Here is a 62,483-nt window from a genome sequence, read left to right as displayed (position 1 = left end):
CATTTTGCAGAAAATTCGGCTCAGAAAGGAAGGAAATTCGTCCAAGGCCACATTGCAAGGTGTTGGCATGGCCAAGCCACAATTCTGCTTGCTAATCCCACTGCATCCTTCTCCTGCCTTGTGTCACACAGCCCATGGGTATTTCAGCCTGAAAGCATCTGGGGAAATAATAAACGTGAAGGTGCTTTGCAAACAGCTACACAAGCCTGAGGCATCAGTGGTAGTAACAGAGGAGGGGAAAGGAGTGACGAGAACCTGTGTGGACCTGTGGACCGAGCACCTACCACACACCTGGCCCCATGCCGTGTCCCCAGGCACCAAGGAGAGTAACAGATCTGGTGGAGGGAGCATGTCGGGTGCCTTGCAGAGCAGAGGCATGCAATAAGTATTTGTTGAATAAATGAGGTAGGTCTAATTAGCTTCATTTTATAAATTGGGGGATCGAGACACAGAGTTGACTTAGTACAACATCATTAGTAAAAGAGAAGAGATTTGAACATAAATCTGCCTGGCCCCAAAGGCCATAATTTTCCCAGAACCCCCTCCCCCATACACACCCCGGGTTTGACCATTTTGCACAAACCACGGAAGTCTGCATGATAGAAAAGGAAAAGGTTTTCTATTTGGTCGTTCAGGAGTCGGCATTCTCTTCTTCTGATGTCTGTAGTTATAGACTGACTTGTGTACTCCCAAGTTGTTTTCTTCCTCCTTCTTGTGCTAGAGTATGAGAAACTTAAAACCATTAATATTCTAGAAGAAATCTTTAGAAGACCCCTTTCTTGGAACAGAGCCCTGTGGTATGATGGCAAACAACGGTACTTCAGGGTTAGCTCTGCCATTAGCTATGGCGTGACATTGGACATGTTTTATCGCCCCTCTCTGGGCCTTTTACCATCCCACACCTGCTTGTCCAAATTTCATAAAGCCTTAGATTCCTGGTATTTGGAAGGATTTGAAATAATCATTGACACCACCTCCCCATATTATTCCCAAGGCAACCAAGGCCAGGGTACCTAGGCTTGTTCAGGAGTGTGTGGCAAATTATTGGCAAGGCTGGGATGTTGATTCCAGTGTCCTTTATACTATGACTATTTTGAGACTCCTTTAGCTCTGGGCTCCCATTGTCCTGTTAATCAGTGCCACATACTATAGAACTCTTAATTGTTTCCTGTGTTAATCTTGTCTCCCCAAATTGTGAGATTCTTGAGAGCAGGAGTCACTGTTTTATGTGAGGTGACTCCATAAATATTTACCAACTGATTGATTTAGGAAACAACCATTGGGGGATCCCACCTGGTCAGTTCCAAGATGAAAACCAGCACTTTGAGGCTGCAAATTCCCTAAAGTTCTGGGAAGTTACAAGAAAACAAGCAGGGAATACTTGAGTGCAATGTCCTGTTGCAATACAGAGCTTAGCTCTTTCCTGGGCTCTCAGATAGAGCTGGAGCTATTTCAGCAAGGCTAAGAATAATCAAGTCCAGGTGGCCTACCCTTCCATTGCAGAAAGGGACAGACAATAGAGTGATGAAATTACCAAACTATTGTTTTCTGCATAGAGGTGTGTGGAAAGGGCAAAGCAAGAATTAAGAGATTCGCTGACCCAGTGTGGGACTCCTAAAAAGACTAATGAAGAAACTATCCTGTCTGTAGGCCCATATTTAAAATCCAGTCCAAAAGTCTAATCAAACTCACTTCCAAAACACAACTGGGCATATATTTGGCTCCTTATGGAGTGCATAGGGCCAGAGGGTGGGACCTCCTTTCTTTCTCCATGCAAAAATCAGGGATTCAGCCTGCTTTCTCTTTTTTTTTTTTTTTCTTTTCCCCTGTTGCTCAAATAAATAGTGTTCTTTGCTCAAACCCCCTTCCCCTCCTCCTTCTGCAATCTCAGCGCCTAGCCCAAATCTGTTTTCTTCATTGTAACCTCAGCTTCACCGCAATTAATTTTTTTCCCCTCTGGTCACAAGATAATTCCTGACGCCAGTGAGTCTGGAGGTCAGACGAACAGCAAATTGGGGAACAAGGCGGCACTAATTCCTTACAAGTTTCCCTTGAAAAATCCTTTGCTTTAAAAAAAAAAAAAAAAAAAAGCTTCTTTGCTGTTCAGGGATTTATGACCTCAGAGGAGCTGTGGGTTCGAACCAGTGTTGGGCTGTGGGTGGACTGGCAGGGGGCAGGGAACTCAAAGATCTGGGGCGCTGCCAGGAAAAGGCAAATTCTTAAAGTTAATAGTTTTAAGTGATTTTTAAAATCCTTGCTGGCAAAGAGGCCTGCCTCTCCCCAGTATCAGCGCTTCCTCATTCTTTGAATCCGCGGCTCCGCGGTATTCGGCGTCAGACCAGCCTGAGGAAGCCTGTTTGCAATTTAACCGGGTTGTGAACGCCCAGGGCTGGCGGAGGCGGGGCCGAGGGTCACGTTTTGCATAAGGGGGCGTGCCTTCGAGGCGGGCTCTATAAGTACGGGCCGCTGAGAGCGTGCGCGCGTTGCCAGCTGCCTTAGGGGTCCGTTGGCTCTCTGGGTCCTTTCGGCACCTCGGGTCTCATTCCTCAATATGAAGGCGCTGAGCCCGGTGCGCGGCTGCTACGAAGCGGTGTGCTGCCTGTCTGAACGCAGCCTGGCCATCGCGCGGGGCCGCGGCAAGGGTCCGGCAGCCGAGGAGCCGCTGAGCCTGTTGGACGACATGAATCACTGCTACTCGCGCCTGCGAGAACTAGTACCCGGAGTACCGCGAGGCACTCAGCTTAGCCAGGTGGAAATCCTGCAGCGCGTCATCGACTACATTCTGGACCTGCAGGTGGTTCTGGCCGAGCCCGCCCCGGGACCCCCAGACGGCCCGCATCTTCCCATCCAGGTGTGTGGGGGCGTGCGCGGGAGCCGGGGCGGGGCTGAGCTCCGGAGCCCGGATGCTGCTGAGAAACCCCCCCCCCGCCCCCGAGCGTTCCCAAATACCATGCATAACTTTCCCCTCTTTTTCTTTCTCCCAGACAGCCGAGCTCGCTCCGGAACTTGTGATTTCCAACGACAAGAGGAGCTTCTGCCACTGACCTGGCAGTCCTGGCGCCTCCAGGTGAGTATCCGCCGCCTTCTCCAGGGGCTGGAGGTGGGGCGGTGCTTAAACGACAAATCATGGAATTGGTAGGCCTGCCAAGGGATTGGGGCCTCCTCAGCGTAGGGAAAACGAGGCCAGAGAGGGGCTAGTGACTTACCCGTGGTCACATCAAATGAATGACGGAACCAATTCCCATCCAGTGTGCGTTTCAACCTTCAACGCACTTTGCCCCTGCCCTCCCCCCCCCCCCCACCGTGGCCAAAGACACGAGAAAGTAGGCGCAGGTAAATAAAATAGCCGTTCTGTTTGGAGTTTGGTAAAGGAAGCTGTGTCTTTCAGCCCTTGTCCAACTAGTGTCAATTCCAAGAGGGCGGGGTGGTTGCGAGCTCCGCCTGTGGTCCTTTGGCGCCAACTGGGTGGGGGCAGCGTGGGGCGCGGAGTTATCAGCTGGAGGTAGAGACCAAGTTTCCTCCCTGGCGCCGGGCAGTCTGCGGACGGCCCCCGCCTCGGCGCGCTCGGCGGAAACTGATGGCTCCCTGGTCTTCTTTCCTCCCCCGCCCAGAACGCAGGTGCTGGCGCCCGTTCCGCCTGGGACCCCAGGAACCTCTACGGCCGGAAGCCCGAAGGCATGGATGGGCCCCAACCTCGCCCTGCCCACTTGACTTCCCCGAACCCCTGCCTCGAGGCTGGACCTGGCGCCCGGGAGCGAAGGACTGTGAACTTGGGTGGCCTAAAGGGCCAGAGCTAGCTCTGGGCACCAGCTGGGCAACGTCACCCAGCCCCCACCCCACCCCCAGGTTTTAAAGACTATCTTTCAGAGTGTGGAGGTGGGGGGTGGTGGGGGGGAGTGGCTGCTCTCCAAAGTCTGCCAAGGCAGCAGTAGAGCTGGTCTTCTGGTCTCCTTGGAGAAAGGCTCTGTTGCCCTGATTATGAACTCTATAATAGAGTATATAGCTTTTGTACCTTTTTTGCAGGAAGGTGACTTTCTGTAACCATGCAATGTATATTATTAAACTTTTTATAAAAGTTAACATTTTGCATAATAAACGGTTTTTAAACACTTGAGTATATAGTTTGGTTCCTTAAGTTGCTAACACTCTGCGAAGACTGAATTTAGGGGAAATACATGTCCTTGGACCTTGGGGAAAAAGCAAACTTGCTTATTTAAGGGGAATGGGAAAATGCCAGCTAAGACTGGAGTGTGTGTGTGGGGGGGGTGGGGAGTGGAAAAGGCTCATGATGGGAGCTCCACATCCATTGAGGTTTGGGTGCAGAGAAGATCCTGGCCCTTGTCCCCTCATTTTACAGATGAGGGAAGATGTGAGGGGAAGTGGCTAGCACAAGCTCACCCAGCAGGTTGGGAGCTCAGGATAGAAATTAGGTTTCCTGAGCCCCAGTTCTTAGGTCCCTTGAGCTCTTTGCTGCGTTACCAGATGGTCGTCGTCTTCAATGTCATTAATGATTCATGAGGTCTTTCTAGCAGGGGATGTGGAAGAGTAGTCTCACCTGGTGCCCAGACGGGTGGTGGTTGATAGACCCATTTCAGAGATGAATAAGCACATGGGGGCCTGGTTTCATTTCCCTCCTCATGCTCTCTGGTTTGGCTTCCCCTTGGGCTTTCAAATTTGGAAAAAGTAGGAGAGGGGTTTTTCTCGTCCCTCAAATCCCTAGCCGCTCTGATCAGAATGATTTGGGTGCTCGTTGGAAATACTAGTTCCAACTAGTTGGTAGTTGAGGGCTCTGAGACTAGAAGAAGCTGCCCTACAGCCTCCAATGCTTTCGGTATTTCCTTCCTATAACACCTCCGTCGGGAGTCTACTCTGTAAAGCATCTTTATCCCTTTTTTAGAAACGGAGAAACCAAGGCTCAGTAGATAATGGGTCTCAGGTTCTCAGAGCCCCTTGAGAGAAAGCGATGGGATTTTAACCTAACTACAGTGACTATAGTTGTAGGGGACAGGGACAGAGCCTGAGACTGGCCATTCCATAGGTCCAGGTCTGAGAGTAGGGCAGAAGACAAGACCCCCCCCCCAAACCCACACCATCCCCTTTTGCCCCCCACCTGGCAGCTCCCCAGGTGGGCTCCACCAGGCTCCTGGCCTCACTAGATTCCTGTTTATGATATGATCTCATCTGTGTTGGCCCCTGGCATGAGTTACTTCAATATTTCATAACAAACAGGTCACGTCATCACCCTTCATGCCTTAACCTTGGTGAGCTTTCAGGGGTGAACGGGGGCATGTGCAGGGGGGCGAGGGGGGGGGGAACTTCTGTCTTTGCTAACCGGCTGACCAGCCGTTCCTGTTTCCTGGTTTCTTCTGACGATCCGATGGCAGGTATGAACACTCTTCAGAAAATACGTGCACACACCTTTGGAGAGTAATAGCAGACCTCCAGTCCCCTGGGAAGTTCTCAGTCCCCATGCGTGGAACTCTTGCTCAAACCAGGTAGACCCAGGTTGGGTCCACCTTGGTTTGGATTGTTGGGTGTGCTTTGCTGGCTCTGGAGACAGCCACACGGGTGCAGATCCTGACTCTGTCCCATGCTAGCTATACAACTGCAAGCTAGACTGCCTCTCTTTGACCTTCAGGTTCCACATCTAACTAATTGCTGATCCTGAGCATACTATTCGGAGGCCCCCGGCTCTACATTAGACCATGAACTGCAGTAAAGCCAGGCACTGAGCTTCTACCCTTTCTGCCACAGCATGCTGCTTCCTGCTCACTCTGCCAGGTGACCTTGAGCAAGCCGCTTCACCTCTCCAAGCCTCTCTCCTCCTTTGCCCAGCAGCTGGCAGCTCTCGAACTCTCCCTCCCTGGACAGAAGATAATGGTGGGAAAGTTCTTTGAAATGCATCACACACCTACAAGGTATTATTAAGCTAATTCCAAGGAAATTGCCTGTCAGGTCTGCTGAGACTGAGCTGTTCAGGTGGCCGGGACAAAAGCTGAAACCAGGCTGCCAATTCATTAGTCATTAGAGAGTGAAAGCAATTTGGCCTCAGGTCGGAAAAGTCTGAGAGAGAGGATAGTGTCTTCTGTTATAATCACCTATTGAGTGCCTGCCAGATGCCAGGCTCTATTTTATCTTCTTTTCTTCTAATCCTCACCACAACCCAGCAAAGTGGGTGTCATTATCCCCATTTTACAGAAGAAACCGATTCAGAGGGGCTGAGGAACTGGATGCCGCTCACACCACAAAGAAGTGGCACAGCAAGGATTAGGAAGCCCAAGTCCGCGGAGCTTCAAAACCCACGTCTTCACGTCGACTCCAGGCCAGTTCTTCTCCCTCTCCGTTCCCTGTGCCGGGTACTAGTTCAGTCCCCAGTGGGTGCTTGCTGAAGGAACGACCCAGGGCCACCTCGGGTCTCTCCCTCCTTTGTGAAAGGGGGTGACGGTCCTTCCCTTACAGGTTTGGAATTCAGATGAAAGGGAACATACATGAAGCATATGCCAGGCTCTCTGAAACACAAGGGTCAGTAAGACTCAGCGTCTTACGTCCATTATCGCATCAGCTCTGAAATAGGGCCATTTGGGAGAGATTTGTACTTTGTAAATAAAAAACAAAACGAAACTAACAAAACAGGCTCAGAACACGCGAAGTAACTTGCCCGAGGCCACCCAGCGCCTAAGTAACCAAGCAGGGATTCAAATTCATGCCCGTGACACCGGAGATGATGCCCTTTGGAGGAGGCCAGTGATAGCTCTCCCCGGCTGCGGATGCACCCGACAACCTTCAATTATCTGTTTTCCCGGCCTCATCACCTCTCACGGCCACCACTCTTCATTCCCCAGGCTACACTCTAAAGCCTCCTGTCGCTCTCTTTCCCGCAGAACTGCTTCTCGGCTCCCCTCTGCCCGCGCTCCCCACCCTGCAGCCGGGCAGCCGCTTTCCACCCGCCGCGGCTCGGAGCCCGGGCAGGGGTGGAGCCTCGGCCCACGTGGCCCGGAGCCCCGCAGGGCGGAGGAGAGCCGGCCCCGCCCCTCGCCCCGCCCCCGGCCCGGCGACCCGCGCTCCCCCCCCCCCCCCCGCGGGCCCTGGGGGCCGCTCGCAGGTGTTCACTGGCGCCCGGATGTCTGAGCTCTGGCTCCGCTCTGGCTCCGGCTCCCTCCGCAGCCTGCGGGCGGGGCTCCCAGCCCATCCGGAGCCTCGCGGCGCCCCCGCCGCTCTGCCAGCAGCGCGGCCTCCCAGTTCCCAGCCTCCCGGCCTGGGGGGGGGGGGGGCCCAGCGGAGTCGCTGACCCGACTGCTCTCCCGCTGCCCCCAGCTGCGCTCGGGCCGCTGCAGCCTCAGCGTGCCCCCACCCCGCTTCCTGCCTAGGCAGTTTTGCCCTGGCCGGGCGGCCGCCCTGGATCGCACCCCGTTCCTTCCTTCCTTCATTCTTTCAGGCTACTCGCATTCCTCGAGCGCCTGCGACGTGCCCCGCACGAGGCCAGTCCGACCTTCCGAGTGTGGCCCCAGGCCCACCGGGGTTCTCCGGGAAGCCTCTGTCCTCCGCCCCAGTCTCCCTCCCCATCCCGCCCCACTCTCCTCTCTGACGTCCTGTTTCACCCACAGTTTAGCATTGAATTGTTCTCTGGTTATTTCTCCTGTTAAGGGTCCGTCAGTGACAAGGTCAAGGGGTCTCCTTGCGACCCAAATCAGGGGTGAGTCTGCAAGTAGGGTAAGGAGTCAGAGTGTGGCCAGAGCTGGAATTCTGCCAGACTGCGGCAGGGTTTGCGGATAAACCTGCTGGCAGGTAAACCCAGAGCCTGGGTTAATAGACACGGTGGGAAGGTCAGTCCGAGTAGCCATCAGTGGTCGAGGATAGTGAGTCAGTCTATGGGTCGGGTAGGTGGACAGTCCAGATCAGGGCTGTAGGTTACTTAGGAAAGGATTTGAGGATTGCCTTTGACAAGTCAGATAAAGGGGGTGGGGGGTGGGGGGGGTGGTGCTGTAACGTTTGAACTCAGATTCATATTCCTCCAGAGCTGGGGGCTGACTGTAGGTAGTCTCCCCCCTAAACCACCCAAGCTGTAGAACTGACTTTCCATCTGGGGACCCTCCTTCTCCTCAACACCACCACCCCACTCCACCTGGTGCCAGATGTAGGAGGCAGAGCCCTCACGGGGCCAGACCATGGTCAAAGGGAGCCCAGGGGGGTAGTAACACGGGCCAAGGTAGGGAGGCCATAGGCTTCCTGCCAACCCCACCCTGGAGCCACCTTGGTCTGGGGGTAAGTTGATGTTCTTCCCTGCACCTTTTGTCATTTGCTCGTAAATCTAAAGCTTGTCATGGATAGAAGGGCTCTTATGGGTCACAAATGTGGCCCAGAGAGGAGAAGGAACCTGCTCGGCGACACACAGAAAGTTGCTAGTCAAGACAGGACTCAAACCCAAGCCTCCTACCTGCCTATCTAAGGGCTCTTTTTGTGATAGCTGCTTACCCTGAGCAGAGACCGTCATTCCCACTTTAGAGATGGGGCAGCTGAGACCCTGAGAGGCTTAGGGCCTCACACGCTTTCTGCAGAGAGACTGTCAGGGGCTGGTCCACACCCCTGTCCCTCCGGGCACCCTGAGGATCTGGAAATGTGAAGTCAAGGACGGTGGTTCGCTGGAGCATTGCCTCGTTGTCATTGCCACCCAGCCACCTCCCTCCTGCTCTCATTAGGAGCAAATGAAACAAGGGTGGCCAAGCATGAGTTGGAAGCTGGGGAGGGGAGAGAAACCCTTTTTAAGAACTGCTGGGGAAAAGCTTAGCTGGGTTCTTGTGGAAACATATGGAACTCATTACCCTAAGTCGAGGTGGTCCCTGGCCAGCTGGCAGTTGGTTTGGGGCTAAAAGTGTGAGCTGTGTGGCAATAAGGGTACCAAGGCATGGTGGACCCCTTGGAAATACCCCACCTGCTCACTGATCCAGGTTCTTCTTGAACCTGGTTTTGTTTCTAGTCCATGCCATTTTTTAGCATTAAACCAAAAAAAAAAAAAAAAAAAGTTTAAAAATAAGGGTTTCAAGACATTCCAGGCCACTAGGCCACTGTAGGTCACGCGAGGAGGAGGTGAGGACTCGAGGACCATCAAGACAGATGCTACGGCACCACACACACACCCTGGCTCACACACATCCCTTCCCCAGCAGGGCCCCTGACAGGTCTTACTGTGGGGTCCAGATACACGAAGGATTGATCCCAGCTTCCATTCAGATGGGTCCCAAGGAGCCTAAATGTTGGTCACGCATCTCGTTAATGGCATTTTCCACCGTAGATTTGTCTCCTTCTACAAAGAGAGCAGCAAGTAGGTGTTCAAAAGAGGCCACTCACTCGTGCACAGCATTTTCATCTACATGGTAATAGGAGACTTGAGGGGCTGCCTCTATTTCACTCCTGCGAGGCCCACAGATATCAGGGGACCCGCAAAAGTTCACCCTGGAGTAAGTGTCAGAGCCCAGGTCTCCAATACAGCCTCCACATCCAGTGCCGTTGATGTCTGTAGCTCTTTTAGAACTCTGTACAAACCAATGAATCATACAGAATTGGCCTCAGCCAGCCACTCGAGCCCTCCCGCGCTTTCTGAGTCTGGGAATCAGACAGATGCTGGTTGAGATCCTGACTTTGCTGCGTATCAGCTGCGCCCTTACAGGTAAGTTACTTATCCTCTCCGAGCCTCACATGACTGCTTTGATGATTCAATCAGATGACATATGTAAAGTGCCTGGCACTGGGTAGGCCCTGGGTGACCCCAACCACAGAGCTAGCTGGGCATGGCTGTCACATTCCTCATATAATTCTTTGCTCATCTTTCCAGGGAGGCAGTGTTGTTGGCATAATCCAATCACGGCATCTCAGCACTGCCTGCCCAGCACAGATGCCCTTCAGAGCCCTTTCACACGCACCCAGGAGCATCTGATCAGCAAGACAGCCAGGTGTCTTGAGGAGTAGAGCTGGGACTAAAAGCAGGACTCCAGCCCCCTAGTACCTCCATTCCCAGGCTGTGCCACATTGGACAAGCTCCTTCACCTCCCTGAGCCTCAGTTTCCACCCCCCCCCTTTTTTTTAAGTTTATTTCTTTTGAGAGAGAGCAAGAGAGGGGCATCTGGGTGGCTCAGTCGGTTGAGTGTCCGACTTCAGCTCAGGTCATGATCTCACGGTTCGTGAGTTCAAGCCCCACATCAGGCTCCGTGCTGACAGCTCAGAGCCTGGATCCCGCTTTGGATTCTGTGTCTCCCTCTCTCTGCCCTTTCCCCACTCACACTCCGTCTCTCTCTCAAGAATAAATAAACATTAAAAAAATTAAAAAAAAAAAAAAAAGAGAGCAAGAGAGAAAGAGAGAGGGAGAGTCAGAGAGAAAGGGAGAGAGAGAATCCCGAACTGACTCCATGCTGTCAACACGGAGCCCAGCGTGGGGCTCGATCCCACAAACCATGGGATCAGGACCTGAGCAGAGATCAAGAGTCGGATGCTTAACCGACCGAGGCAGCCAGGCACCCTGAGCCTTAGTTTTTCATCTGTAAAACTCCCAACGGCCCCTCTTTCAAAGGGTGGTCGTAGGAATGAAATAAGACAACAGAGGTAGAGTACCTGGTACAGGTGAGGGGCTTGGGGCTGGCAGCCTTCCTGATTTTATCAGGAGAAAGTCAAGCAGCAGCCAACTGTTTCTTCATCATCCTCACCTGCAAGTCCTTTTGCCAGTGTTCAATTGAACTGACAACAGATAATGCGGATGTTCTAATTCTTGGTGTTGAAATGCTTCTGTGTGCCCACATTGCTCCACTTGGCGGCTGCGTGAACTTGATCAGGTGACTTAACTTCTTTCATCCTTAGTTTCCGCATCTTTCTGCACCTATAAAACGGGGGTGATAGTGCCTGCAACAGTTGTGAGGATTAAACTAGTTAACACACAGAACTCTCAGACTGGTGCTTGGTACGTAAAAAGAGCCCCCCGATACTAGTTGTCTTTCGTTATCTTAAAAGACCACGGGAAGTTTACGTTCTCATGCATTCTATAGCCATCTGTGCTTTATGAAGTCATAATGTCTCAATTTTTTAAGTAACGTTGACATTTCAGAGAGATGTGCAGGTTTTCATCACATGCCTTTCTGAGACCCAGCCAACTTCACACGTAGTCACACATGTGCACACGCCCCTGCACGTGTAGACACACACACTTTGAGAAAGCCATGCTACACTATGCTGCTTCCCAAATGGGCTGAAACCACCCCTCTTACCTTGGAGAACTGCCTGCACTCTCCCTCCCCCTCATCATGCTTTGTGGAGTGAGACAAGAAAGGGTGGTCACCTCTCAGCAGGAGCGTACTCTAGGCAAAACTGACTTGGGAGCAAGTCCAGGCTCCAGCTCTTAAGCTGAGAGTTAGAGCCCGGGTCCCAGTCCTGGCTCTATCCCTCTCTTGCTGTGCAACCCTGAGCAAGTACCTTCACTTCTCTGAGCCTTGGCGTCTCCTCTGTGAAAAGGGGCTGACCGTTTCTGCCTTGCAGGATTGTTGTAAGGATTAGGGAAATCCTAGAAAGCCTGGCACACAGTGGCTGCCCCATAAATGAGAGCTGTTAAGAGCTTGGCTGTTTTTTAAATTTAGTAAAAGCTATCTTTTATATATTCCTCAATAAAATGGGGCTATTGTTTCTATGCCTTACATAATATGTTTTATTTTTTTTTAATTTTTTTAACGTTTATTTATTTTTGAGACAGAGAGAGACAGAGCATGAACGGGGGAGGGTCAGAGAGAGAGGGAGACACAGAATCTGAAACAGGCTCCAGGCTCTGAGCGTTCAGCACAGAGCCCGACGCGGGGCTCGAACTCACGACCGCGAGATCGTGACCTGAGCCGATGTCGGACGCTTAACCGACTGAGCCACCCAGGCGTCCCTGTTTTATTGGTTTTAAACACATCTGTTAATCCAACAAAGGTTCCCCCCCCCAAAAAAACATTATTTTATTTCCCATTTTATTCATATTTTACGATGTCTGGGCAAATCGTTGAAGCCTCCTGAGGCTCAGTTTCCTTATCTCTAAAATGGGGAAAATGCCTTCCTCACCAGGTTGTTTTGAGAATTTAATGAGGTGGTGTATGTAAAAGTGCTTTGTAAAGTCAAACAAGTGGAAGAGATTATTTTCTGCCCTCTTGCCCTTCCCCTCTCACTAGGCTGAATTCCTCAAAGACAGGAGGGAGTTTTGTTAACCTTTGTATCCCCAGCACTGAATGTGTAGTAATAAACCTAGTAATAACAGTGACAGCGATAAGAACTTTCATTTCTTGAACACCCACTGTGTGCCGTGTCCCAGACTAAGTGCATCATCGTAGGGGAAGGAGGAAGGATAGACATTTAGAAGTTTTTGGTTCCCTCTGCTGATTATTTAAAGGTGAAGGAATCGTTTCACGTTTCCCATGGGCAAGTTCTGTCTTCTATACTGCAGATAAATTAATCTCATTCTCGGGTCTTATCCATTGTTTGGCCAACCCAGTCGGGTAACAAGAATAGTAGTTTTTAGTTTCCTTATCCACAAAATGGGCTTGTGAGCAACTTGCCTCATAGAAAAGTGTCCCACAAATGACAGCTTGCCTTCCCTCTTCTTTCCTCCCCACCTCCTCACACCTTTCCTTTGGAGAAGATGGTGATAGGTCAAGATGACTGGGCAGAGGGCTGAGTCCCTTCACCCCTCTGGACTTTTGTTTCTTTTTGGCACAGGAAGATCTTTCTGGAATACTTCCCTGATTCTGAAACCCTCCGAGTCTTGCCTCTTTCAGAAATTCTCCCTTATCGGCTACACTGCCAAATATTCGACTCACCCAAATACCACATGCCCCCCATGAGCATGTTGTGTGTTCCAAGTAGATTTAAACTCTAGGGGCGCCTGGGTGGTTCAGCAGGTTAAGCCTCCGGCTTCAGCTCGGGTCATGATCTCACTGTTAGTGAGTTTGAGCCCTGCGTCATGCTCTGAGCTGTCCTGGAGCCTGCTTCAGATTCTGTGTCTCCCTCTCTCTCTGCTGCCCTCCCCCCAAGTGAAATAAACATTAAAAAAAATTTTTTTTTAAGTCCAGGAAGGCAGAGTTGTGTGTTAGGGGTTTGATTTCTATTTCCCTAAGCATTTCTTCATCATCTCACTTCATCCTTTATAAACCTTTCAAAGTCCCCAGGTCACAGATGAGGCAGCTGAGTCTAAGAGACAAAAAGAGCCTCGGTTAAGACCAGAGAGCCAGTCCTATGACCCAAGACATGCCAGGAGCCTATGTGAGCTCAGGTACTCTCTAGTACCTTCTTTTCTTTTTTCTTTAAAGATTTTATTTGGGGCGCCTGGGTGGCTCAGTCGGTTAAGCATCCGACGTCGGCTCAGGTCATGATCTCACGGTTTGTGGGTTCGAGCCCTGCAGCGGGCTTTGTGCTGACAGCTCGGAGCCTGCTTCAGAGCCTATGTCTCCCTCTCTCTCTGCTCCTCCCCCACTCTCACTCTGTATCTCTGTCAAAATCGACATTAAAAAAAAAGATTTTATTTATTTTTATCAGGTAAACTCAGCACCCAACATGGGGCTTGAACTCATGACCCTGAAATCAAGAGTCACATGCTCTACCGACTAAGCCAGCCAGGCACCCCCTTTGAGTGCCTTCTCGATACCAGGCTCTGTGCTTGGTTCATCCTCCCAGTAATTTAAAAAAGCAGATGTTGTCCCCACTTTCCAGACAAGTAAGCTGGGATTTGGACAGGTAAAGTAACGCGCCCAAATCAGACAGCAGTAAGAGACAGAATCCTGATTTGATCAGGGCTGCCTCCTGAATGTGTGATTTTTGTTTAATATTTTGAGGCACTTTTGCCGTTTGGGGGCCTCGGAAGATGGCCTCTCCAAGTCTCTGCAGTGGTAGTCTTTTACCCCAAAGTAAGGAGTGACTTCCAAGGCTGACCCCATGCCCAGTTTTCTCGGCCTCAGCAGCAAGGTCAGGGGATTCCTAGAGCACAGCACACAGAGCTCCTGCAGCAGCATCTGCATCAAGTGCCCCCATCCCCAAAGCCCATTGTCTCCCCAGGAGACAATACAGATAAAGGACCCAGCCTAGTGGGCTGCCTGCATCAATCTGTAACCATGGAAACCCCTAGGGAGACAATTCCAAAGCTCCCCCAGCCACCCTCCGCCCTGCAGCTGTGGCTCCAGGAACCCAGCCTCCAGCAGAAGGGGCATCGCTGATAATTGCCACCCCCCACCACTACACTACCAAATGGGACACAGCTGGGCTCTCCTCCCCACACATCGTCCCAGCCTCTCAGTCCTAGAACTGGTGTTAGCAAAGGGGCCTTGGATACATTTAAGGCCTAAAGTTTATTTCTGTTGCAGGAAGGTCAGTTCCGTGAGATTCGGGCGCAGGCTGAGATAGATCATTGATCCCAGGGTTGCCCACAGGGGGAAAGGGGACTCTGAATCCTTAACCCTTGAACTGTCAACCGGGCCTCCCAGGAAGGGCTTAGGTCCTCAGCACATGACTCCCCTCTGGTGGCCAGTTGCTGTAATTGTCAGTGGAGGCTCCAGGGAGGAACAAAAATGACTTCTTCCTGGGTAGCTGCTGTGATCCAGACACCTACACATATTAGATCTAATCCTCATAACTACCCTGTGAGGTGGGTGTTCTTACCCTACTCACATGTACTGAAGCCAAGGCTTTCTGAGGAAATCCTGAAGTAAGGCTAGATGGCAGAGTGGATGAACCCTGGCTCAAAACCTGCCCCATCATCACCAGCCCTGTGACCTTGGGCAAATTACCTAAACTTTCTGAGCCTCAGTTTCTTCATCTGCAAAGCTGGGGTGATAACAATACATAGTTCATAGGGATGTTATGAGGATTACATGAGTTAAGATTTCTAAGCTGTCAGAATGGTGACTGGCACATAGTAAATAAATACAATTCTGGGCCCTCATACTCAAGCTCTGTGCCTTCAAGGCATATCATTGAACTACTCCTGGCCTCAGTTCTTTCATCCGTCAAATGGGGCCAATCGTGGCTTCCCCACAGGGCTGTTGTGATCACGTGGATTTGTGGATTTGGGGTATGAATGTGCTTGCTTTGCTACTGTTAGCATTGCTGCTTTTAATCTGCCTGTTGGGGGAGGAACAATCATGAGGGTGGGGGGCGAGTGGGATTAGAAAGTAAGGGGACGCCTGGGCGGCTCAGTCAGTTAACTGTCTGACTTGATCTCGGCTCAGGTCATGATCTCATGCGTTGGGCTCTGGGCTGACAGAGGGCAGCCTGCTTGGGATTCTCCCTCTCTCCTCTGTGCCCCTCCTCCCGCTCTCTCTTTTTTAAAATAAATAAATAAACTTAAACAAAACAAACAAACAAACAAACAAACAAACAAGGAGAGTAAGGCCAGGAGAAGGTGGTGCCTGAGAATACTGGCTCCTATGACCTCTTTGGCCCCACAAGGTCCCCAGTTCCCCTAATGCAGAGTCACAAAGAGATTCTGACAGTGGCCACAAGCTTTCCTGGGAAGAGATTGGGAGTGATCCTTCAGCCATTCTAAAAAACTTCCATTGAGTTCAGTTCAGTAAGCAATTCTCGCACTTCTGCTCTGTGATGGGCGCTGGGCTGGATACTGGAGCGTAACGATAGACAAGACAAGGAACAGCTTAAATCTGGAGAAGAGGATAGAACAGAAGAACCACTGTAATTACACTGTGAAATGATGACAGCTTGAGATTCTTAATAGGAGGTGGGGAGCAGGCATCAGAGTTCTGATGGGGGGTGGGTGGTAGGAGCTATCACCACCCAGACCCATATGAACGTCACCTGGACTCCAAAGGCTGGGTGTCTTACTTATTTCAAGAGGATTCTGAGTCTTCTTTTCTTAGTTTTTTTTAAGTTTATTTATTTATTTTGAGAGAGAGAGAGAGAGAGAGAGAGAGAGAGAGAGAGAGAGAGAAAATTCCAAGCAGGCTCCGCAGGGTCAGTGCAGAGCCCCACCCGGGGCTCAAACCCACGAACCCATGAGATCATGACCTGAGCTCAAGTCCAGAGTCGGATGCTTAACTGCCTGAGCCACCCAGGCACCCCGAGTCTTATTTTTCAATGTTGGTAATTGATCTGGATCCTTGATTTTGCTGTCCCAGGTTCCAGTTCTGTTAATCTGAAGAGTTCTAGAATACCCACTGTTATTGAATGTTGTTTGAGATCACATATGTATACAAGGTACACAGCATTCTCCAAGATTTGTGTATCTGAGAAACTTGTGTCTGAGAGCAGACCTTTTTTTTTCCTGGTGGAAGAGACAAGACGCACGGGTGGCTCAGTCGGTTAAGCGTCCGACTCTTGGTTTCAGCTCATGTTGTGATCTCGTGAGTTGGAGCCCGCATGGGTGGCTCATGAGTGGAGTGGGTGAGTTGGAGCCCCATATGGGGCTCTGTGCTGACAGCATGGAGCCTGCTTGGGGTTTTTTCTGTCTCTCTGACCCTCCCCCCTCTCTAAATAAATAAACATTAAAAAAAAAAAAAAAAAGAGGAGAGAGGACATAGGTAAACAGGGAAAGCAGGGATGTTAGAGGGGAGTCAGAAGTGCATTCGATCAGAGCCTAAGGTCCTTGTGTGAAGGGTGCTGAAAATCAGAGGGGCTGGGGGCAAAGGGGTGGCCAGGCCATGGTGGGGAACTTCTTGCCAGAACTTATTAAGCTAGAGAGTGACAAGGTCAGGTGTGCATTTTAAAGAGTTCCTGCAGGAAGAGGAGATAATTAATTGGTAATTGCAGGAATTGTGGGTGGTGCTTGCCTACCCTACTAGTCTGGGCATCTCTATTGGGACTTGAATCCGACTGCCCTCCTACAACATGGGACCACCTTCACAGGACCCAACATCTGTGAAAACCATCTCCAGGGTCTGGAGACATCTGGGAAAGATCCGGCCAATTTGGTAGCCCTGGCCTTCCAGCAGGGCTGCGTTTTTCACATCTTTTTTCTCCTCCCCAAGCCCACAGTGTGTGTGTTTGGGGGGGGGGGGGGGGCGGTCGGGGCGGACTTGTTGACCAGAATAGATAGCCTTGCAGATTTAGGGCAGTTGCCTGAGTTTACCTCTAGATGGCAGCCTTAACCCTTAAACCTCACCAGCTTCCACCCAAAGGCCAGAGAGGAGAGAAAAGGAGTAACTACCAAGCTTGCCCAGCCACCTTAAGTGCACATCATTATCTCTGGTTTACAGTTGAGAAAACTAAGGCTCCAAGAGAGGCGAAGTCATGGGTCCAAAGTCACACAGATAGGCAGGTGGAGTGAAACTCAGCTTCTCTTCAGCTTCTCTTGAGCCGTAATTTCCTCACCTGCGAAACGAAACTGATCCACCTCTGGCAACGCAACCCTATTTTCTGTCACTATAGATTTACCTATTCTTGACATTTTACATTAATGGAATCATACAATAGATGGCCTTCCATGTCTGGTTTCTTCCACTTAGCGTAATGTTTTCAAGGGTTTCCGTGTTGTAGCCTGTATCAGTCCATCATCCCCTTTTATGACCGAATAATTTTCCATTGTACGGCTAACACATGAAATGTATCCATTCATCCACTGATGGACATTTGGGTTGTTTCTACTTTTTGGTTATTATGAATAAGTCTGCTGTGAACACTCATTCTCAATTCTTTTGGGTATACATCTAGGAGTGATATTCCTGCGTCTTATGGTAACTCTCTGTACAACTTTTTGAGGAACCGGCAAACTTTTTTTCCAAACCGTCAAACTTTTTTTCCAGTTTACATTCCTCCTGCAGTGTATGAGAGTTCCAATTTCTCCACATCCTGGACACTTGTTTTTGTCAGTCTCATCAATTACAGCCATCCCAGTGGGTGTGAATCTCATTGTGGTTTTGATTTCCTTTCCCTAATGGGCAGAGATTTTTCTCCCTTCCTTCCCACAGTGCCCATTTGGCTTCTCTCTTGATTTTAGGTTCATCTGAACAGGTAACACACTGGGGAGCCCCCAAACAGGAGGTCTGTACCTTCAGGAAGCTTCTATCAAGAATTTTGTATTTTGGGGGCGCATGGGGGGCTCCGTCGGTTAAGCCTCCGACTTCGTCTCACGTCATGATCTCACAGTTCGTGGGTTTGAGCTCCACGTCGGGCTCTGTGCTGACAGTTCAGAGCCTGGAACCTGCTTCGGATTCTGTGTCTCCCTCTCTCTGCCCCTCCCCTGCTCATGCTCTGTCTCTCAAAAATAAATAAAATGTTTAAAAAAAAAAAAAAGAGTTTTGTATTTTGATAAGCAAGACTTTGAACAGAGGGAATCTGAGCATTTTTCAGGAGACGATACACCAGAGATGAGGTACACCAGTTGGAATGGAAGTTTGCTTGGGTTTGGGAACTTTTCCAGAGTTTTGGGGTGTGTCTGGAATAGGGTCTTTCTCCCTTACCAGCTGTGTAGCCTTAAGCAAGTTCTTTAATGTCCCCCATGCCTTGGCTTCCTCGTCTGGGAAATGGCACTAAGCATCCCTAGCTTATTTAGTTGGGTGGGGCACACTCTTTCCACCCTCACCAATGTCTGCAGCAGTAGAACCCTGGATTCAGTAGCAGAATGTACCCTCCTTCACCTGGGACACTGGGGATAAGCTCTTTATTCAGAATGACTCAGTGCCTTGGGAGCCAGAGGTCTGAGTTCAGTTCCTGGTCTCATCTCTAACCAGCCCTTAGTCAAATCTCCCTGCATGTTTAAGCCTCAGTTTTCTCATCTGTCCAAATTGCACCTGTGTTATAGGGAAATATCAAGGTGATAGTGCATATAAAGTGCCTAGCTGGGTGCTTTATGCTGGGAGGTGCTCAGGAAATGTGAATTATCATCACCATATCACTGAGCACAGGCCTACTATGGCCTGGCACCCTCAGAGAGGACGGCAGAAAGATGAAAACAAAGCATGGGTCCTGTTCCCAAGGAGCCTAGAGTTTCCTTAAATGTCTGACTTCAGGCTTTTTGCTCCTGCCACTCCGCCATTTGAGTTGGGCCTTAAAGCTGTGTCAGAGTTGAGCACGAGGGGATGGAAGGGAGAAGGGGCCTTGGGGATATGGAGCCACGGTAGCAAAACCTGGGAGATGGGAGCGTGTAACCCAGGAATGGAAAACTGCAAATGTTGTAGTTTGGTTCCACTGGGGCTTCCTCTGGTCCATCTCACACAAATCTTAGATAAAATATATTAAGTGCCGGGGCACCTGGCTGGCTCAGTTGGTGGAGCATGTACCTGTTGATCTGGGCGTTGTGAGTTCAGTCCCACGTTGGGTGTAGAGATTACTTAAATATATGTTAAAAAGAAACAAATAAAATAAAATATATTAAGTGCACAGTAGTGCCCCTCTGAGGACTTTGAGGACAACTTGCTGAATCGCACAGTAAATAGACAGGTCACTTTTGCCATCCCCATTTCAAAGATGAGGAAATTGAGGCTCAGAGAGGCCCAGTAACCTGATCAAGAGCACACGCTAGGAATGGATGGGGCAGGGATTCGTGTTTGGGGAGATAGACTACAGATGTGCTCCCACAGGAATTAGTCAGTTCCCAGGCAGTGAAACTAAAGCCAGCCCCAGCTGCCCGAAACTCAACCACAGAGAGCTGGCTCTTGGCCCCCTTGGTGGCTCCCTTCTTTAGTCTCAGCCCCACCCTACCACCCCCATTTCCCTTCCTGGCCCTAGGGCTCTGCTCCTCCCCCAAACCTGCTCTGCCACAATTCCTTCCAGGATCCTTCATCTGTAAAATGGGGATAATGATAGTGCCTGTCTCAGGGGGGTGCTGTGAGAATCATCACCACCACCATTTCAATAGTGCCTCAGAGTCCTGTGAAATCAGCCGAGTAGAAGCATTGTCTGCGCTTGATAGTTGAGGAAACTGAGGTTGAGGGGTGGAGCAGCAGCCTGTCCAGGGGTGCTCAGCTAGGAAGCAGAGAACGCAACTTGACTTGGAGCCTCCTTACCACTAAACAGAGCTTTGTTTGTTGAGTCGAAACACACTACACATGGGAAGAGGTCAAGAAGCACTCTGGGAGGGGGAGGCAGGCAGGGAAGGCTTCCTGGAGGAGGTGAGGTTTAAGCTGGGCCTTGAAGGATCAGTGAAATGTGTAGACTGGAGTAAAAGGGTCTGTGTACTGGAGATAAGGCCAGAAATGTAACCACAGCTGCTATTTCTTTATGAACTAGGCTCCGTGCTGACAGCTTTACATGCATTATCTCATGAGATTTCCCCACAATCCAATGAGGTGGGTGTTAATAGGGATGAGAAAAGTGAGGCTCAGAGAGTTTATAAAACTTGCCTGGGATCACACAGTTAGTAAAGTAACTACCTGGGTTTGGGTTTGAACCCAGTGCTGTCTGCTACAAAGTCTGGGCTCTTAATCACCGTGCATTAGTGCCATTTCATCCATGACATCTGAGTTTGAGGACCTGGTATTAAGCTGGGGACTGACTCTGGAAGGTTTCGAAAGCCAGGCTCAGACCTGCATAGAAATCACATAGCACCAGGCAGGAACCGGCGGACCTGAATTTAGCTTCTGACAGCTGCACCACTCACTAGCCAAGGTCACATCTTGGAGCCTCGGCATCTCTAAACTCGAGAGCCAGGGGATGTAAATGGATTACCAGCAAAGAAAGTTTTGAAAGAGAGAGGAAGGCTCTTGTGACCAAAGGATTGTTTAGGAGAAACACGGCGATGTTCAAATATTTACTGAGTATTGGGCTCTGGGAATGTAACCGAGAACAAGAATGAGCTCCGCACTCCAGACCCAGCCCCCACCCAGGCCGGCATGGGGCAGGACACAGCTTGGGAGAGTGGAGGAGAAACCTCATATTGAAACAAACAAGGGCTCAGAAACAAACAAGGGTACACCTCTCTGTACCCGCAGACTGTGCCTCCCACTTGGGCCGGCACCTTGTCCAGATTGGACTGCCAGTTCTCAAATCAGTGAATCTCTGTGTGAGCTTGGGCAAGTTACGGAGTCTCTCTGTGTCTCCATCTTTACCACGAAGACCATCATGCCTCTTCCCAGGATTGTTGGATTCAATTAAATAAAACAACTCGTGTAATGATCTAACTAACGGGGAGCCTGACATATTGTAGGCACTCAGCAGATGTTAGTATCCTCCTATGAAGAGGTATAAATGTTAGGCTCCACCCATCGCCCCCTGCCAAGAAAGAAAACAGGTTGCTGGCTTTCATTTTAGCGGGGGAGAAAAAGGATATAAAAGCGTATATGCTAAGTAAGCAACCGTGCAAACTAACAAAAGGCCTTTGGCCTGGGCAACGCGCTGCTGGGTCTGGGCTCAGGACAGGACTCCGTGCCCAAATCTGCCCCCGCCCCGGAATCCGGTCCCATTACTCAGCGGGCCACCGTGCAGCTCCGGCTGCCTCTGCACGATACGGGACCCACCCTCCCAACCTGTTTCGCGGGCTGCGAGGGCCAGCGGGCGCCAGGCGACAGCAGGTGTGGCGGCCCCTTTAAGCAGCAAAGCTCGTGTTGCAATCGCAGCCTTGGGGACCGGTCCTTTCCGGGGGGTGGAGCCTGTGCGTGGTGCGGCGACCAACCAAAGCGCGGCATTTTCCGCGGGAGATCCGAATTTCGCGGCACGCAGTTTGGCGCTAAAAAAAAAAAAGGAGAAAAAAAAAGAGGCACAGAAAGGCTCGGGGACTAGAGAGCCAGGCGCGAAGGAGTCGGTGCAACCGCGCCCCCCCCCCTTCGCCGGTCCGAGCGCATCGCCTCTCCGCCTAGCCCCCGGCGACCCCGGAGACCCCTCCCGCGAGCTAGCCGGACCCCAAGCGCCGAGGCCTTTCTGGGGCGCGGGGCCGTCCGGGTCGCCGCCGCCCTCGGGGCGGCACAGCCCCTGGCCGTGTCGCCGCCGCCGCCGCCGCGGGGCGATCTCTAAGCGGGGATCTCCAAGCGCTGCTCGGCTCGGCCGCGGGCCAGGAGGGGAGGGTCCGGCCTTGCCCCACAGGCGTCCATTGGCGGCTTCCCCCGGCCTCCGCGCCATGCCTCCGGCCGAGTGAGCCTCCCCGGGCTCCGGAGCCCGCAGGTGCCTGAGGGCGCGCCAGGCCCGGTTGGGGAGGGGGCGCTGTGCTCGCCATGCTGCGAGGGCCCCGGGCCCTGGCTCCAGCCGCCGGGCCGCCCTCGAAGGGACTGCCCGCGATGAGCCCTACAGAGCTGTGGCCGCCCGGTCTCAGCAGCCCCCAGCTCTGCCCGGCCACCACCACCTACTACACCTCGCTGTACCCGCAGACTGTGCCTCCCACTGCGGCGCCCGGCACCTGCCTCGACGCCACCCCCCACGGACCGGAGGGCCAAGCTGTGCGATGCGTGCCGGCTGGCCGGCTGCCGGTAATGCTGGGGACCTCCCCACCGCCACCCACCGCTTCTCCCTGTGCTTTTGCGGGTGTGGGAAAGGAGGGAGGGGCGCCTGGGACCCAGTTTGAGCGAAGCAGGTCGAGTTGGGGAGGGAAATGAGAGCTTTCGGCTTCCAGAACAACCCACTGCCCTGCATACCTGAGCAGAAGAGCCCTTCATTTTCGGATTTGGGGTGAAATAACCTCATCTATTGGAGTGGAGTGGAATGAGCACTGGAGTGGGATGGTGGAGACCCAACCCACCACCCCCAGTGCACCGTGTGACCTTGGGGAAGTCCACGGGGGCAACACTGCCACCATTCATTCATTGCTGGATCCAGAAACTCGTACTGGGCATCTGGTTCTGTCCAGGTTCAGGGCTTGACCTAAGGACAATGGGGACTTTAAAAAAAAAAACAGGGCAAGGGTGGGGGGGGTGTGTTTCAGGTCCAGTCTGCCTTGGACAGACTCCAAATTTCCCATACAGCCAACTCTTTCCCAGTTATCTGCCCTAGGTCTCCCCCCAGGCCCAGCCTTCCCTCCCAGCCAGCCAGTAGCAGGTGCAAATTGAGGGCAGCCCCTTGGGTTTCCTATTCAGATTGTTCCTTTCTCAAGCCCCAGGCCACTGCCAGGGAGGACCCAAAGTGTGGCACCGGGTACAGGGTGTGTTTTGTGGGAGTGGAATTCCTGGAGCCCTTGAGAAGGGAAACAATCATAGGGTGGGGGTAGGTGGGGTGGGAAAAGCCCTGGGGGTACTGGGGGTGGGGTGGGGAACCTGGTTTCTGGTCCTGACTGCCACTAATTCAGTGGGGCCTTGCATCAGTCTTGGCACCAGTCTGGGCTTACATTTCCTTTGCTTGAAAACGCATGTGTATATGGGGTAGCTGGGCTAACTTATCTGAGGTCACTTCCAGCTCCAGGTCCTGGGTTTTGGAAATAGGCTCCAGGGAGGGGAAATGGGGGTGCTGTAGGCTTACTTAGCGGTGAGTGGTGAAAAAGTTCAGGCACAGAGCTAAGACCACCCCACCCACACTGCCATAGAGACATCTGCTCAGACCTGTGTCAGTGAGCAGGCACGGACCCCCAGCCCTCCCTGTCAGTGGCTACCACTCCCTGCTACTGAAATCGTGCTTTGCCCATCCTCAAGGCTTTGAACCTTTCAGAGCCCCTTCCTGCACGTGATTTCTAACTAGGAGGAAGGAGGCAGGGGTGTTACTCCCATTTTGTAGGTCAAGCAGCCAAAGATAACTTGAGACCAGCTATCTGTCTTATGTTCAGCATTACCCTGTGAAGTAGAAGGTATTAGTAGCCCCGGGGAGAAACTGAGGCACAGAGTGGGGATGTGATCTGTCCAAGGTCATTCAGGGGGATGTATGACCAAGGCTGGCGATCATTGGGTCTCTTCTCTGCAGCCTTAACTTTCCCCGGTGCAGCCTGACCTAGGAGCTGGGTGCCCCCGGGGGAGGGGGCTCTGTGGCGGGCGCAGTCTCTTCTGGCCAGCTGCTTTCAGGCGCTCAGGCGGAGTTTCAGTGGCTGAGTTTCAGTAACAGCTGTGGTTTTGAACTGCTTCCCTCCCAGAGGAGCCCGAGTGCATCTGTCTGTAGCTCCCTCCCAGAGAAGCTCAGTGATCACAGCAAGAATGGCCCTCTTTTACTGAACGCCTCTCGTGTGCCAGGCACTGCTTGGCACTCTCCGCATTGTTATCTTGGCCAAGATGCCTGGGATGAGGCATCTCACAGATGAGGAAACTGAGCAGAGACGTGAAGTCACTTGTCCAAGTCACAAGCCAAGAAGTGGTGGGAGAGTCTCCTTGCATCAGACTGCCCTAAAGGCCTGCCGGGCCCAGAGCCCCCTCTCCTGTCGGATGCCCCATGGCCCCCTGCCTGTGGGCAGGCTTGGCCCCCTGCTTACTCATTTTACCAGGGTGTGACCTGGAAGAGCTCCAAACCCAACCCTGGGTGTGGCCGCTTGTTTTGTGGCCGGGTTGCAAAGTGCAGGGTGAGCAGGATTTGTTGAGGAGCTGCTGTTTAAAAGGACCTCAGGGGCGGCAACCAAGTTCAATGGCAGAACGAAGCCCTGAGCCCTGGTCTTCTCACTTCCTGTCCAGGGCTCTTTCCAGCACCCTCTGGGGAAGGCTTGCGGTGCTCCTCCGTGGCGTCCCTCCTCCGGCCGGGCACATCACGCTGTTCTGTCTCATTCCCGCGGGAATCCGTGAAGAGGGTGGGGTTCTGTGCACAGTTCTCCTTCCTTTTAATTTGTCTACGTTTTCCAAATTCCCTCTGAGAGCCATGAAAGCAAACGGACATTTTAAGGAACAACCATACAAGCCAGGTCAGAGGAGGAGATGTAGGCTACCGAGTGGCAGAGCTGGGATCTGGAACGCTTGTTCCTACCCCCGCCGTCTAAATGAGGACTTGGGGCTTGGGAGAACCCTGGCTCCGGCCCGTGTGTGCCCTCGGGCAAGTCAGCTCCCCTCCTTCGAGCCCCAGCTTCCTCACCTCGCTGCCCATGGTGGGGTTGTGCCAGGTGGTCTCGGACCCTCTCACTACTGGAGCCGCCTGAGGAAGGAGCTTCGCTTTTGTCCTTTGGGGTTGGCAGGGGAGCTCGGATCCTGATCAGGCCTTTAGGAAACAACCGAAGGGGCTGCCTACGAGGGTCCAGGTTCGAGCAGGCTGGCCTTTGCCCTTGGCACATCTCCGTCTCTTTCCAGCTTACCTCTGAACTGTCTTTCTCCTTGCTGGTGCCCCTCGTGTTTTAGTGATAGCCGCTTCCTTGTGCGAGCGAAGCGCTTTGCTGCACTGTTGCTGAGTCCCCAGCCGTGGGGGAGCAGATTATCCCCATTTTACAGGTGGGGCTCAAGAGGTCGACTGTCTTGATGAGCTCACCCAGCTGAGAAGGGGGGAGGCCTAGATGGGAACCCAGATGGGCCTGACTCCAAGGTTTGTGCTCAGGGCCCCCTTGGCCCTCATCTTCCTGGGCTTGTCCTCTGCTGCCTCTGTTCTGCAGGCCCAGGCCCATCTATGGGCTGACTTTTCTCTGGGCAGTGCCCCAAGGTGTCAGGGAGATGTCCTTGGATGAGGGACATTTTACTGCTTAGGAACACTTGGAGTACAGCATAAGGGTGAGGGAGAGTAAGAGAAGGGAGGGAACTGGTGTGGGTGTATAAAATAATGGGGGCAGGTGGGCACAGCCGGGCCTTGGCTCAAATTCCAGCAAATTCTGGGGGGATGTGTGTGGGACACAGCTGAGGCAGCCTGGTATGTGGCTTTGGCGTCAGACAATCCCAGGTTCAAACTCTGGCTCTGCCCTTTGTCTGTGTGACCTTGGGCATGCGTCTCACCCTCTCTGAGCCTCCATTTCTCGTCTGCCAAGAGGGATTGCCAATACTGATGTTGCAGAACCGATGAGCACGTGATAGGCCCAGTGCAGGTACTCTGTTCAAGGTCCTTCCTTCCTTCTCCCCGCCTTGTAGGTGGTGAGATTCTTCCTCAAGTGTCCTGTGAACTCAGCAGGGCCTGGCTCCTGTTGGGTGGGGGAGGTGGATGGGGTTGGGGAGACTCTGGGCTGCCCCACCTTTGCCTCAGGTAGAACTCAGCTTGGCTTCCCTTCCCCTCCTTGCCCTTGGCATTCCTTCTTGAGGGTGCTGGGATGGACAACCTCAATCAGGATTGATAAAGGCCTTGGAGCTCACCAGGTCCTGCTTACTTCAGCTGTTAAATGGGGGTTGGTGGTGCTGGGGAGACTCAGTGAGGTGATGAAGGTTGGGGCCCAGCCCAGGGCATGTGGAAGGTCTCAGTGAGTGACTGGGCCTTTCTCTAGAGACAAGATGGGTTACATTCCCTAGGATCTAGGATCTCACCAGCTGAAAGGTTAGAAAAAGAATATCCCAGAGAGACTTCAAGAGGAATGAGCAGGGAAGTGTTTGGATCGCGTCCAGGTCTGGGTAGGGGTGGAAGAGAGTGGCATCGTATCCAGGCTCCTCAAACCCAGGAGCAGGTCTCCTGAAATCAGTCCGGGAAGGCTTCCTGGAGGAGGCAGGAGCGGGGAGGGAAACTGATAGCAGGAAGAGCTGTCACCACCTCCGACACCTGTCAGCCCAGCTGTGCTCAGCAGCAGTTAGTCTCAGCCCTGCCGAGCATGACCTCACTGTCAAAGGTTAAAATAGGCTTCTCTGTCCTGACCAGCTTAGGGGTGTCTGGGCGGTTGGGGGGAGAGGGAGAGGAAGGAAATGGGTTCAGTGGCCCCCAGAAGGGTGTGTCAAGGAAGAGGCCAAGCCTGGATTTCAGAGAGGGGACTCTGCGTTTTCTGAACACCTACTGTGTCTGAGTCACAGGGTGAGCACTTTGCAGGAGTTAGCTCCTCGATTCCTTATAATCATCCCACAAGGTAGGTGATTTCTGCCTCATTTTACCAAGGAGGAAACTGAGGCTCCTAGATGCAGAGTACATCCCCAAGTCACACACAGACACGGTGAGTCTCTGAAGGAGCCGGGAGATTCAAGTCCAGGCTGGCTTATGCCCCCGTGCCCTAGTGCCCTAGCCCTGCCCCTGCCCAGCCCTAACCAGGAGAGAGGCCCCTTCCGGGCCAGTGCAGCTTCTGGGCCTAATTGGGGCCTGGTGGCAGTGGGGTGGAGAAGAGCAGACGGGTCTGTGGTTTGATTTCCCCAGCAGGTGTTTCCCAAGCTTGGCGGGAACAGGCAGGGGGAGCAGGGGGACCTCAGCTGTTCGTCCTTGAGAAGCAGGGGAAGGATTCATTGTCTGCCCCTCTCAGCAAAGAATGGCAAATGGAGTCTATTCAGGAGGCCCTGGGGCCCTTGAGCCGGAGCCCAAACATGGGGGGTGGGGAATGTTTGCTCTGCTTCCCGATGTGGGCACCTCCCTGGGGTGTGGCACTGAGCCAGGAAGTCCCCTGGGCCTGGGCGGATGCCCAGCCCCACCCTGATAAGAGCCAGCTGTGGGGCTGTGATGGGCACCAGGGCAGGCTGGGCCAGCTGCTTTTGCACTTGGTGAGGCGGGAGGCTCTCCCCAGCCTGGTGTGGTTTAGGTCCTACCCACTCCTTCCTCCCCGCATCATCCTCTGGGCATGGTGCCGATAGAAGTGACCTTGGGGCCTGTTATTAAGGAACCCCGGGCTCTCGGCTGGACTGGCTTCCATAGTCTTCAGGAGCATGGACCTCAGAATGGGAGTGTTGTGTGCTCTTCAGAAAATAGGACTCCCTGCGGCACCTGGCTGGCTCGGTCTGTGGAGCATGTGACGTGACTTGATCTCAGCATTGTGGGTTCGAGCCCCATGTTGGGTGTAGAGATTACTTAAATAATAAAATCTAAAAAAAAAAAAAAAAAAAAGGTAAAGAAAAAAATAGGATTTCCTTCCCATGAAAACTCACTTTTTGAGTCCCTCCTATTTCCTCACCAAGTGCAATGATGTTTTCACCAGGACTGGTGGTAAACTGAGGCACAGAAAGTAGCTGCTGGTGGCCTCCATTCTTTGGCCCCAACTTGGGGAAAGGCTGAAGGAAGAATGATGCTCAAACCCTGTCTCTCTCTCCTCTCTTCAAGGCCAAAAGGAAGCTGGACCTGGAGGGGATCGGGAAGCCAGCAGTCCCTGAATTCCGGACCCCTAAGGGGAAGTGCATTAGACTGGACGGCCTCCCCAGCCCCAAAAGTAAGCCTTGCCGATTGGGCATCTAAGGGCGGGCCCCGGATGGGGGATGGGTAAGGGCAGAGGGCAGCAGCCCTGCCCGAATCATCTGGAGTGATATTTGTAGCACACTTCCCAGTTTACAAAGTAGTTTCCTCTGGGTTGTGTCACGGGACCCTGCCAGTAGGTAGCTCTGTCCCCCTCTCAGTGATGAGGCAACTTGAGACGCAGAGCTTGAGCGACTTACCCAAGGTCACACTGCTGGTGAGTGGGGTCAGGACTCAAAGCCAAGCTAGCACTGCTTCTCCCACACCGCACACCGCTCTCGTGACCTGAACGTGATGACCAGCGTTTTACGTGGGAGCTTACTATTAAAAAAAATTTTACATTTCCTGCAGTCTGATCTTTTCTAAAAGAGAGAATCCAGGGTCTTTCTCCCACATGCAGAGGGCTAAATGAATGACTCAAAGGGAAGTGAAACTTGGGTTGGTCTAACCCGCGTGGCCTCAGAGATTTTTAAGATCCAGGGGCTGCCCGGGTGGTGCCTTCCTAAAGTTAAGCTGCAGGGAATTTCTGCCTCTGCCTGCTGGTATTTTCAGTCAATATCCTGGTTCCAGCTGGAGTTTTAGAAACTATGTTAGAGAGGAACAGTAATTTGGGGGGGTGGGGTCAGAGACCTAATGAAGAAGTTATGTGACCGGGTGGGAAACAAGAGGGGCAGGAATTTGGGGATCTTGGGGCACCTGGGTAGTTCAGTCGGTTAAGCGTCAGGTGTCCAACTTCGGCTCAGATCATGATCTCATGGTTCATGGGTTCGAGCCCTGCATCGGGCTCTGTGCTGACAGCTCAGAGCCCATAGGCTGCTGCGGATTCTGTGTCTCCCTGTCTCTCTCTCTGCCCCTCTCCTGTTCACACTCTCTCTCCCTCTCTCTCTCTCTCCCTTTCTCTCTCAGAAAAATGAATAAATAAACATTAAAAAAATTTTTAATGAAAAAAAAAAAAAGGAATTTGGGGGTCTGGACAAGGTTCTGCCCTGATCTGACTAATCACTCCTCTTGTGAGCGTTAGTTGTCTCATCTATAAAATGAAACACATCGAGATCAGGAATAGCAATAAAGTTTGCTCTCCCTTTGATTGGTAGAGGCTGCGGGGATCATTTTATTGAAAGGTACTAAGTGCACTGATCAGTCAGCAATGTCTGTCAAGGGTGCAAAACCTGACAGAAACAGCCCGTGTGCCAAATGCTTGCCATCTGTGTGTTAGGGGATTCTAAAGTCCCCTTCCGGAGGAATCTGAGACTCTCTAAAACTCAGTTTCCAAAACTAGTTTGGCCACTAGCTTGCTATATGACTTGCAAGTCACTAAATTTGCAGAAGTCTTCTTGTGGTTTAAGATGCTGCAGCTGAGATGTGGTCTTGGGACATCCACCTCATTAAGAAAGCATCTTTTTTCATGCGCCTGCCCCGTGTGATAGTATAGGGCTGATTCCTTTCAGATAATCATTGGGCTGCACATGGAAAGAAAAAGCAAATCTATACACGTGTTCTCGAATCCCAGCCCATTATTCTCTCCCTACCATAATCCTCGATTCCTGACCTAGCTGGCGGGATAGGGTGATGGTTAAGGAGGAAGACTGCAGCCGGACTGCCCGGATTTAAATCAGCTTTGTCACTTTCTAGCCGACTGAGCTGAGCAAGTTACTTCACCTGTCTGTTCTGAAGTGTACTCACCTGTAAGATGGGATGCCTCTCAGGCAACAGCCTGAGAGGGTGTTGCAAGGATTAAATTTGTGGTTTATGGAAAGTTGCTTAGAACGGTGACCAACACACGATAACTATTTGTTGGTGTTGATGGAGGTGGTGTTTCTAGGGCTGCCCTAAGCTCTAATGGAAAGGGGCTGTGAACTAGGAGTTAGGATGCTTGGTTTCCAGTTGCGCCCCTGCCCCCGACTGTGAGACCTCAGACAAGTCACGTGTCCTCTCTAGGCATCAGGGTCCCTGCCTGGATGGTGGTGGCGAACGACCTCCTGCCTCACAGTGCTCTGTAAACTGGAGAGTGGTTGCTCCGGCCCTCATGCGAAGGTTGGTACTTAACGGGTCCAGATCAAAGGATGAGGTTGTGACTGGGCCCCTTTCCTCTTAGCCCCCAAGTCCCCTGGAGAGAAGACTCGGTATGACACGTCGCTGGGGCTCCTCACCAAGAAGTTCATTTACCTCTTGAGCGAGTCCAAGGATGGCGTCCTGGACCTGAACTGGGCGGCTGAGGTGCTGGACGTGCAGAAGCGGCGCATCTATGACATCACCAACGTGCTGGAGGGCATCCAGCTCATCCGTAAGAAGGCCAAGAACAACATCCAGTGGGTGTGAGTGCCTGGGCTGGGGCCGATGGCACCAGTGGGTGCACGTGCTGCGGGTGAAGGTGCGGGGTGCACCGTATGCAGTGGGTGTGTCGGGGCTGGAGCTCAGGGCGGCGTCCAATAGGCTCACATACCTGCCGGGAGCAGGGCCAATGTATTTAAGAGGGAGGTGGAAGGACAGATGTATATGCTGGGAATATATTGGGAAAGCAGGTTGGGGCAGCGTGGAGAATGGTTTCTAGGACACGCAAAGGCCCAAGAGAGGACCCAGATCCTCTTGAGTTGGGATCCCAAAGATTCCCCTCTTCCAGCTTAGGAAAGTCCCCTGGGAGCTGGGCTGTAGCCACCCACACTCCTTGCAGCTCTGAGGTAGGAGTCCGCCAGGCTCCTTTCCTCCTACAGAGAGCAGAGCGGACCTGCAGCCCCTGCCACGACCCTGAGGGAACCCAGGCAAGGCGTTTGGGGAGGCGGGGGGGGGGTATAGGCATTGACAGCCCCCCAAAGTGGGGTGAGGCTTGATTTGTTTCTTTTCCCTAGCCCAACCCTCAGACCTCAACTTCCAGTTCCCAGCAGCTCCCCGGGAGCTAGGCAGGGCCCCTGATCTGCACAACCCAGGGGGCGCCGTTGTAGACCGTGTGAGTGGCCCCATCCTGGGGTTTTGCACCGCCTGTTCAGGTCTGCACAGCCGCCCTGGGGTTGGGGCTCCTGGATGTGCGCTGAGACTGACACTGGGGGACTGCTCTGTTCCCAGAGGCAGGGGAATGTTTGAAGACCCGACCCGACCTGGGAAGCGGCAGCAGCTGGGGCAGGAGCTGAAGGAGCTGATGAGCACGGAGCAGGCCTTGGACCAGCTCATCCAGACCTGCTCTCTGAGCTTCAAGCACCTGACCGAGGACAAGGCCAACAAGAGATATCCTGTTTGGTGGGGGGAAGAGGTCAGGGAGCAGGGCCTTATCGGAGTTGAGGCAGCACCTCCCTGCAAGGCCTAATTCAGCCTCGGGGGCTGGCATATCTGTTTCTTCCTTCTTTGGTGGCCTGTCCTCACGAGCCTATCGAAGTTACTCTCCTTATAAAAGTAAGTCCAGTTCCTTAAATCTGGAAAATGGAGAAGAGAACTAGGTGCCCCCTTCATGTAGCCATTGTTTCTTAACTATACATACACAAGGGCACGGGTTATTAAATGTAGTGTGTGCCTGATATACATAATTTTAAAAATATTTTTTTAACATTTATTTATTTTCAAGAGACAGACAGAGTGCGAGTGGGGGAGGGGCAGAGAGAGAGGGAGACACAGAATCCCGGGCAAGCTCCGGGCTCTGAGCCGTCAGCACAGAGCCCGATGTGGGGCTCGAACCCACCAACAGCGAGATCATGACCTGAGCTGAAGTTGGGCACCTAACTGACCTAGCCACCCAGGTGCCCCTACATAACTTTTTTTTTTAAGTATTTATTTTTGAGAGGGGCAGAGAGAGAGGGAAAGAGAGAGAGAGAATCCTAAGCAGGCTCCATACAGCCAGCAAGGAGCCGGATGTGGGGCTCAAACTCACGAATCGCAAGATCATGACCTGAGCTGAAGTCTGACACTTTACTGACTGAACCACCCAGGTGCCCCATATGTAACATTTTATATCCTGCTTTCTATCACCATAGACTGTTTTTATGTTGTTACAAATCCTTCCTAACTATTTGCTTGATCCATGAACTTGTTGCTATTGGACCATTTTCTGCAAAACAGCAGTCTCATAGGATTTAACCTCCTGTTCAGGATGATTTGAGAATGTCCTACTCAGACCACATTCTGGTTTGTTAAGGCCTAGAGTCAACACTTAGATTGATTTGAGATTTCTGCTTTTATAAAGCAGCATTGTGATGAATATTTTTGTATAGAGAACATTTTCCTATATTTTTTACTTCTTTCCTTAGGTTGGATTCCTAGGACTGACACTATAAGCATGGGCTTTGCTAAGGCTTTTCATACACTTTTCCCAGTCAGATGGTTCTACCATCTAATTGGTCTTTGGATCTGACTTTGTGTTTTTGGAAGGATTCTAGGCATTGTGAGAAACATAAAGAAATAAGACGGAGCCCTCCTGTCTCAGAGCTAATGATACAGTCTGAGATGAAGTCGTTACATAAAAAACCATTATGAGGCAGCATTAAGAAATGATTTATACTCCTGTTTGTTTTCAAAAGGGATGCGGGGTAGCCTATGATAGTAGAAGAACAGGTTATGGTGTTTGGTTATTTCTAAGCTGTAGACGGACTGAGAAAGAGATGTCCAGAGGCTTAGGCTGGCAGGCCGGGGGTTTGAATTGTGACCAGCTACTTCTCTTGACTCTCCTGCCCCTACACTGGCCTATGTGACTTACCAGGACATCCGTGCTGTTGGAAGCTTCAAGGAGCAGACAGTGATCGTTGTCAAGGCCCCTCCTCAGACAAGACTGGAAGTGCCCGACAGGAGCGAGGTGAGAGGGAAGCATTTGGTGGAGAGCAGGGTTAGGAGGGTCCCAGGCTGCTCTGTATGCTCTGTCCCTGGTGCTGCCTGACCCCAAGCTTCCCAGGTCCGTTCTGGTACCCATTACAAGATCAGTGGTCCCCGAGCTGGGGGCAGAAATGGCAGAAGCTGGAAAGGGCAACAGGCATCAGATGCTGGCCCGAGAAAATCTCCGTTCCTGGTCTCTTTCTGCATCCCACGGCCCCCAACATTTCTGGGCGTACGCACACATGTGCCCATACACCTTGGTGTTAGTGCTCATAGTAATCCTTTCCTGCTAACTGTGTCTGGCGAGGTTAAAGACCAGAAATTCTTAATACTTCCTTATGAGGTCCTCTGTGCTTTGACCTCACCAGCCTCTTCTCACATGCTGCCCCATGGTGTCTTTGCTTCAGCCACACTGACTTACCTACAGCTTCCCCGCCACACTAAGCTCGTCCCCATTGTAAGACCTTCACCCAGGCTGTTCCCTCCAGCTGAAATGCTCGTTTCTTTCTCTGCCTGGTTTACTACTGTTCATCCTACTGGTCTCAACTCAAACATCACTTCTTCAAGGAAGCCTTCCCTGATTACCCCCCCCCCCCCCCCCCCAGATTTCATTACTACCTGTGCTTTTCTACCACACTTGACCTCCATTTGCTGGGTGATTGGTGATTCTGTGATTGTGTTCTGCTTCACAGAAGCATGCCGCACTCCTGTGGTACCCCCCCAGCCCAGAGCTGGACACATAATAAACGCTCAAGAAATAATTTGTTTAATGGAAAGACATTAAGATAAAGGAGGCCCCACCTCTGTCTTGGAGCAGCTCGGGACCTAGTGAGAAAAAGACCCAAGCAAACAGTTATCCTGCCATTTATAGACTCCAGGTGCCCAGAGAAAGGACAGTTGGAGGAAGAGTCCACAGATGGCTACAGGTTAATTGGGTCCTAAAGCATGAACAGAAGTTGTCAGGGGAAACGGGTGGGCAGAGGGCAGTGCAGGTGCACCGGGTGGAGGCCTGTCGGAATAGCATGTGTGCAGTTAATCATGGAGGGAAGAAGCAGGGGCGGGAAGGCCAAGTTATCAAGATGCTTTGTTATAAGTAACAGAAGGCCAAGTCCAAATGGCTTAAGTTGGGGGTCGAGGGGACTAAGGGGAAGCAAGTGACAGGTCCAGAGGAAAGACTTGGGGATTGCAGGCAAGGCTAGATGCAGGAGCTCAAACTGTGACTTTCAGTTCGCCCCATGCTCTCCATCTTTCTCTGCCATTCTTTGTGCTTCCATTAAGGCAGGCTCCCCTTTTCTGGTGGCAAAGCTAGTTTTCATGATAACCAGCTCTATGGCCCCAGTGGGAAGGGAGCTTCCGTTTCCCACGAGTCCTGGGTCCGATGCTCCTGGACTGACCTGAGTCGTGCGCTACCCTGAGCCAGTCACCATCACGGTGACTTTCCCAGCCTGTACCCCAAGCTCACGCATTGGAGTGCGGAAGGGTTCTGTCCCCCCAAAGTACATGAGTTGGAGAGGAGTGGCTGCCCAAAGGAAAATCAAGATATTCTCCCTAAAAAAGGGGACCTGGGGACCGGACAGGCAGCAAGAGCAGATGCCCACCACAGGTCAGACAGGGCAGGCGTCAGCACCAAGCTCAGGAGTTGCGCTGGCTCACGTGGATGGCGGGAGCCGTGGGTGTCCATCCATACACCCCACCCCGACCCATGAGTCAGTGCCCAGCTGCCCAGAGCCATGACCCGGCTTCTCTTCTTCCTCCAGGAGAACCTGCAGATATATCTGAAGAGCACGCAGGGACCCATCGAAGTCTACCTGTGCCCAGAGGAGGTGCAGGAGCCGGACAGTCCGACCAAGGAGCCCTTCCCCTCCGCCTCCCCCCTCGGCCCCATCCCTGACTCCACCCAGCCCAGCAGCAGCACTGACCCTGGGATGACAGAACCCATGGCATCTCCAGGTAGGACCCTCTGTCCAGAGGGACAGGAGGTGGGGAGAGCAAGCAGCCTTAGCGTTTCCTCTTCCATGTCAACATTTGTTGGGCGGCGAAGAGGGGTACAGTCCTTCTCCCCTGCTTGTGTGTTTGCATGTCACACTTTATTTTTTTAAAAAAAATTTTTTTTTCAATTTTTTTTATTTATTTTTGGGACAGAGAGAGACAGAGCATGAACGGGGGAGGGGCAGAGAGAGAGAGGGAGACACAGAATCGGAAACAGGCTCCAGGCTCCGAGCCATCAGCCCAGAGCCTGACGCGGGGGCTCGAACCCACGGACTGCGAGATCGTAACCCGGCTGAAGTCGGACGCTTAACCGACTGCGCCACCCAGGCGCCCCTGCACGTCACACTTTATAGAGCACATGCGTGTTCTTGTCCCAATGGGGAGGCTAATGCTGCTCTGGGCCAGAGGGGTCCTGGGTCTGAATACCAGCACTTCCAGTTACCAGCGATGTGACCTTGGGCAAGTCATTTAACCTCTCTTTGCTTCAATTTCCTCATCTGTCAGTTGGGCATAGTAACTAACAAGATCTACTTAATAGGGTGTGAGAATCAGAGGAAATAATACAGGCGAAGCACTTAGAACAGCACCAGGCAGTAACGCCTAACTATTTTCGTCGTTATTACTGCCACTAGGGCTGGTACCACACTTCCGTGGTGACTACTAACGACAAAGCCCCTGGCACTCAGTAAGCCCTCAGTGAATGGGAACTACAGATGTTTGAAGGAAGGCTCAACTAAGATTTTTAAAAATTAATTAATTAATTAATTATCTATTTATTTATTTATTTATTTATTATTTTTTTTTCAACGTTTATTTATTTTTGGGACAGAGAGAGACAGAGCATGAACGGGGGAGGGGCAGAGAGAGAGGGAGACACAGAATCGGAAAAGGCTCCAGGCTCTGAGCCATCAGCCCAGAGCCTGACGCGGGGCTCGAACTCACGGACCGCGAGATCGTGACCTGGCTGAAGTCGGACGCCTAACCGACTGCGCCACCCAGGCGCCCCAATCTATTTATTTTGAGAGAGAGAGAGAAAGCATGAGCAGGGGAGGGGCAGAGAGAGAGAGGGAGAGAGAGAATCCCAAGCAGGCTCCGTGCTGTCAGCACAGAGCCTGACATGGGACTCGATCTTACAACTGGGAGACTCACGACCTGAGCCGAAATCAAGAGTCAGATGCTTAACCAACTGGGCCACCCAGGTGCCCCTGGGAGTTTGGAAAATTAATTAATTATTTTTATCTTTTATTTATTTTATTATTTTTTTGTTATAATTAAGATTTTTAATTTTTCTATTAAAAATTTTTAATGTTTATTTTTGAGAGAGAGAGAGAGAGAGACACACACACACAGAATCCAAAGCAGGCTCCAGGCTCAGAGCTGTCAGCACAGAGCCTGACCTGGGGCTCGAACTCACAAACTGTGAGATCATGACCTGAGCCAAAGTCGGAGACTTAATGGACTGAGCCGCCCAGGCGCCCCATGACTAAGATTTTTTTAAACCATGACTATATCAGGTACATCTATTATCACGTTACTTTTCACAGCCATTGTTGAGGTAGGTGTTCTTGTCCCCAGTTTAGAGATAAATAAACTGAGGCATAGAGGTGATGTGACTCTCCCCATGTCCTCTCCCAGGCCTCTCCCCACGAGGCTCAGAACAAATCGAGGAAGGGGTTCCTGACTAGAGAGGCTCACCCCTGGCTGGGAGGTCGCTGTACGGCTAAAAAAAAGCTGGCTATACCTGACAGGAAGTAGCATGAGTTGAGTCATGAGCAAAGAGGCAGGAGAAGTCCCAGGGAAGGAGTCTGGAAGGAGTAGAAATGGGAGCCCGGGAAGGCCCTTCCTTCAGGACGGTTTATGCCCTTTACTGGGATCACACATCAGGTCAGACTGACAGATCCTTTCAGGTTGTGGAGGCCAGTGTTCAACTTTCTGTTTTCTTAGCAGCAGAATTCCCTTAAGTAGAACCTGGTGTTTAAAGAAGCCAGAGCTCAGGGGCGCCTGGGTGGCGCAGTCGGTTAAGCGTCCGACTTCAGCCAGGTCACGATCTCGCGGTCCGTGAGTTCAAGCCCCGCGTCGGGCTCTGGGCTGATGGCTCAGAGCCTGGAGCCTGTTTCCGATTCTGTGTCTCCCTCTCTCTCTGCCTCTCCCCCGTTCATGCTCTGTCTCTCTCTGTCTCCAAAATAAATAAACGTTGAAAAAAAAAAAAATTTATAAAGAAGCCAGAGCTCAAGCCGGTCTGACGGAGGAGGCTTGGTGGGGTGTCCACAGAACACAGACATGGATTCCATTTCTTTTTTTTTTTTTAATTTTTTTTTTAACGTTTATTTATTTTTGAGACAGAGAGAGACAGAGCATGAACAGGGGAGGGGCAGAGAGAGAGGGAGACACAGAATCTGAAACAGGCTCCAGGCTATGAGCTGTCAGCACAGAGCCCGACGCGGGGCTCGAACTCACGGAGCGGGAGATCATGACCTGAGCCGAAGTCAGACACTTAACTGACCAAGCCACCCAGGCGCCCCTTCCATTTCTTTAACGCAAGGGTTCACAAACTATTGCCTGCAGGCCAAATCTGGCCTGTTTTTAAGCAGCCCATGAGCTAAGAATGGTTTTCACATTTTTGAAGAGTTGGGGGAGAGGAAGAAGGTGACTGTGTGACAGAGATTGTAAGTGTTCTGCAAATCCTAGAATACTATCCGGTCCTTTGCAGAAGTTTGCTGGGCGATGATATAACTCAGCCCTTCATTTTACACATGAATAAACTGAAGCGCAGAGAGGGCAAGTGACTTCCCTAAGGTGACACAGAGGTTAGCGGCAGAGCTTGGACAAGAGCCCAGACCCCCAGCTGATCTCTCCTGTGTCCTGGTCTGGTCTGGGGATCCGGGCTTCTCCCGGCACCAGCCATCTGTCCCTCTGGGCACCTCCCAGTGTCTATCTCCCACTCCAGACCTGTGCCCCACCCTGTGCTCTCTCCTCCCTCGCTCTGCTTTCTCACTTCACTGTCAACATGGGCGCACCTCTCCTGAGTTAGAACTACTTTCGCTTCAGATGTCCTCTGAGACTTGGGGCAGAGGCGGGGGACCCTCCAACATAAGCGAGGGCGAGGTTTTTGCCTCAGTTTTACAGATCAGCTGTGCTCCCAGAAGGAGTAGAAGCTGACAGGGCAGTTGGTGGTGGAGCCAGCCCAGAAACCACCCTGGCCACGTGGTCTCTTGGCGACATCCTTGCCGAAGGGTGTGGGGGGGGGGTTGGTTTCTGGAAGGTATACGTGCCTGCACGCACGCGCATACACACACTCCGTGTTCTGGCCTGAAGCAGAGTCATTTTGAGGTCTGAGCACCAGGGTCCATATCCAAAGAGGAGGCCACTACGGTCTTGGCACCCAGGTTCTGGTGTCGTGCAGGGGAATCACTAACCCTTTGGGGCCTCAGTTTCCCTCGTCTGTAACGGAAGGGCTTTGGACGAGGGTGGTCTCTGACATTTCCCTACCTCTGACATTCTGAGGTCAACCTAGATGTAGCTGTAGCACAGGAGATGACTCTGAGAGACTCGGGCTTGAGTCTGCACCTCACCTGCTGTGACTTGGTGACTGTAGGCGAGTCACTGTGGCCCCTTGGAGCCCCCGTTCTCACGTCTCTAAAAACTGGGACACTTAAAACTCCCTCACGATTCCTGGACGGTTTACAGAAAGTGACACAGCGTGAATGCGATTTTTGAAAAAGCTTACACGAACCGGGTGCCTACTCTGTGCGGTTTGGAGATAGAGGAGTGAGTCTGAGCCGTCGGAGTGCGCGGAGGCCCACATGTAAAGAACGGCTCCCTCTGGGGGGTGATAACCGTGCAGGAGAGCAAGGCCCAGCGGAGGCTTTCACGCACGTTGTCTCGTTCCTGCTTGCTGGAGCCTTATTCTTCCTCTCGAAGAAAACAGGGGCTTCACCTGGTGGGGTGGGCGGGGCTGGGGTCCGAGCCCAGGTCCTCCCCCTCCTCCTGAACCAGGCCTTTTGCTAGAACACCTCCCTGCAGGCCTCTGCAACACGCTAAAAAATATTCCATTTTTTTTCCCATTCAGGTATGTTTAATTGACTTCTTTGAGCCTCAGTTTCCTCATCTGTAAATAGGGGTCACGATATTGCCTCCTTTGGGGCCACCTGAGTGTCCGAGGAGGTCAAACACACCTCTTCCTGGGAACCCAGCCAGCCAGGGTAAGCCCTTGGTAAAGCACAGTTCTTCTTACCATTGGCCAGGGCAGCACTCAGACAAGCTGCCCTCTACTTCACTTATCATCGAATCCTCTCAACAACCCTGGGAGGTGGGTATAATCATCCCCATTTTAGAGGTGAGGAAACAGAGGCTCATGCACATTAAGTCGCTTGCCCATAGACACACAGGATCAGGCAGGCTGACAAACCACAGCTGTATTTTCCAAGGAATGCGTGGTTGGGGGTTAAGTCATGGCTCAAACGGAGATTCTGGGTATCAGGATATATTTGGGGGGGGGGCGGGTTCTGGTGCCCTATTCCTCATCCCTGTATAAGAAGTCACCTTTTTGCCTCTGGGTGGAAATGCACCTGGTGTGCTGGAAAATAACTGGGGCCAGTGTGGCTGGAGAGGCTGAGTGTGAGTGGAGCGAGGCTGGGACAGAGGGAGTAGAAAGGCAGGCAGGGGCCAGATCACGTAGGGCCTTCTTGGCACTGGTTGAACTTGGATTTTATTCCCAGCCATTTAAAAAAAAATTTTTTTTTTAATGCTTACTTATTTATTTTGAGAGAGAGAAAGGAGAGGGGGAGGGGCAGAGAGAGAGAGAGAGAGAGAGAGAGAGAGAATCCTAAGCAGGCTCTGTGCTACCAGTGTGGAGTCCGATGTGGCACTTGAATTCAGAAACCATGAGACCGTGATCTGAGCTGAAATCAAGAGGTGGACGCTTAAGCAACTGAGCCATCCAGGCGCTCCAATTCCCATTAAAAAAAAAATTTTTTTTTAAATTTTTATTCATTTTTGAGAGAGAGAGAGAGAGAGAGCACGAGCTGGCGAGGGGCAAAGAGAGAAGAGGGAGACACAGAATCCCAAGCAGGCTCCGGGCTCCGAGCTGTCAGCACAGAGACCGACGTGGGGCTCGAACCCACAAACTGTGAGATAATGACCTGAGCCAAAGTTGGACACTTAACCGACTGAGCCCGCCAGGCGCCACCCCCCACCCCCTCCGCCAGCCCTTTTTAAGCTAGAACACAGACTTCAAGGGTCGAGGCAAGCTGACTGGTAAAGGAGGCCTCGTGGAACTGGCAGAATTCATTCAGTTGTGGAAATGACCCATCTCGCTGCCGGGCTGGGTGCTAGGGAAATGGCGGGACTACGTGCAACTCTTGGGCCTTTTGGCTTAGGCATCTGAGTGGGTGGTGGTCCATTCACTGAGGGGGGAAGACCAGGAGTGTTTGGTTTTTGACGTGCTAAGTTCTGGGGTACCTCGGTTCTCTAAGCAGAGGCGTTGCAGGAGCCGAGAGCTCGGGGGCGAAGTCTGTGCCAGACGCGTCTACTGGGAGCGGGATTGAAAGCCAAGGGGCAACTGAGGTCACCCGAGGAGAGGTGCAGCCAGAGAGGGGAGTCTGAGGCTGGAGCCCTGGGGCACTGAGGGCTTAGAAGTTAGGAAGAGGAGGATACAGAGCAAAGGGGACAGGAGAAGTAGCCAAGGAGTTAGAAGAAAACCAGGAGACTCTAGTCTATTAGAGCCAAGTGAAGAGGTGTTTCCAGAAGGGTGTGAATAACGGCACCAGATTCTGCTGGAAGGTCAAATAAGACCATTGGTTCGGCAACGTGAGGTCACTGGTTCAGTGGCGTGGTGGGGACAGACCTCAGTGGAAGAGTGAAGAGTGGCGGGCAGGTAGAGAATACATTTGGAGGGGGTAGAGGGTAAGCACAGGCAATTGCTGAGAAATTTTGCTATGAAAAGGAGCGACAAGCTGGGCTGGGAATTGGAGAGAGTCATGAGGCCGGGGAGGCTGCTTTTTAAAGATAGGAGTCATTAGCGTGTCTGTGCGATGATGGGAATGATCTGGGAGAGAGAGAGAGAGAGAGAGAGATTGGTGATGCAAGAAACAGAGAATGTGGTTTCAGGGGCCAGGAACTTGATGGTGAGAGGGGGTAGGGGTTTTGGGGTTTTGTTTTTGGTTCTGTAAGATTTTTATTTTTAAGTAATCTCTACACCCAACGCGGGGCTCGAACTTATAACACCAAGATCGAGAGTCAAGGGTCGTGCGCTCTACTGACTGAGCCAGCCAGGAGCCCTGAGAGGGTGGGGTTTCGAGAGCTGGAAATCCCATCTCCTCGGAGAGGAGGGGAGGGAGGGTAGGAGAATGAGGGCGGTGGCTAGAGCGGTACCAGGAAGGTACACAGGGAGAAGGGCGCACGGTCGTCTAGAGGACGGGAGGGCTATTCTTGTGCTCCGAGGTCTGACCAGACTCTTTGGGGCAACCGGCCCGGGTATGACCTTTGTCTGTTCGTCTCCAGGACCAGCGCTGACTCCCCAGCAGGCCCTGCAGCTGCCGGCGCCTCCACCACCACCACTGCCACTTGTGCCCCTGGAGGCCACCGACAGCATGCTGGAGCTGCCACACCCACTTCTGCAGCAGACCGAGGACCAGTTCCTGTCCCCCACCCTGCCGTGCAGCTCCCCCCTGATCAGCTTCTCCCCACCTTTGGACCAGGACGACTACCTGTGGGGCCTGGACGGGGGCGAGGGCATCAGCGACCTCTTCGACTCCTATGACCTCGGGGACCTGCTGATTAACTGAGTGGCCCTGACTGCCCCCGGCAGCCCGCCCCTGTCTCTACCTCCTCACAGACTGGCAGGCCCTCTGCCCGCACAGGGACGTGGGACACAAGGTGCCGTCCTCAGGGTGCGGGGGTCTCCTTTTCTCCTTTCTTACCCCCAGCCGGCCGAAGCTGTCTCGGGGGGCCATGTAGGGGATTCAGGTGAGGAGCGTATCAGAGGTTGGGTCCCCTCCTTCCTAATGGAAGCTGAGCCCGGAAGGCCCATCCGGCTTCTGACCTCTGACCTCTCATGCGAAGAGCCACAGGTGAGGCAACCAGGTCCAGGGAAAGGGCCCCGCCCCCCCCCCCCCTTTTTGAGGGGGAATTAGGACCCTGAATTTATCAAGAAGCACTTAATGCCTTTGTATTTATTTCAGGTTGAGTTTTGTTTGTTTGTCTTCCCTGAGTTTTTAGCAGGGAGATCATTCCAGTTTCTAGTAAGACTTCTCAAGACAGGCCCGGAGCTGTCCACTGTCCAAGGGCAAGCCAGGGCGTCCAGAGCCCCAGGCCAACTCCCCAGTTTCCCCACATCAGTGGGCTGGGTCTCTGGGGGGCCGTCCCGTCTGCTAGAACGCTACTTGCACTTAGGCCTCGTGATTCTAGTATGTGGTGGCCTGGCATCTCCAGCTGAGGCGCCAGCCTTGGATTCCTGGTCTCCTCTGTCCCAGAGATGGTGGCAGGGAGCCACCCCAGGGTAGGCGGCATCGAGGCTCCAGTTCCGGAAACCTACTTCCTATGGAATCCCCTACCTCTCCCTCAGGACATGAAAATCAACCTTGCAGGGAGTCGGCACAGAAGAGCTCCCGGGGAAACACGGACAGGGACATGGAAGGCGCCGAGGGCACCCTTCCTCTATTTCTGCCTCTCGCTTGGGACAGGTGCTGTCTTCCAGTGAGGACCTGGGAGGGACTGGCAGCCCCCCCAAAGAGACAGGTGGGATGAGAACAAGAAAATGCCAGAAAGCACCCCCTCTGGTCGCTGCTGGTATAGTCTCCCCCTTCCCTGGAAGGATTTTTTTGTTTGTTGGAGGCAGTCATTCTCTAAGGACCTCCTCTCCCCACCAGCTCTCACACAGAAAGACCTCCCTCTCCCCGCCACGCCCCTCCCCCCCCCCCCCCAGCCAAGGACAGAGGTGACCAGGACTTGGTGGCCTTTTGCCTCCTTTTGTCACAGGAATGCCGAAGGGCTGACAGGAAGCAGTCTTAAGTGCACACCAGACCTTGGCAGCTAGTGGGGCGATGGGTGTACGTTAACTCTTCAGGCGTAGGGTCCTGAGAAGGTCTCTTGCCCTCCTCTCTCAAGCCCCCACAATGGCTTGACCATCCCAAGGTCTCTCTGGAGCCCGCTTGGGTGTGGGGGGATCAGCTCTCCTCCCCACTCAACCTGGGGTGGGGCTGCTCTGGGCTGAACCAAGGCTGTGCCCTCTGGAGCGAGGCAGCCAGGGACGGTGGTCTGAAAGGCCCACCACCCACCCTCAGGGAGCTAGGTTTCCTCAGGGGCTCAGCTGGGCAGCACTTTTGTTTTTCTTTTTTTGAGTTTGTAGCATTAAGTTGGTTTTAAATATGAAGTTGGCCTCACGGGATTGCTCTTGAGCCGACCAGAAGCTGGCATCTGAAGTTTGGGAGGTAGACTTGTTTGGACATGGGGGTCTGATGGGAGCTAATGCCCACGTGGGGACAGTCTTGCCTTGTCTTTTTCTCAACTTCCCAGGCCCCTAACTGCCCTCTCAGGAGTGGTCAACAGGTCACAGATGCCTCGTGCTGTGAACAGGGCTAATTTTGTATGCTTTGCAGAAGCTCCCCAGATACTCACAGGGGGCTGGCTCGTCAGAAGCCTGTCTTGAAGCCCAGTATGTCCAGGGTCAAGGGACTACCCTGGCCCTTGGGCAGGGGGAGGGAGTGTTGCATGGAATCTGGTTGGGGGCATGTGGGGCCAGAGATGACCTTGCTGATTTGAGATCTCTGGGCTGCCATTTAGCCGTGCCCCATCTCTGAAGACAGAGACGTTTGACTTCCATGCCTTTGGCTCTGTCTAGAGTGTTCTCCTGGAATTAAAGCAGACAAAGGGGAGAAGAGGCTTGCAGGACCCACCGGGAATGATTTTTAATGGCAAAGTCTGGCCAGAATTCAAGCTCATTCCCCAAATTCCCAGCCATAGTGCTGGACAGACGGGCTGCCCCTTGGGCCCATGGCCTGTACCCTGAGCAGCTGCCCCTGTCCTGTGCTATCCCCTCCACACCCTGCCTGGCCCCCGGGGCCGGACCGCCTAGGCCAAGCCTCCGGCTAGGGGCAGGGGGGTTGGGAGGGACACAAGCTCATGCCTGTTTCTTGCCAGTGACACTTGAAACCTCTCGAGTTCCGTCAGGTGCTTTAAGAATGCATTTTGGCTGGAATTTCCTTTAGGGGCCACATGTAACCTTGAGACCTAGCCTCTTTCTGAGATATGTTATTGCTGTCAGGATGTTTCCCCAGCTCCATCGGCAGCCCACAAGTCACCTGTGTCCCCAGGGGCACCAAAGGTTCGGGGGCTCCAGGGAACTCGGTAGCATTAAGTTGTGCGGTAGAGTTGGAGATTCAAAGAGATTTCTTAAAACCAGGGACATGCTCCCATGTCCCTTCCCATGAAAAGTGTTCATTAGATCAGTGTGGTGTCCCTTCTCCACAGCAGTGCTGTGGTTGGACTGGTGTAGCTGTGGGGGGTGGTGAAGCTCAGAAAGCTGGTTCTGGGATGGTTTTGACTTTCTTTTCCCTCCCCAAGTTTTCTCAGCCTCAGTTCTGCACAGCATGTAGTTTTCAGTAAAATCGTTGGGGTGTTCGCACATCTGAGCATCGTGTGGCTTTAGTGCATTTGAAGTGAAAGCCTTTTGGGGTTGTTTGCAAACAGCTTTCTGGTTCTCCTCATGTCCCAGGGTCCCCACCTCATCCTGGGACACCATTCTCCCACGAGGACCCTTGGTGACCAGAAGCCCAGCCAGCCTGCTGGCTCCTGGGTGAGTGAAGAAGCCTTGACTATGGCACGTGTGTCTCGAGGGTAATTAGGCCCAAGAGAACTCGGTCCCCGTGCTGGGACTCTGTACAGGTCACTTCCCTCTGGTCTGGTTTTTCCCTGGGTCCTGCCTTGATGAGCACCATGTAAACCTCCTTGTGTTGTGATAATTGGGCATTAAATGGCAACTCTGGACACCTTGATTCTTGTGTTTTCTGAAGGTCATTACCAAGTGTGAGTCTGGGGACTATCCTGACCACCTGGCTGATTTCTCCCCAGAAGCAGCCTCCCTTTCCCACATTGGCTTCTTACCATGCCTGACATGTCACCACTAAGACACTGAAAAGTTAGCACCCAGATCTAAAATGTGAACATCTCCCCTGCTCTGGGTCCGTCACCTCTCATTGGACTATTTGGACAGCTCCGTTCATCTTCTCACTGCTACCCATTCTTCTCCGTCCCATCCTATAAGTGGTTCTCAAAGTGTGGTCCTCTGATCCGGCATTACCTGAGAACTTGTGTGAAATGCATATTCTCAGGTTCTGCGCCAGACCTTCTGAAACTCAGGGCGGGACCCAGAATCTGTAACATAGTGAACCCTTCAGGTGATTCTTTTTTTTTTTTTTTTTTTAATTTTTTTTTTCAACGTTTATTTATTTTTGGGACAGAGAGAGACAGAGCATGAAGGGGGGAGGGGCAGAGAGAGAGGGAGTCACAGAATCGGAAGCAGGCTCCAGGCTCTGAGCCATCAGCCCAGAGCCCGACGCGGGGCTCGAACTCACGGACCGTGAGATCGTGACCAGGCTGAAGTCGGACGCTTAACCGACTGCGCCACCCAGGCGCCCCCGTACCCTTCAGGTGATTCTAATGCAGCTGAAGTTTGAGTACTCGTGCCCTCTACCACCCCCAGAGAGTTCCTTCTAAAATGCAGGGTTTTGGGGCGCCTGGGTGGCTCAGTCGATTGGGCGTCCGACTTCGGCCCAAGTCATGATCTCACGGTCCGTGGTTTCGAGCCCCGCGTCGGGCTCTGTGCTGACAGATCCGAGCCTGGAGCCTGCTTTGAATTCTGTGTCTCCCTCTCTCTCTGCCCCTTCCCTACTCATGCTCTGTCTCTGTCTTTCAAAAATAAATAAACATTGAAAAAAAATTTTTAATGCAGGTTTTTTTTTTTTTTTAATGTTTATTTATTTTTGGGAAAGAGAGAAGAGAGCAGGGGAAGGACAGAGAGAGAGGGAGACAGAGGATCCAAAGCAGGCTCTGTGCTGACAGCAGTGAGCCCGGTGCCAGACTTGAACTCATGAACCGTGAGATCATGCCCTGAGCCGAAGTCAGATGTTTAACCAACTGAGCCACCCAGGCGCCCCTAACATGCAGTTCTGATCGTGTCACTCCTACTTAATGGATGGCTCCTCCCTGCCCTCAGGGTCCCTTCACTTGGCATGAATGTCCATTTACAACATTACTAGTGGCTTACCCTCCCTTTTCACCTCACTGGCCACTCCATCCCACTACCCATTGCCACACTGGACTTCTTAGATCCTGAAAACATGTTTTTCCTCTGCTGGGTCTTTATACATACTGTTCACTTCACCCAGCATGCCCTTCCCTCCATTTCAGCTGAGCAGGTGCCTGCTTCTTCCTTAAGGCCCAGTTCAAGAGCCTTTTTTCATAGAGTTTTCTTAGACACTAACATGTAAGCATTAATATTTTGTACATAGATATGGTTATCTATGGGTTATTGAATACCTGCTATGTGCTAGGCACGGAGGAGACAGAAGTAAATAAGAATGGTCCCCATCCCCAGGATGTTCATGAGACACAAATGCATAAAAATATAGTCACAGATAATGTGATGGTTGCAGTGATACGCATTTTAGGAGTTAGGAGGGTGGACATTAGGGAGGGCTTCCTGGAGGAGGTGAAAGCCTGGGACATTAGCAAAGACAAGGGAACATAAAAAAAGATGTCGTGTATTGAGCTTTGTGTGTGTCTGGGCTCAGCGCCATGCGAAATCCTTCACACAACATAATCTCTGACTTCATAAAGTCAGTGTTCTCGTTGCCACCACTTTACAGAAGAAGAAACAGCTTAAGTGAATGCTCAGGTAACCCTCATACTTTGCTCATGGGAATGCAAAATGGTACAGCCACTTTCGAAAGCATTTTTGGCACAAAGATAAGCTTAAAACTATCATAGGACTTGGTGATGCCACCCTTAGGTGTCTACTCAAGAGAAATGAAAACATATGTCCATGCAAAGACAAGACTTGCACATGAGTGTTCATTGCAGCATTATTCAGAATAGCCCCAAGCTGGAAACATCTAAATATCCATCAATTGGCTCCTCTGAATAGAGTTGCAAAAATTCTCAACAAAATACTAGCAAGCCAAATCTAGCAACGTATAAGTAAAAAGGACTGTACGCCATGGGATTTATCCCAGAAACGCAAGGCTGGTTTAAAATCTGAAAATCAACTAATGTAATGTATCATATCAGTAGAATGAAGGATAAAAACCACACGATCATCTCAGTAGATGCAGAAAAAACATTTAACAAAATTCCATTCCCTTCATGATTGAAAACACACACACACACACACACACACACACACACTCCTACACTGAAACTAATATAATAACTATACTAGAATTAAAATAAAAAACTTAAAAAGAAACCTCAACAAACTGAGGATAGAAGGGAACTTTCTCAACCTGATAAACGGCATCTATGAAAAATCCACAGCTAGCATCATACTCAATTGTGAAATACTGAATGCTTTCTCTCCTAGATCAGAAACAAGATAAGGAGATCTACTCCCTCTGTTTCTATCCAGCATTATACTGGAGGTTCTAACCAGGGCAATTAGGCAAGAAAATTAAATAAAAGTCATGCAGATGGGAAGTAAGAAAAACTAGCTCTATTTGCAGATAACATGATCTTGTATATAGAAAATCCTAAGGAATCCATTAAAAAATATAAAACTAATAAATGAGTTCGGTAAGGTTGTAGGATATAAAATCAACATACAACAACCAGTTGTAATTTTATGTACTAGCAATGAAAAACCCAAAAAATGAAATTAAGTAAACAATTTAAATTATAATAGCATCAAAAATAATAAAATAGTTAAGAATAAGGTTAACAAGGGGTGCCTGGGTGGCTCGGTTGGTTAAGCTTTTGACTCTTGGTTTCGGCTCAGGCCATGATCTTGTGGCTTTGTGAGTTCGAGCTCTGCATCAGGCCATGTGCTGGCAGCATGCAGCCAGCTTAGAATTCTCTCTCCATCTCTCTCTGCCTCTTCCCCACTCACGTAAAATGAAATAAAGAATAAGGTTAATACTAAGAAGGGCAAAACTTATATTCTGGAAACTACAACGCATTGTTGGAAGAAATTAAAGAATACCCAAATAAATGAAAAGACAGCTCAATAGTAAAAATATAAATAACCCAATTAAAAAAAGGTCAAAGGCTATGAATAAGCATTTCTCCAAAGAAGTTATACAAATGGCCAAAAAGCACATGAAAAGATCTCAGCAACATTAGCCACCCATCAGGGAAATGCAAATCAAAACTGTGAGATATTGATATCGGGGCACCTGGCTGGTTCAGTCAGTAGAGTGTAAGACTCTTGATCTCAGGGTTGTAAGTTCAGGCCCCACATTGGGTGTAGAAATCACTTAAATATCTTAAAATGACAAGATAATCGCCTTTTATCTACTAGGATGGCGATAATCAGCAAGACAATAAAAAGTGCTGTGGAGGGGCCCCTGGGTGGCTCAGTCGGTTAAGCTGCTGAGTTTGGCTCAGGTCATGATCTCATGGCTCGTGAGTTCAAGCCCCACGTTGGGCTTTGTGCTAACAACTCAGAGCCTGGAGCCCGCTTTGGACTCTGTGTCTCCCTCTTTCTCTGCCCCTCCTTTGTCGTGCTCTGTCTCCCTCTCCTTCAAAAATAAACACTGGGGCACCTGGGTGGCTCAGTTGGCTGGGCTTCCGACTTGGGCTCAGGTCATGATCTCATGGTTGGTGAGTTCGAGCCCCGTGTCTGGTTCTGGGCTGACAGCTCAGAGCCTGGAGCCTGCTTCGGATTCTGTCTCCCTCTCTCTCTGCCCCTCCCTCACTCATGCTTTGTCTCTCTCTCAAAAATAAATAAACATCAAATAAATAAATAGATAAATGAATAAACATTAAAAATTGTTTTTTAAAAGTGCTGTGGAGAACTTGGAGCCCTTGTATACTGCTAGTGGGAATGTAAAATACAACAGCCACTTTGAAAACAGTTTGGCAATTTCTCAGAAAACTAAACATAGAACTACCATGCAGCCCAAGTAATTTCACTTCTAGGTATATACCCAAGAGAAATGAACACATATGTATGGCCACACAAAAACCACACAAATGTTTGTAGCAGCATTATTTACAATAGCCCAAGAGTGAAACAACCCAAATGTCTCTCCACTGATGAATGGACAAATAAACGATAGTATATCCATATAACATGTGCTGCAACATGGATGAACCTTGAAAACATGATAAGTGAACGAAACCACACACAAACGGCCACATATTATATGGTTTCATTTATATGAAATGCCCAGAATAGGTAGATCTATAGAGACCGAGGGTAACTTAGTGGTTGCTTAAGACCTTAGAAGAAGGGGAAGGGAGGGGGGGGGTGACTGCTAATGGGTACAGGGTTTTATTGGGAGGGAGTAATGAAAACACTCTGAAATTTACGTGGTGATGGACATACAACTATGAATATCCTAAAAACCACGGAATTGTATACTTTCAGTAGGTGAATTGTATGGCATATGAGTTATAACTCAATAAAGCTATTATTTTACAAAAGGACATAGGGATCTTACTGGGGGCATGAAAATGTTCTAAAGCTGATTTATGGTAATGGTTGTAGTTACTTGATAAAATTTCTAGAAATCATTTCATTGTACACCTGAAATAGGTTAAAAAAATTTTTTTTTGAGAGAGAGACAGAGAGAGAGAGAGAGAGCGCGCGAGCCTGAGCAGGGAAGAGACAGAGGTTGACAGAATCTTAAACAGTCTTCATGCCCAGCATGGAGCCTGATACAGGGCTCAGTCTCTTAACCACGAGATCATGAACTGAGCCAAAATCAAGAATTGGACATTTAACCAACTGAGTGACCCAGGCACCTCAGGTGAATTTTATATTATGTAAACTATACCTCAATAAAGTTGTTTAAAAAAAATAAAGAGTTTCCAGGTAATGCAACCAATGAGAGGCAAGGCTGAAAATGTATGTGAAAGGGAGAAGTTTCTAGAAAATAATAAGTTTACCCAAATTGACTCAAAAAGAAATAGAAATCATTAACTAACTTGGATTGATGTTCAAGAGCTTCTGACTCCAAACTGATGCCAGAGCCAGATGGATTAATAGGTAGGGTTTTTTTTTTTCATTTTTAGAGTTTTTAAATTAATTCATTCATTAATTACTCTGAGAGAGATAGAGTGAGTGGGGGAGGGGCAGAGAGAGAGGGAGAGAGAGCACTGTCAGCATGGAGCCCGATGTGGGACTCAAACTCACGAACCATGACCTGAGCCAAAACCAAGAGTCACATGCTTAACCGACTGAGCCACCTAGGCGCCCATACAGGCAAGTTGTATTGAACCCTGATCTTGAACCGGTACATATTTCAGAGAACAAGACAAAGGGAAGTCATCCAATTTTTTTTTTATAGGTAGGATAACCTAAATCTCCAAACCAGAAAAGGACGATACAAGAAACGAAAATTGCAGGGGGAATTCTTTTAAACATAGAGACACAAATGCTAAACAAAAATTAGCCAATTAAATAGAGCCTTTAAAAAAAAATAATAGCCAAGTTAGACTGATCCCAGGAGTGCAAACACATTATCTGCACATTTGCTGCAAACCTCCAAGCTGTTTTCATGTGCAGAATGCAAGATAGAAATGCTACTGGGGTGCCTGGGTGGCTCAGTTGGTTAGGTGTCCAACTTTGGCTCAGGTCATGACTCAGGGTTTCTGAGTTCTCGAGCCCCTGTCAGGCTCTGTGCCGACAGCTCAGAGCCTGGAGCCTGCTTCAGATTCTGTGGCTCCCTCTCTCTCTGCCCCTTCCCCCTGACCCTCTCTCAAAAATAAACGCACATTAAAAAAAAAAGAAATGCTACTTTTGGGGGCATCTGGGTGGCTCAGTTGGTTGTCTGATTCTTGATTTCGGCTTAGGGCATGATCCCAGGGTCATGCTATCAAGCCCCACATCAGTCTCTATGTTAAATGTGGAGCCCGCTTGGGATTCTCTCTCTCTCTCTCTCTCTCTCTCTCTCTCTCTCTCTCTCTCTCAAATAATAAAAAATTAAGAAATGCTACATTAGGGAAGTTTCCCCAAGAATCTGTTGTTCCTCGTTTATTCATTCATCAAATATTTGGGTGCCTATTAAGTACTGGTTACTGTTTTGATACGAGTGCGGAGCGTAAATGCCTGCCCGCAAAAAAGGAAAGAGAGCAATGTATATGCTCCTCTACATTGACCAGTTAAAGGAAAAAACCATGTAACTATCTCCACAGATATGAGAAAAGCACTTGAAAAATTCAACACTCATTTATGATTATTAAAAACCTGATACATGACAAGACCCAGGAGTTACTATTTTATAGCAAATATCATATTTAATGGTAAAACCTTAGAAACAAGATACCTACTATCCCTGTTACAAATCAACATCTTCCTGGTGAACCGGGACAAAGCAATAAGACAAGAGGGAGAAAAAAGCCAGGATCTGACTGCCCCCAACCCAATGCAGTCGACTCCTGTGCTGTCCTTAGACGAGGGTCATTTATCAGACATTTACTGAGCATCTACCCTGTGCCAGGGTGGGATCCTAACTACTGTTTCTTGTCAAGAATTGGCTTCTGCTTTCCATGGATGCACACGGCCTGGCAGGTGTGTCTGCAGCACAGCTCTTGAGGCACCTGAAGGGTTCTAGATTACAGCAAAGAGAGAAGACCAGACCTCCCTGGGGATTCTAAAGGAGAATTTCTAACAAGGCTCAGCAGTGTGACAATACTATTTTGTTATATATATTCATACATTTTGTTTGCCTCTTGATCCTTCCATTAATCCTAGGGGAGTAGGATGCAGTGTCCTAGTAAATCTTAATTCACTGGTGTCAGTCTTATGTCAATCTTCAAGTGACCACAGCCATGGGTGACCAGCAGGATGCCCAGTGTATCTGCTGGCCAGTGGGGCTGTGTTGACCCAATCAAAGCACACATCTCTCCTGGTGCATGCACTCACACGCATGTGCGCGAACATGTGTGCGTGTTTGTGTGCGTGTGCGTGTGCGTGTGCGTGTGTGTGTTCCTTCAAAGGGATCACTAATCACCAGGCAGGTTATTTTATTTCCAACATGGGGACCACTGCCCTCTGGTGGCCACTCTGCCAAATGCCAAATTTAGGAAAATTTGGTCTCCCTTTTTTGAGACCATTAGGAACCAAGTTTTATTTAATCTCCATAAAACCTTATAGAATAGGTATTATCCCCAGTGAGGCTCAGAGAGGTGAAGTTACTTGCCTGAGGTCACACAGCCAGAAGTGGTGGACAGGCTGTGATGGGTGAGGCAGTTTAGGGGGAGGAAGAGGGGCCCCTCATCTGCTTCACCCTAATCCCAGCCCCGGTGATGGCATGGGGCTGGAATAGGGTCAGCCAAGCTCCTAGGCTCATGATCTTAACCACCTGGTGACCCAGGCTCCTAACGGTCATTATGGGGGTTCCATTCTAACCTTGGATGTTTCCTTTCTGTGTACAATGCTAGATGCTTGTAAAGCAAAGACACAGCCTTTTGCCCATGAAGAACGTGACTTGTGTCCTGCAAATGTAAGTTGTGAAAAGACACCTTGCTCCATGGAGTGCCTGGCTGGCTCAGTTGGTAGAGCATGAGACTCTTGATCTCAGGGTCGTGAGTTCAAACCCCATGTTGGGCATGGAGCCTACTTAAAAAAACAAAACAAAAACCCACCTTGCTCCAGGAGCAGCAAAGGAAGCATGGTGTGTGTGTGTGTGTGTGTGTGTTTGGTGTTCTAAGGGAACAGGTCCTGAGCGGAAGCTGGAAGGCAGTGTCCTGGCCACAAGGAGTCTTCTTCCCCGGGCAGTGCATCCCCCTGAGACAAGCCAGTCACCCCCAGGCAGGCTCCTTAGAGGTGCTGGGGAACCACTTGCTGGATAAATGACCATAAACTTGCAACAGCTGATCTGCTGTCCGTTGCGACGATACACATGATCGTTATTGCACCGTGTGGTCCTGAGGCGCAGAGGGAAAATGCTCGCGGTGTGAAGGTAATTAGCATTCCGCTGACCAGACATACCCAGCTTGGCTGTTTTAGCTCTTCTCAGTTTGCCAGCATTTTGCATCAGAATTCAAGTCAGCAGTTCTCCCTGAAACTAATACCCAAGTTTCTATTGAGCAGCCACTAGGAAGTCAAAACACAGGGAGAGGGCAATTGGCAGAGGTAGAGCTCTAGGCCATTGAGTCAGTACCAGCAGGGCGCCTGGTGCTGTCCTAAGCCTGGTCCTCTTTACTTCAACCCAGTGGGGCAGGAGGTGGGAAGAATGAATCCTTTCAGAGATGAGAAAGCAGCTCAGAGAGGGCAGGGGATGTATCTAAAGTCACACAGTGAGAGGCAGAGCTGAGATCTGAGTCCAAGTCTAGCCTCACGCCAGCACCTCGACTTCTGTGCCTGTGGTCCTCAAAGAGTGTTCCCCAGACCAGCTGCAGCAGGATCACCTGGGCACTTGTTAGAAATGCAGATTACCAGGCTCCATGCAGAACTACTGAATCCGAAACCGTGATGTTGGACCCAGCAGCCTGTGTCTTAGCAAGCCCTCCAGGTGATTCTGTGTGAATCTCAAGTGAGACCCACAGACCATTGCTATAGTGGTCCCTGAGCCTCACCTGCCCGCAGTCAGATGGGGACCAACCGGAGTGGGACAAGCCAAATAACTCCGGTCAAGACATTTTAGGATAGAGCCAGGGGGAGGGAGAGAGTTCTGGGGCTTCTGAAAAGGTTTCATGAAAGTGATGACATTCGAGCCTGGCCACGACGAATGGAAGGACTTTAAGGATTATAAATGGAAGAAACAGGGCACCTGGGCGGCTCAATCAGTTAAGCGTCCGACTTCGGCTCAGGTCATGATCTCACGGTTCGTGGGCCTAAGCCCCGCCTGTGTCGGGCTTTGCGGTGAGAGCTCAGAGCCTGGGGCCTGCTTCGGATTCTGTGTCTCCTTCTCTCTCTCTCTGCCCCTCCCCCACTCGTGCTTTTTCTCTCAAAAATGAAGAAACATTAAAAATTTTTTTTAAATAAATAAATAAATGGAAGGAAAAGCCTTTCAGGCAGAGCAGAGGCACGGAGGCCAGAGAGTGCCTGTTCGTAAGTGGGATAGAGGTCAGTTCATGAAAAGCTTTGCAGGCAAGGCTGAAGGGCCTGGCCCTTATCCTGGAGGCAGTGGGGGGCCGTGGTAGGTTTTTGAACAGAGGTACGCTCAGTGCAAAGTTCCAGTGTTTCGCAGCATTTTCCTGCTCACCCACTGTAGCAGGCAAAATAATGGTCCCCGGAGATGTCCATGTTCTAGTCCCCAGAGCCTGTGATTGCGTTGAAATGAAGATAATCAGCTGACCTTGAGATGGGGAGCTTGTTCTGGATTATCCAGGTGGGCCCAGTAGAATCACAGGGTCCTCATAAGTGACAGAAGGAGGAAAGTCAGAGCCAGAGTGAGTGAGAGATTTCAAGATGTTGCACCGCTGCCTCTGGGGACGGAGGAAGGGGCCACGAGCCAGGAACGCGGGCGGCCTCTAGAAGCTGGAAAGGCAGGGCATCCAATGACCAGAGCCTCCAGAAGGAACCCAGTCTTGCCAACACCCTGATTTTAGCCCAGTGAGACCCATTTGAGGCTTCTGACCTCCAGAGCGATGGGATCAACCTTCAGAAGACTGCAGAAAACTGTCTTCTTTTTTTCCAACCAAAGACAATAACATCCGTCACCATTTTCTGAGTGCTTACAGTGCATACTTCACGAACATGCTCCCTTTAATCCACACAACAGCCCCATGACATAGGCATTATTATCTCCATTTTCCACGTGGAGAAACCGAGGCTTGCCAGAATGAATAAGGAGCGCAGCCAGCACTGAAGCCCAGGCCTGTCTCCAAAGCTTGTACCCGCCAGGCTTGAGAGGACTTTAGACCCCGGTGACAGCTTTCACTTGGGGGTGCCCGGAAGGGCTTCAGCCAAAGGTGCTGAGGGCCTTTCCTGGCTGGAGCAGGGGCACACTGTTGGAGGGCCCTGGACCCCGGGACGTCCTCCCCTTCTAATGAGGAACTCGGCAAAGTCAAACTCGAACTTCTGGGCACAAACCCCCTCCCCCCTGCCTTGGATCTGCTTTCAACTAGGCCATGGAAGACTGACAGCCAGATTGCTTGTGTTTGTCTCCTCGTCCCAGGTAAGTCCCTCACTTCTCTCGGTTTTATTTCCTACTCTGTAAAATGGGGATAATAACAGTACCTACCTTTGAGAGTGTTCTATGGGTTATGGCACGTATGTAACAGACTTAACTCATTACCTATACGAAGCAAGTCTAAACCTCGTTATCACTATTTTCTTTTCTAAAAAAATTTTTTTTTAACATTTATTTATTTTTTGGGGGACAGAGAGAGACAGAGCATGAACTGGGGAGGGGCAGAGAGAGAGGGAGACACAGAACCAGAAGCAGGCTCCAGGCTCTGAGCCATCAGCCCAGAGCCTGACGTGGGGCTCGAACTCACGGACCGTGAGATCGTGACCTGAGCTGAAGTCGGACGCTTAACCAACTGAGCCACCCAGGCGCCCCACGTTATCACTATTTTCATTATCAGTTCATGTCCTGGGAGACCCGCCCCATCCCAAGCCTCCTTCTCAGGCACAGTGGCGGTGATCGACTGTGCAGATGAATTCCCACACATACGCTTCTAATATGAATATTTTTACGTGCTCACAAAATATTTCTTTAGGAGCTTTCAACCTTTTGTGGGTTTGGGGACCCTTTGGGACTCTAATGACAACTACAGACTTTTGTATGTGTGGTTAGTCCATACCCTTCTCTGAAAATTGCCCCTGGGTGCACAGGGATAGGTTCCTGCAGCTATGCTTGGACTCTGTGGGTGTTGGTGGGCCCCCACAGCTCGCAGGCAGCCTGGCTCACCCTAACGGGCATCCGGGGCTACTTTATCCAGCTTTCCAGCTGTGCAGGCTGTATACTGCCCCACTCTAAGGGGCGCCATGATGTAGACTACAATTCACAACCCTGGGGTTGTACAACATGGAGTCTTGTGAGCTTCTGGTCCAGACTGGGGCTCCCCAACTCTCTCTCTCCCACGGGAGTTTACGTGTTGAGAGTCTAAGATTAGTCTCTACTGTCAGCTCAAACTGAGGATACGTAAATGAAGACCATTTGGCCCTGGAGAGCAGCTGCTTTGATTCTTGAGTGCTTTCCAGTCTCTCGCGGGACTCCTGGGTAGGAAAGATCTTGCACAACTTGAAACCACAGGATCACGGAGCTCACAGTCTGGCAAAGGGTGGGAGTGGGTCCACACACACACACACACACACACACACATGTGCACACGCGGGAAGTGAGGGGAAAACAAGGAAACATGAAACGTAATGAGAAAGCTCGGGAGCCTATGGGAAGGGCACCAAACCATCTCACAGCCTCAGGGAAGGCTTCCTAAGGCAGTGATATCTGTGACATCTGGGTCATGAGGATGACGAGGAAACGGCCAGGCAAAGAATAGTGCAGGGAAAAGTAAGAGCCAGAGCGTGAGCAGAGAGGTGGCGGTCTGCTGGCCTTAGGAATTGGGCAGAGGTCAGTTTTCTTCTCCTGAAAGAGAGGATTGAAGAAGCAGATGTGGCTCAAGGGGAAGGGGCTTGTGGTCTTGCAAAAGAGTGCAGACTTGATCTTGAGGCGGGGGGCGGGGGGGAGTCCCTTTTGCATCCATTTTCCCTCGGCAATCCTCATTTTCACTTCTGGTCTTTGGTTTCATCTCATCCCACGACGTGCAATGTGAATTCTCTACTCCCTGGAGCTCAGCATCGAATCTTCAGAAGGTAGATTGTAGAGCAGTAGAAGAAACGGGGATTTTGACATTAGATAAACCTGGATTCTAATCCTGTCCCTGCCACTCACTGGTGTAATTTTGGGCATCAGTAAACAGGAATAATAACACCTACTGAATCCAGCAAATATTTACTGCATGCCTACTATGGACCAGATGTGGGGACAATAGTTAACATTGCCAAATCCTTTCCATCCAGCACCTCATTTAATCATTTCTATAACATTATGAAGGAGATACCATTATTCCCCCCTATTACAGATGAGGAAACTGAGGCCCACAGAGGTTAAACAATTTACCCAAGGTAGATAGCAAAGCCAGGATTCAAACCCAGGCAGTCTGGTTCCAAAGCCTGGGTACATAACCAAGCCCTAATAAGGAAAGGAAGTCCCTCCTTTCAGAGAACTTATATTCTAATGGAGGGAGCAAACAATAAACAAATAAGACAAATAAGAAAAGCAGCATGTTAAAAGGCGTAAATGCTAAATAGGAAAAAATAGAGCAGGGTAAGGGTGACGGAGAGTGTGGCAAGAGACACGTGGTTGCAGTTTTAGATGAGATGATCAGGATAAGCATCATCAAGGTGGTGAGAGTTGAGCTAAGACTGGAAAAAAGTGAAGGAGTTGACCACGTGCATATCTGTGGAAAGAGCATTCTAGGCAGGGGGAGCAGTCAGTGCAAAGGTCCTGTGGCAAGAGTGTGCCTACTATATTCAAAGAACAAGGAAGTCAGTGTGCCTGGAACAGAGGTGGAGAACAAGGGGAAGAGTAAGCATAGATGGAGTCAGAGTGAGACAGGCTTATACAGGGACTTGCAGGCCATGTGGAAACTTGGCTTTTAGTCTGAGTGAAATGGGGAGCCATTAGAGGGTTTTAAGCAGTGAAATTACATGACATTTTGTATTCTGACATGATATTTTAAAGGATCACTTGTTTCTCTGTTGAGAGTAGACTATAGAGGAGCAAGGGTGGAAGCTGAGAGACCAATCAGAAGGCTCCTGAAGTAATCCAGGCACGAGATGATATGGCTTAAATCAGGCTGGTAGCAGTGAAGTGATGAGGAGTGGTGGATTTGGAATCGATTTTGGGTATAGATCCAACAGATGTCTCGATGTGGGGAAGGAGGTTTGGGGAGGGAAATCTAAAGTTCAGCTTTAGATACGTTAAGTTCAAGATGCCCCATCTGACTTCCAGGATCTTCAAGGAGGCAGATGGATAGAAGAGGCTGAAGTTCAGGAGAGACGCCCAGGCTGGCGTTACAGGTTTGGGAATCATCAGGATCTAAATGGTATTTAAAGTCATGGGACGTGGTGGGATCATCAAGGGCCTAAGCACACATAGGAGAGGAGGTGACCAAGGACCAGGGTCCTCAGTGTTAAGAAACCAGAAAGAACAGGAAGAACTGACATACCTAGGAGATCAAGAAGAAGTCACCAGTGAGGGAGGAAGAAAATCAAGACAGTGTGGTGTCCTGAAGGCCAAAGGAAGAAAGTAGCATAAGAAGGCACAAGGAAGCTGCTGGAGGCCACGCAGGGTGAGAACTGAGCATTGACCACTGGGCTCAGCAATATAAGGGGTGTAGCAGTGACCTTAATGAGAGCAGCCGCAGTGGCTGGTGGGGGCAAGATTCTGATCAGAGGGAACGTAAGAGAATATTGAAGTTCAGGCCTCTTTCCAGAACTCCTACCTCTGTCCCCTGTGGCTCCGCGGCGCATGCTTCTGGGCCTCCCTGAGCTCGTCTCTCACCCTCCCCACCACTCAATCCCAGCAATATCCTGGGTTCTCCCGTTGATAGATGCAATTTGCCTGCGACCCGAAATCGATCGAAGTTATTTTACCGGAAAGAAAAATATTGGAGGAGAGGAATTGGATACAGTGAATACAGCAGTGACTTTCAATGACTTCAGCTGCAAAGGGGAGCAGAGAAATGGGGCAGTGGCTGGAGGGAGAAGTCAAGAGGAAACGTTTTATCATGTGAGCTGTTGAGGCAAGTGTCTGTGCTGATGGGAGTGGATTTTCTGTATTGTCTTCCTTCCCTGTCTTTGCTCATTCTGTCCCCAGCTCCCTCAGATCCTTCGGGGCTCAGCTCAGGTGCCCTTTCTTCTCTGAAGCCTCCCCAGCTTCCCTGAGCCACACGTGGAAAGTCTCTCTTTTCCCCTCCCCCACCCCTAATTCTCACAGCACCTCTTCAAGGACCTTTACAAGGTGCATCTTCTGATTATTTGAGTACAAGTTCCTTGAGAACTGCTACATATCTTGCCCATCATTGTAGCCACAGCTTCCCCATTCCTCATTTTCCACTCAGGAATACACCTAGAATTGCTTGATGAATGTTGAGTGAACGAGTAAATTCTGGAGAGTCAGATTTGCACAGGCTGGTCCAGCAACCTTGAGACAGCTATTTCACAAGGACTGTGCCTCAAACGCTTCCCTTGAATAGTCCTAGTAAAGTGAGTGTTTATGTAGGGTGGTCTGGTAAACAACTTGAAGCGACTGGAAATTTCCTTGAAGGCACGTGTTTTCTCTGGAAATTCCCCCAAATTGTGTAATTTATGCTGACACGGCCCTGGGTTTGTCTTATTTCCCCCCAAATGCTGTAATTTACTTAATGTTTATTATTTCGTTTTCTCCCCAAAGTCTTGAAATAAAACTTATGCTTCAGAAAGGGGGCCACCATAGTAGCACGTGTCTCTCAGTTTGAGTATCTGATAGAGGGTTTGACATTTGAAGTAGTTGCTTCACAAAACAGGAAGGAATTTGTTAGCCTGAAAGATATTACGACAGTATTCCGTCGTATATTTTTAAGTTTTATTTATTTATTTTGAGATAGCGCGAGAGAGCGCATGAGCATGGGAGGGACAGAGAGAGAGGGAGAGAGAGCAACCCAAGCAGGCTCCATGCTGTCGGCATGGAGCCCCATGTAGGGCTCCATCTCACCAACCATGAGATCATGACCTGAGTCAAAACCAAGAGTCGGGCGCTTAATCGACTGAGCCACCCAAGCACCCCCAAGAGGCAATGTTTTCTTTTTTTTTTTTTTTAATTTTTTTTTCAACGTTTATTTATTTTTGGGACAGAGAGAGACAGAGCATGAACGGGGGAGGGGCAGAGAGAGAGAGGGAGACACAGAATCGGAAACAGGCTCCAGGCTCTGAGCCATCAGCCCAGAGCCCGATGCGGGGCTCGAACTCACGGACCGCGAGATCGTGACCTGGCTGAAGTCGGACGCTTAACCGACTGCGCCACCCAGGCGCCCCAAGGCAATGTTTTCAAGTGAGGTAACATAGTTTGGTGATTAATAATAAAACAAAACAAAAAAACTCATGCAGACCTGGGTTGGGTTGGAATCTTGGTTACATTACTTGTTCATTCTGATTTTATACCAATTAACCTCTCTAAGCTTTAGCTTTCCCACCTGTAACACAGAGATAGCAAGAATTATGTTACCTCCTCACTGGGTTGTTGGGAGTATTGAGTTAACTATTACTTATATAGTCCTTGGCATTGTGACCGGTACATAGTAAGTTCTGGATAAATAAATAGGTAGGCCAGAGGCCCAGATCAGCAAACAGGTGGTTACAGTCCACAGTGAGAACTGCTGTAGCAGGGGATACCAGGGTCTGTAGGAGTGCCTAGAAGGACATTGGGGAAGGCTTCCTGAAGGAAGTGACATTGAATTTGGACTGTTGAAAGGAGGTCAGGGGGTGTTATGGGTCAGCAGGAAGAATATCAAGAGGGCTCAGCTCATATCAGGGATGGGGTGGTGAGAGATAAGGCAGGAGCAGCTAGCCATGCAAAAAAAAAGCTGGACTTCATCCAGACAGCAATGGGACCATTGAAGAGCTCTAAGCAGGGCAGTATCAGATCAGACCTGTAAGACTGGGGGCAGGCAGACCCGTGAGGAGATAAGAGGTGGTATGGACTGGACTGGGGTTAGCCCAGAGAAGGTGGCCACATGTGTGAGACATTACGAGGCAGTGATAAGACTTGATTGAGTGGAAATTGGTGGAAGGAGACAGGGAGGATGACCCCGAGGGGGTGCATGGTGGTACCTTCCACTAAGACAGGGACAGAGAAGAAGCCAGATCTGAGGGCAGGTTACAAGATGGCAAGTTCAGTTTTAGACATGTAGAGTTTGAGAGGTCTGCCTGTGATACAAGCATGTGAAACCATCCCATAGGCAGTTGGATGCATAGATCTTAAGCCAGAAAAGGGTCCAATGTGAAGAGAGAGCCTTGGAAGATGTGGTGGGCTCAATAATAGCCCCCAAAGATATCCAGGTCCTAATTCCTGGAACCTGTAAATGTTATCTCCTATGCCAGAAGGAATTTTGCAGACGTGATTAATTTAACGATCCTGAGCTGGAGAAATCATCCTGGATTATCTGGACGGGCCCTAAATATAATCACAAATGTGCTTATAAAATGGAGACTGAGGGAGATCTGACCAAAGAAAAGAAAGCAATAGGATATGACACAGAGACAAGATGCCCTTGAAGATGGAGGAAGTCCGCTAGAGGCCAAAGGATATGAGAAACGCAGTTCTAGAAACTGGGAAACACAAAGAAATGGATGCCCACCTAGAGCCTCCGGAGGGAGTGCGGCCTTGCTGTACTTTGGTTTCAGCGCAACGAAACTCATTTCAGAGTTTTGACCTCCTGAACTGTAAGAGAACAAATGTGTGTTGTTTGCAGCGATTTGTTACAGCAGCAGCAATAGGAAACTAACACAGAAGGCGTCAACATTAATGGTGTGAAGGAAGCTGGTAGGGATGGACAAAAGTATCCAGGAAGCCTGGGTAGAGTGAGAAGAACAAAGGGTCTAGCAGAGAGCTCCCAAAGATCCCAGCAGTTAAGATACATGCAGAGGAAGACCATCTTAGAAAGGGCCCTGAGATGGAACAGCCAGAGAGGGAGAAAGACCACCATGGAAAATAATTGTCTCAGAATTCAAAAGAAAAAAGTGTTTCAAGAAGGACAGCGTGGCTAACAGTACAAAATGCTCCTAGAAGTTAAGAAAAGGGCCTGTTGCATTTGAAGAGAGAGATCCTAGTTGACCTTGAAATAACTCTGTAGGAGTTCTGGCTGAAAACTGACTGGAGTGAGTTGAAAGGTGACTGGGGGTGAATAAGAGTTGTATTTCACAGCATATTTGTCCTATCTCCTCCACCAGACTGTACACATTGTTTCAACTTTAAATTCTATTACGCAAGTAGCATATGCTTCTTACAGAAAAGTTAGGATATACAGATTAGCCAAAGAAGAAAAATTACTCATAATGTCCTCAGCAGGTAATATCTTAGTGTATATCTTTGTAGTCCCCCCTCCCCCCAGGTAAAGCATGTAATACTTTCACTCGCCTTGTGGAGTAAAATATTATTAGACCGGGGCGCCTGGGTGGCGCAGTCGGTTAAGCGTCCGACTTCAGCCAGGTCACGATCTCGCGGTCCGTGAGTTCGAGCCCCGCGTCAGGCTCTGGGCTGATGGCTCAGAGCCTGGAGCCTGTTTCCGATTCTGTGTCTCCCTCTCTCTCTGCCCCTCCCCCGTTCATGCTCTGTCTCTCTCTGTCCCAAAAATAAATAAACGTTGAAAAAAAAATTAAAAAAAAATATTATTAGACCATTTGAAGAGTAGAAAATTCAGGTTTAGAGAAGCAAGCCATTTGCTCAGCTGCACACAGCTGGTCAACAGCAGCACCAGGATTGGAACTTAGATCTATCAAATTCCAAAGCCAATAT

At 50.6% G+C, this 62,483-nt stretch overlaps 2 protein-coding genes and 1 non-coding gene across 3 annotated transcripts; all 3 read left to right on the top strand.

Annotated features, from left to right (window-relative positions):
• The first annotated feature begins 2,471 nt into the window (after positions 1-2,471).
• On the top strand, positions 2,472-4,114 carry ID3 (inhibitor of DNA binding 3). Its single transcript, XM_040464675.1, has 3 exons — positions 2,472-2,851; positions 2,985-3,067; positions 3,612-4,114. The coding sequence occupies exons 1-2, from the start codon at positions 2,552-2,554 to the stop codon at positions 3,042-3,044; spliced, it is 360 nt and encodes a 119-aa protein (XP_040320609.1). The 5' UTR covers positions 2,472-2,551; the 3' UTR covers positions 3,045-3,067; positions 3,612-4,114.
• A 17,869-nt stretch (positions 4,115-21,983) lies between these two features.
• Positions 21,984-44,810, top strand: E2F2 (E2F transcription factor 2). The gene is made up of 7 exons (XM_040464664.1): positions 21,984-22,346; positions 27,910-28,015; positions 30,134-30,353; positions 31,099-31,257; positions 32,698-32,812; positions 34,587-34,779; positions 41,320-44,810. Exons 1-7 carry the CDS (start codon positions 22,095-22,097, stop codon positions 41,601-41,603), a joined length of 1,329 nt encoding a protein of 442 aa, XP_040320598.1. The 5' UTR covers positions 21,984-22,094; the 3' UTR covers positions 41,604-44,810.
• Positions 44,811-52,512: 7,702 nt separating this feature from the next.
• On the top strand, positions 52,513-52,585 carry TRNAK-CUU (transfer RNA lysine (anticodon CUU)). Its single transcript has one exon. It is a non-coding gene; the product is annotated as a tRNA-Lys (tRNA).
• The last annotated feature ends 9,898 nt before the right edge of the window (positions 52,586-62,483 follow it).

This window comes from Herpailurus yagouaroundi, unplaced genomic scaffold (genome assembly GCF_014898765.1).
Source record: "Herpailurus yagouaroundi ecotype Mexico unplaced genomic scaffold, PumYag 77, whole genome shotgun sequence".
In the NCBI taxonomy this organism is placed as follows: Eukaryota; Metazoa; Chordata; class Mammalia; order Carnivora; family Felidae; genus Herpailurus; species Herpailurus yagouaroundi.
The sequence above is the reverse complement of the archived record's forward strand: the minus strand, read 5'-3'. Positions and strand labels throughout refer to the sequence as shown.

Bases quoted from the DNA above. Each gene is read 5' to 3' on its own strand.
- ID3 (XM_040464675.1), top strand. From the start codon at position 2,552: ATGAAGGCGCTGAGCCCGGTGCGCGGCTGCTACGAAGCGGTGTGCTGC. The intron at 2,852-2,984 runs GTGTGTGGGGGC...TCTTTCTCCCAG, and splicing joins GCCCGCATCTTCCCATCCAG to ACAGCCGAGCTCGCTCCGGA.
- E2F2 (XM_040464664.1), top strand. From the start codon at position 22,095: ATGCTGCGAGGGCCCCGGGCCCTGGCTCCAGCCGCCGGGCCGCCCTCG. The intron at 22,347-27,909 runs GTAATGCTGGGG...CCTCTCTTCAAG, and splicing joins TGCCGGCTGGCCGGCTGCCG to GCCAAAAGGAAGCTGGACCT. The intron at 28,016-30,133 runs GTAAGCCTTGCC...CTTTCCTCTTAG, and splicing joins CGGCCTCCCCAGCCCCAAAA to CCCCCAAGTCCCCTGGAGAG.